At 38.6% G+C, this 72,089-nt stretch overlaps 1 protein-coding gene across 1 annotated transcript; it reads right to left on the reverse strand.

The window, feature by feature from the left end:
• Positions 1-4,083: 4,083 nt before the first annotated feature.
• On the reverse strand, positions 4,084-39,393 carry LOC139473901 (pyrokinin-1 receptor-like). Its single transcript, XM_071256699.1, has 5 exons — positions 39,003-39,393; positions 36,684-38,226; positions 15,032-15,580; positions 7,756-7,881; positions 4,084-6,157 (listed from the first exon to the last, which is right to left on the reverse strand). Exons 2-5 carry the CDS (start codon positions 36,970-36,972, stop codon positions 5,670-5,672), a joined length of 1,452 nt encoding a protein of 483 aa, XP_071112800.1. The 5' UTR covers positions 36,973-38,226; positions 39,003-39,393; the 3' UTR covers positions 4,084-5,669.
• Positions 39,394-72,089: the final 32,696 nt, after the last annotated feature.

Below are 72,089 nucleotides of genomic sequence, written 5' to 3' on the forward strand. Positions count from 1 at the left end.
TTGCCGTTCTCAAGGAAAGTGTGTCAACTCCTTGTGTGTGTTGCAGTACTGTTCATAGTGCCTTAAAACCAAACCAACTCACTCACTCGTGGTTGCAATACTGTTCATAGTGACTTTAAACCAAACCCACTCACTCACTCGTGGTTGCAATACTGTTCATAGTGACTTGAAACCAAACCTACTCACTCACTCGTGGTTGCAATACTGTTCATAGTGGTGTTAAACAAAACTCACTCACTCGTGGTTCTAAGAGTGAGTGTCGTATACTATTAATTGGTACGTCTAGTATATACAGTGACGTGCCATCAGGCCGTAAACAATCATTTTCCGACCGTTTACATTTGGAAACATCAATTGGTTCCATTCAGTAATTCGGAAAGGTTAACGTTGTTTCGTGAATTGTCTTAATGTACTACTCAACTTTTTATAGGCAATTATTTAATTATTTTCCTGATTCCCCCATTCATTATGTCATTACTCATAACAAGTAGATGTCGTTTGAAGTATCTCAGTATCCCTATCCGAAATTGAGTGGTATAGTTATGTTCTCATTTTATCGCTGTATATGCTACTCTTTTTGTCCATACTTCATAGATAAAATATTTCAATTTCGGAATTTCAATTATGCCTCCGTTCAATTCATGCAAGAACCCATTTTAAGAAAACTCTCAGCCTCTTGAACCGGTTGACGCGATCCTACTCACTTAGCAGAAAACCAGCCATACCTCTCTCGTTAACCATTCCTGACAAACAGTGTTGTTATCATCCATGAATGGAGGTCCCTTCACCTAACAAATCATGCCATCAAATTAACCTACTGTCAGTTTCCTAGTATCATTTATCATGGTCTAACCAAACAAGCCAAATACACGCGTTGTAAAGGTTATCTGAAGGATTGCAAATCACGTCTTGATTGAAATGAAACATTAGTGTCTGGATGAAGGATCGGAACATCCCATTTCAATCTAACTTATAAAAAATATATGATTTCAAACTTTTCGTCTTGCAATATCACTCCCTGGTGTTGCATGGATAGTTTATCTGTGCTGTGTTCTATGTTGAACATTACTTACAAGAGAACAATTTTGTTTTCATATTCTGGTCATGGATCTCTTCTCGATGGTTGAAATGAAATTATATTTCAGTCTAAGCCAGCACAGAAAATGTTCATTTCTTGTACCCATAAAAATCCATTGTCCATTTGAAAATTTCACATGAAAAAAAACCCGCATTGTCTCTTGTTTATGTAAAACTCCTCCAATTGTTTCCAATTCCAATGTGTTTCACATTTTTATTTCAAGATACATGTTTCATATTAAATATCAATCGAGACTTAACAAATATATCCAAATGTCCACAAATATTCAACCAGTGTATGCCATACCCATCCTCTGTTGTTTTTGTTTTTTATTCGATAAGAAATATGTCGTGTATTGTTCATGAATACGCTATTCCGTACTGGGAATACAAACTTAGTATTCTCCATCGGTCTACTCAATGTAGCTTTACCAAAACTGTTACAAAACACCATAGACATGTAGGTAAACTAGATCCAAGACAACAATTTATTTGTGTCACCCAAAATTGTCTTTGTATAGATTTCGATTAGGGAAGTAAATCACATATGATAATTACTTTTGGTGCCCATAGGTCGGCATTCGCTAGCCAAACAACATCATTCCCTTTATAGGAGCAGTTATCTTCCAACAGTAGCATCATTAGTGCTAATGGGAGGATTTCCCTACTGTCAATGTGTTTTGCCCCCTGACCAGACCTGTAATAGATGAAGATAGCCAGTAATAGGTAGCTTAGCTCTTACCACCAGAGTTATTTAACCTGTCCAGAGGTTCTAGGTGACTGACCCGTCAGGTTATAGTAGAAGAAATATATTGCCGCTTGTCTGTGATATCAACGTTTGACATTACTTGTTTTTGCCGTCATACGACTCTTGCTCAAAAGATTATCAGAGTTACAATACTCAGCGCCTCAGTAAAGCTTTCAAAACGTTTTATGGTAGATATCTGGAGGACATTTCCGAGTTTGTCGCATCAGAGACAAACATAATGTCCGACACAATTCTCTATTTTCCAAGTGTTTCTAGGTGGACACCTGACCTGCCTTTGCATGTGTCTGTGACGGATGCCACTTGGGGCAGGATACGCTCACCTTTACGCGAACACCCGCAATCATCACCATGTGATAGTGATAAACACATGCTCATGATAAAGTCGGAAGCGTACAGTTGACTGTTTTGGGCAGAGATTTCTTATGAATATGGAAAGGGTTTTGTCGATTTATTTATTGTAACTCCTAATTATTCCTTATTCATTTCTAAAAGTGGAAGTAAATTAAAATTATAAAGTTTGTGTTAGTTTATTCCTAATACACGTATCTACCATCTCAAAACACACAATCGGGACCTCTTTATAATATAATGCCATTCACTAAGTCATCAAAATAAGTCTTTTCATTTCACATTAACTGTATCTTAACATTGCATCGTATTCCTGGAATGGTCGCATTAATATATAACGTCACAATATGTGTGATCAGTCAGTCGAACAGTGACAGTTCCAGGTGAAACTTGATTTTTTTAGTCACAGTGGCGTAACGACCATTTCGGCAAAAGGCAATTGCCAAAAGTTAATTTTTAACCTTTTATTTCTCGGCAATCCATCGCTCTACCCGCTGGAGTAATTGCTCTTTAATCAAAGGGGAGCTACTCTAGTCTATGAAACGTCACGTTAGTTCAGAGCATTTAGGTTCTGTCATATCGTTTTCTGAGGTATTACGGAAGGCATTCAGATAACGCACTAAGAGACAAATTGAAACAAGGTACAATTTTGGACATGGCTTCGCAAAATCAATCTGTTTTTTTCGTGAAAAGACCACACGCCGCAGAGGTGTGTAAAAACAGGTATGGGAACCTTCCTCGATACATTGCTCCGCAGTTTGTAAGGCCAAAGGTGCCTGCCTACACTTGTGAAAGTCCTCAACTACCCCTTTTAGACACCGAAATGGGGTTTAACGTCGTCACGTTGAGGATAGTGTATTTCATATATCGACTGACATACGGATGTGTGTGACTGCTCGTACTGGTCCGGAGTATGCCCGTTTAATAGTGTTAGCAAACTGTGATACCTTGACAAATTATATTGACTACGAACCGACGAATGGTCACATTAGCTAATATTATATGGTTAGCTAGTCTAACCACTGACAACGCCGTAATTAAAATAGATTGTCATTTTCTTCTGGGGGGAGTGTGTTATCAATTATCAATTACACCGTGTCATAATGGACAATTATGCAGATAATCCCTATCATTTAGACTCCATGTCCCACATGAACCACAAATCAGGACAATATTAAGATCAAGTGAAACAAACTTTCGCTTCTTCATACCAAATATGCACCTACTTCGGTTATATACAGTTAAGGATGGTTCCCTTTTATAACTGAGTGAGTTAATGTAGTATAATTGCACGGCCAGCAATATTCCAGCTAATATACGGCGGTAGGTAAATAATCGAATCTGAATAAAGCAAACTAGCCTCTGAAAGCATGAGCACTGTCGAACAGAAAGCATGTCGGTATTCTGTTGGTTTGTTTGTTGTTTAAAGCGCAGTTAGCAATATTCCAGCTATAGGACGGCTGCTTCTAAGAAATCGAGTCTGGACCAGACAAACCAGTGACTGATGTTATGAGCAACGGTCCATGCCAGCGGGGTATTATGACAGACCAGTGTTAACGGACGTTTTGAATAGTATTTTTGATTCCAAGACCGAAAGATTTCTACCACTTTGATGAAACCCACGCGCACGGGTATGTTGCTGACAAGCAGATGAAAACGAGTATTTCATCACTGGAATATTGCTAAAAGCGGCGTAAAACCGTACTCACTCACTTAGTCATCACTAAATGCATAATAATAATATGCGAATATTACTAGAACTGATAAGAATAAGTATTAAGAAATGTTTCGGTGTTACTTTGAGTAGCGTATTGTTGATGATGTAAATAGATTGAAATAGAAAGAAATAAAACAATATCAGTGGAATCAATACTTTACATCGGCATAAACTGTACATCTTATGACATAAATCAACAAAGTATGTTAACAAGTATAAGGTGTATATATTTGAGTCAAACAACAAGTGATGGTTAAGTATAAGGATCCAGAAACAGCACATGGTTACACTTTGTTGTTGTTGTTGTTGTTGTTTAAATCCACACTCTTAACCATATAATGGCGGTCTGTATATATTTGAGTCTAGACAACACAACCAGTGATGGATTTTGTGAGCAACTGTCCACGCCGTTTGGGGACGATGTGACACAATCAACAAGGTCACCGATCCCGACCCCACGACCTACTGAGTCGCCTCTGATAACCAACACATTGCTGGGTCCAGTTCCATTCCGGAACCCATATGGAGTTCATTGTTATAAGGTTAATATTTTAGAGGCTTCAATGCATACCATATTACTGTATATCTACAGTGACAATTTGCAGACTTTTCGCAGGATGTAGAGATAACGGTTTCATTGGTTGGTTTGCTGTTTAAAGCCGCACTAAGCAATATTTCAGCTATATGACGGCGGTCTGTAATTAGTTGAGTCTGGACCAGACAATCCAATGATTAATATCATTAGCAATGAGCAAACAATTGGGATCGATTACATGCATCAATCAAGTCAGCGAGCCTGACCACCCGATCCCGTTTGTCGCCTTTTACGACCAGGATAGTCGCTTCTTACGGCAAGCATAGGTTGCTGAAGACTGAAGGTTGCTATTCTACCCCGGATCTTCACGCGTCGATAACGGTTTGATGAAGATAACATTCCTTCTATGGCTTATGAACATGAATGCTTGTTTTTCAAAGCGGTATTGAGTTCGAACAGTTTTGAATAAAATAGCATTGCACGACAGACAGAAGAAAATCCAGGATATGTTATAGGTGTGGTTACTTTAAGTGGCAGTTTAGAAATTATGGTATCAATGTGGTGAGATTGTCCACATTTTGAACTTCGATGATGGGAAGGGTCGGGTTCAGCTGAGAATCATTCAAGGATATATGCGTGTATTTTAATAATACAAAGGTGTTTTGCTCCATGTCCTCGGAGTCTATTCCCCGTTATGAGGCTGGAGTACTGTTATAAGGATTTCATGTCGGATATAGGACCTGGTCATTTCCCATGTGAATGGTTTCAACAGAAAGGAACAGACTTCCATGTTTACACGATGTTCTAAGACGAAGCGTAGAGCCATACCAAGCACGTCGTCCACATTTAACAGCTGGACAAGGAGGAAATGGGTTACTGAATGATGTCTCCTATGCATTAGTACTGTACCACGCTTACAGGTTCTCCTCATGTAATCGAAGGGCTGCACATCTGACAAAATGAATTCTCAATTCCAGTCACGGTCACTTTATATCACACATTAATATAACAGCGGGGATTCATGTTCTTATGTCAGGTGGATAAGGTCACTCAGACTGGGTATTCTCTGAAGGACCCTGTAAGCCAGAGTCACGCACAACCATACTGTTTTGTATCCTGTGTATCCATTATCTGGAATGTTAAAGCTTCCATATCTCACTAAGCGCCTTCAGAAGGGAGCACATTTCTTGAAAGATGAGCAAAGACCAGACAACTGGATTACGCTATGTAACAGATCCATTTCCTTTCAAAACATCATTAAATGAAGACTTTTGCAGAGCACAAAATCCCTGTGTAAAAAAAGCTGTCCCTTCCGACGTCATATAACCATTTTCATGATCGTCACAGGTCTTGAAAGTATTCACATCTTTCACGCTATTGATTCTTGACAAACGATCAGCTTTACTATCAAACGTATCATCAAGCAGTTTGGTTTTAATGGTTTCGGGGACGTGTCCATTGACCGCTGGATGTGACAGTGAGTTCCGGTTGTGGAATGCAGTGGGTTGGCCGAAAGAATCCCTTTTAACAACTGTCATTGGTTGTTTGAGCGGTTTGTCGGAGTTACCTCTCAGAACACTGCTGGTATAAGAGAAAGTGCCACGTTTGTAATAACAGAAGCAGATTGTCTCCTTGAATGCACATCTGTAACGACGTGAGATGACGTTGTACAGAATGGGGTTAACGGTACAGCTCACGAAGTACAGAACACCTGCAAACAAGAACGAAGTATAGTAAAGAGATTTACAATACATGGTATCAGATTAGGTGTTGGTAATGGGATTTGATGCTCAGAATTTTTAATTTGAAAAAGATGGCCGCCGTATTTTAACATTAAGGACATAGTGTTGCAATAAAAAGTTAGAATTCTCTCTCAATTAGCCAATGGGCCCAGGAGCGAGTCAAAACTAACTTATCATCGGCAATATGACAGCCATAAAGTGACCTTTTGACGTCATGACAAATATGGATGACGTCATATGTTTCCAGAACAACTGAACCGCCTGGTTAGCAGAATGCCGAAAAACAAGTAAAGAGAATATATTCTGCTTAAAATAATATTAGAGAAAAAAAACAAAGCTAAAAGCAGATTCCGACTACATCTTAACTATATAACATGTGTTTCGGAAATCACTGTCAAATAGTGATGATACCAGGTGTTCGCCAAAAGACGACAGTATCCTGCCCCAAAGTGACACCATACACAACCGCAATATTTTATAAATATGATATTCTTCATGTCGACATGCCAAGGAGCACGTTTTATTAACAGTATGAACGACTGTGTAAATGATATGGAAAAAGAATAATAGGCAGAAAAAAAGCATTCACACAGAAAAATCGAGACAATTCCAGTTGTAGCCTTGTTTTTTGTTCCAATCAGACTGGGATAGTCACAGTGACGCCAATCATTCCAACAGAAACCCAAATCCAACATTTAATATTCTGAAGGGGCTGCGATTAGGGTTTATTTTATTAACAGGATATGTTTTCGATCGCTGCTTCAAAACAAAAAAATATTTATGTGAAAGAAGAGCCTAATACGTTTTTTTGCGAAACCCATGTTTAGGACATCCGGCATAGAAAATACAGTTCTAAAAATGCCAGGTCCCCAGAATACCAAATGGTCGATTCTAGGGCTGGGACGGGTCTAATTTACTACCCACCACCACCACCCCCACCCCATTACCCGACCCTACCCGGGTACCCACTCTAGGTCTCAGGAGATGTCTCAAAATGTCCGATTTCGCACAGCATCATAGAGCCCTGGCAAAAAGTATTTAGATACATGTATTAAAAAATCTGGTCATTCATACTCTGAAGTTGAATAAAGTTATATCTTATATCTTTATTCAACCATATGAAAAATCAGAAGTAATGGGTGCATAGTCAGAAAGAAATGCGAACATTAGTGACTTGTAGTGTAACCATAGAGTTCTGGATAATTTTTGTTATTAAACAATATGTCACGTGACTAACCACGGGTCCGGATAGTCTTGTGAGAACCCGGGTCCTTGTCAGTACCCACCCGACCCGGGTACCCGAGTTACCCGTCCCAGCCCTAGTCGATTCCTTGATATTACCAGCTATAGAAAAATGGAAATGGTAGATGTATGACAACGAGGCATTTTTACAGTTGTTGTACGATGTTCGACTAGGTCACACGGGCATCACATTTCATGGAGGCTAAGGAAAGAGACGCGGGTTAATTAAGGGGATCAAGAAAAACGATAGAGGGTAGGAGGATTGGGGTTAATCATTTATACATTATCATCTTTCTTGTAGCGTACCATTACGTGGCCTGCTTACCTGAGATATAGAAGAGAGTACTCTGCACTTTCATCAACAGTGGAGTCCAAGTGGAGACGTACAAGACCATGAGTCTCTGTGAGTGGAAAGGCGCCCAGCACAGAATAAAGGCCACTGTTACAGCCACTGAAACAATGATAATGATAATGGTTTCATTTCCCATCGTTGAAAATTCATTAACACGAACCTGTCAATCATTTGTAATGCAATTTGTGCTTCTGTAATCGTTCTTTATTTATTTCTAAAGATGCCTGTGGAAGGAGAATTACCGATTACTTCTCAATCTCTAATCTGACAAGTAATAATTTGGTCGATTGATTTTAAATGTTATAAGAGGATTGGATTTTTGTAGAACCGTTTTGGATAGTATTTCAGTTATATCACGACTGATCAACTTAATGTGAGATGGAAGCAGATGGTTGATGATTACCACTTTGGCGAAACCTTTGGTGATCATTGGCACAGGTACAAGTACTGATTGATCGTGAATCACACCCGGGGCGAATCATGGGCTCATAACCCCATCCAGAGGATATTTAAGGCCACAACTACCCGTGGCTAAATGCGCTGAATCATAAATAATTGGGAACACGTACAATTCATTTAGGCAATACCTGTATCATCCCCAGAGGTTCTACTACACCAATTCAGAGCCAGTTGGGACAGTGCTGGTTTCAGTGCAGATCGAGAGATATCTGCAGGCTGTGATTGGAGGATATTCTGTAAGATGTTTATGTCTTTTAAATGTACATCCATCCAGTTATTAAAACGGACCATGTTTTTCTATATTTAGTACTGTCTTTTTCAACATGAAGACTTATGCTGAATGTGACCACAGGTATTTTCAAGTAGGTGACATTTGGTTCGAAACTGGGTGTGGTGTGTTTAGCTTCCTGTACCCGGAAAAGGAGCTGGCTAAGCTAGTCATTTTTTATGTTTTTTATTGCTGCTCTAAGGCCAAACTGTGCACACAGATACAGGTAATAGCTGTTGAATGCTTAGTTATTTTTTTTTTAAAAAAACATAACGTTACTATAGAAGTCTAATGGAAAACATTTGGTTGTGTGTAACCCAGAACCACCTGTGGTTATGTTCGGAGCCAATTGTTGGGTTTGCTGATCCGAACATCTCTTATTTTTCTAACACTCTCGGTAACCTTATCCCGATGTCAAGGATTGTTTCTCTCGCTTTCAGTTTCTGGTTTCTCTGGGCCTGCCTCGATTCGTACTTAGTCACATGGCCTGACCCTCTTGAGTCAAGCATTGGATACACGGTTGTCTCTTCCTAATATCTCTAATGCCATCTATCTGACGGTGTTATCAAGTACACCAAGATCAGAATCCTGCAGTTACATAATGTGATTAGTTTACGTACTGGAGTTGTCTGAGTACATGTTTCATCTTATCATCTTTCATCAGAGCAAATTGATTTACAGAAGGAAACGCCCGCCATTGAAAGTTTTCAATGTTCAACTCTGCTTTAAATATCTGAAAATGAGGTTTTAACTCCATAACGATGTTTTCGCCATATTCATTTTAAGCGCAATCTTCAACTACCACTACGTCTGATAACTTTGTTTACGAGAGACCATTGTGGTCGCGGATAATGAAACAGAAAATGTTATTCGTTGCCAATCGTGATTCATTTTACTCTGAATAACATATGCTCCCCCACTGGTAATAATATGTACAGGATATCCACAAACTCTGACTGGTGCATTCATTCTAACGGGTTGATACTACAGAGCCATCTGTTGGCACTTGTCCCTGTGCCAAACAATGCGACCATTCAAATAATCATCAGAAATCTCCATACTATGATTCAAATTATATCACAAGCATGTGTTTATGAATCACTATCAAATGGAATGCTATGGAAACAATATTTTTTTATAATCATACTTACTGTTGCAGATTAGAAATACAGATATGTTGAACATATTAAGGCTGTAGGGTAGCGTGTTCCTCACTATTTATAATCTAATACATTTACAATAATAAATCTTACGAACAGCTTCTGCCAGAACTCGGGACTTTTATCTATATACTGTTTAAAACGACACAGTCAGATACTTATTTGCGTACTATTCAGGTTGTAAGCTAGACTAACGCGTAATCTCTGAAAATATAAACTTTTGACAGAAATAAACAACTGCATTTAAACTGAAAAGGAGACGAAATGAGAAGGGAGATTCAGGCCTTGGGAAAATTTAGACTTCTTTCATTGATGACTATATCATTGTCAAACACCTGCATCATTTCACTGTAAACGGCACCAGTATCATTTAAAAGGACACCGACTCATATACTCATATACACACGTAATATCACCCGGATACAAAGATACACACACACAGACGTATATATATATATATATATATATATATATATATATATATATATATATATATATATATAAACACATATACATATATATATACATATATATATACAAACTCACACACACAAAGACATATGTATATATATATATAGAGAGAGAGAGAGAGAGAGATAGATAGATATATGCAAACTCTATCTCTCTATCTCCCTCTCTCTCTCTCTCTCTCTTTGTGTAAACAACCTTTTAGAATATAACAATCAATATCGTTACGGGACGAGAAAAATGTTTTCTTTCTCAGGGCTTACGCGAAGAGTGATGAGTGAGTTTGCTTTTACGCCGCTTTTAGCAATATTCCAGCAATGTCACGGCGGGGGACACCAGAACTGGACTCCAAACATTGAAAACATGTCGACAATCGCTTAGAACCAAACAACAAATCGTATGGTAAACAAGCCATCAGATTCAACTACAAACATCTACATCATACATCTACAATTATATCCAGACAGTATTCTTGATGAGGAAGACCTCGTGTGAGGAGCTACATAAAAACATCTTCTGTCCACCAGTCGAAGTGAGTGCTTTCCTTTAAGTGTTTACGAGTGTCATAAGCACTGTCTGAACCCCTTCATCATCGTCAACACTGTAATCATCCCCGGACAAGACAGCACCAGCCAAGCTCTACTCGTCGCTCTTACAGGGCCATCAACACATCCACATGTAGTTAGTGCTTGCTCCACACCTTTACGTCATAGCTGTGTTTAATGTCCGATCTCCTGGGTGTTTATTCGAGCTATTCCTGGGGAGAAGCTGTTTGGATCCTTGTCTTTACAAATTGGCAAAAAATTACGCTGAACGATTCCGTAACGGGCCTTCCGTTTCTATTTTCATTTTGAATATGCTTTTTTGTCCCTTTTGAGTAAACAAGCAATAACAGTTTTTTTAACAAGCTAAGATGCATGTCTAGTCCATGTGTAAACAATATTTTTTAAAGGTAGTTATCGAGCGATAATTAAAAACGCTGCTTAATTCTAAAACGAGACTAACATTACAAAGATTTGTTTTGAGTGTTAATGGGTGTAAAACATCAGTCATCATCGTCATCGTTTTATTTCAGTACGTGTAAGCAGCAGACCTTTGTGTACATACAAATGGCAATGTACATATGAGTGTGCACATATGGTACATATTTATAATTGTATTTCAGGTTCCTTTATAAACTAAGGACATAGGGTCCTTCCACATTTACATTTTACAGAAATGAGTTACTAATTATATTTGGACTTGGGTATCATAGCAGTAAGCCAAACTTCTTTATATTTGGATATAGATATTTTGATTTGAGATACATTTGTCTTAGGCGAGTATAGGCTGGCCATACGAGGGGCGTTCAATAGGTTTTGCAACTTCAATATAAGACCATGTCGCAGAATATCTTTTGCACTTTATTTTTTCAATATAATCTCCACTTATTCCATTTGTCTTTCAAGCTTTTAATATCACTTTTATAGAAATCCGCAGATTGGCCCTCTGACCACGCCTCTGTGGCAGCCTTTATGTCCTCGTCATCCTGGAAGCGTCTTCCACGTAGGGCAACCTGTGCAAATCGACCTGTGCAAATCTCGACTTGTGAACCGGAGCGTTGTCATGCAAAAGTAGAATACCACGTGTTAACATCTCACGGCGTTTCTGGCGAATAGATTTTCGCAATTATTTCCTTACATTAGCATAATACTGTCCATTGATTGTATTTTTGGGTGGCATGTAATCAATCAATAATATGTCTCTTGCATCCCAAAATATGGTGGCCATCACCTTGCCAGCCGATGGTTGAGTGCGAAACTTCTTCGGAGGCGGAGAATTTGGGTGTTTCAATTGCATGGATTCCATTTTAGTTTCTGGGTCCCAGTGGTGGATCCATGTTTCATCACCTGTCACAAGACGAGAAAAGAATCCGGATTCATCAGCAGTTTAGAGATCCAGGAGGTCTCGACAACTTTCAGTTCTCTGATGGCGATCTTGAGCTCTGAGGTTTCTAGGTACCCATCTTGCAAATACATTGGACATACCAAGAGGCTCATGAATAATTGATATTTGGAATTGCCTAGAAAGTTCAGATACTTTCACTCGTCGGTCAGACAAAATTCTTCTTTCTATAGCAGCAATGGTTTCCGATTGGTTGGCATCTGAAGGCTATGGACTCCCTACCCCTTTTAAACTGTAGAGACCAACGGCAAACTGTGGACTAGTCAGGAGCATCCTTACCCATCACTTTACACATGTGATCATGAATTTCTTTTGCTTTGCATCCCTCTTAGGTAAGGAGCTTTATTACAGCGCGTTGTTCATGTTTGAGGTGAGGTGAAATTGGGTTTAACGTCTAAGATTATTGCACTTATATAGCGACGTGCATGCACGTGTATGTGTTGGTGTGATGCCGATTTATAGTGCTAGCTCACTGAGATACCATGCCGCAGTTAAACATGAATACCCCACTCAGACACAGTACACTGACTCCGAGCCGACCAGTCCTTGTTTTAGCCCCTTAATGCCGAGCGCCAGACAGGGTAACAACAAGTACAATCTTTTAACGTCTTTTTGCATGAAGCCCGAACCCTGGACCTTCCGCTCTCCGGGCGGAGGCTCTACCACGAGACCACGGAGGCGGTCTCATGTTTGAGAGAATCGATGATTGTGACTTAGGTCAATGAAGCCATCACATCTAACTTATTGTTGTGTCTGGAACTTGTTATGACACGTGTCAACCTGATGTTATGACTAGTGTCACACCTGCCACAATTTGACATTGTTTCTGTAAACACAAATGCCCAAGTTGCAAAACCTCGTATAAGCAGAAGTGTTATTCATTTTCAATATAAAGCAGAGTTACATACCTTACATTTTCTACATTCCACAGAATATTAAATCGCTCAGTTTCTAAATTGTGACAGATTGTGACAGATTAGCCGACAGCGGGAAAGAGCAATTTTCTGTTTCCTTGATTTAATAAATTGTACAACCTTGATTTAATAAATTGTACAACCTTTAATTGAACTGTTCAACCTTGCGAAATCCATACATCGCCAAAACTTAACTTAAATTAATAGTTTCTCAACTTATACGACCTTGTTCATCGTACAAACGTAACATGTTGTAGCATTTCTTTAGTTTCAGACATAAATTTCACCAATATTTCACACAGCGAATGATTGCAACAATCTGAACACTGCATCTTCCACATTCACTGAGCACTTTTTCTTGAAGCCGACATCTTTACCTTAAGAGATCTTTTACAGGCATACCATTGACTATTTTCTAATTATTTGTTTTCTACAAATCCCCAAAGCTCCGACCCACACAGGCATTATTTTAGAATCAACATCAGTCTACATCAGTCCTAACGGATACTTATACTCGGATGTCGATTGCAGAAAAGGAATTCCGTTGTTGGGTTTAGGTTTTCAATCCTTTTGGTCCGCTTAATAACGTTCTGTAAATAATTGATAAACAACGCAACTGAAGGAAAACATGTCTCATTGCATGAGAGATGGACAAAGGTAAATACAAGCGAAACACCCTTTCCATGTTCAATAGAAATCTCTGCTCATAGCGGACTTGATTATACAACTCAGACTTCAATCATAAGTACGTGTATATGAATCACTATCAAATAGTTATGATATCAGGGTTCACGAAGAGGTAAGGGCACAAACACACGCAAAGGCATGATCAAATAACTTATGTGAAAGAGTCATGTGCACGCTTTGAAATCTTCTTTGAAAGGGGATGCTCGCTTGTACCTCAAAAGTGTTATCACCGGCGTAATGTTAATTGTGTCTTCAGGTATGATCAAACAATAGCCTAGAAGTTCCGGTCACACAATTTATTTTTTACATTTAATGTAGATAATTCCATAAGAAAAACTCATCTGAGTCAATTCGAAATTTTATTCTGATTTCAAATTTTCCAGTTTCATATTTCTTTAGAAACCAGCTGTGGATTCAGAAGTGGGTCTACAAAACAAGAACGTACCAGGCTTTGAAACAACCATGACGTTTATTTCTACGTTCCGTTGAGATTATTTTTTGAATCATAAAATGTTTTACAGTGTCCATTTTGAACAGTAGGACAATATTGTTTCATCCGAAAACCCTGCTTCATCAAAAGAGTATAAAGAGGTGACAGGAAGCGCATGGTATGAGGGAAATACGGTAATTATACGTCGTCACTAACAAGTCACAAGTTACACTTGGTATTAGCCTTCATGTTCCTCTGATCCCCTGCCTTAACAAATTATTTCTTTATTCCGTCTTGACGTGAAATTTACGGTTTGCAATTGCCTTCAGAAAGCATTCCGCGCTGAGCAAGCACATCATTAGTGGGAGTAGAGACGTTAGATGGGCTGCAACATCACTGCGGGGGTACTGGGACACAATGACGCCGTGGTCATAGCGTTCAACACGCACAGGATGGCAGGAATAACTGACACATCAATCAAAGAAACCAGGCATACGGCTCATGGGTTCAGATATTTAGTCAGTTGAATAATTAATTTCTTACATCTCATTTGTTGCAATATGATTATATGTGTTAATATATTCTGTACATAAAACCATGTATATATTTCTGAAGCACGTCCTGTTTATTCATCATATTGGGGGATAGGGTTGGTAATTGCAACATCGTGCGAATCACTGTGAGGAATTGTGTCCCTTTGACGCTTCAGGACCCTATGATTTTGGGTCCGAATCTCATTTTACCCACTCTCATGGATTTCACCAAAGTGGTAAACGTCTAGGGCGTGTATCACTTCGGGCTTTCCTCCCAGAGAATCTAAGCAACGTGATTTGATGTCGCTGAAATATTGTTCAAAGCTGCTTTAAATACATCACATTCACTAACACGCTCACTCACTCAAAAAACACTTGTTACCTACCTAACATACGAATTACAACTCGTTTGGGCTGGGTTGGAGGTCGAAGTTTGCCAGTGCCGTATTTAGACTCTTCCGACGGTCTTCGCCCCAATTGTGACTTCCTGAGAGCGATGCCGATGAGGATGTAAAGGCAGATGATGACGGCGACGGGGGTGACGAAGAACAGGAAGGTGGAGATCTGGAACATGTACGTCATCCGTCCCCGCCATTCCGTCCGGATGTTGCAGATGAGGGATTCTGGGACAGGTTTGTGGGTGACGGGGTGATGCAGTTCGTGAAACACGCGGGTGTGGATGGAGAAGGGGAGGGCCACGAGGATGGAGACGACCCAGATGGAGATGATGGTCCGGAGACACCGGGACAGACCCGCCATACGGTGTGCCTGAAGAGGACGACATATGGCCACGTAACGCTCCACGGTGAAGGCTGTGATTGTCAGAACCGAGGCATATGACGTCATTTCCATCACAGAGTGACGTAGAATGCAGAAGGCCTCCCCAAATCGCCATGGATACGACTCCCATATGGCGTACAACTCCGGCGGTAAGCCTGCAATAAAAGCAGAAATATAGAGTTTCAAATGATATCATTACATATGTAGCATAACATATCCTTCGTGCATATACTGGCTGTTTGTATTGAGACAATACAATTATTGTCACCACGTGAAGGTTCGGGTTATGTACTAGTTGTTATATAGAAATCATACACATATTGCCACTGTTTTCAATCATGTGATGATTGTTATTAATGTCAAACATGTAAACATATATTTTTCATATATATTAAGTCATATCTCGAACTCGGATTTTGTTTTATTATGTAACGTAATAAAATAGTGTCTGTGGTCCAAACAATGGCCGTATGTATCAATCAAGTATTGCACAAACTTACTTTCATTTGCCAAAAAACGTAGGAACAGAGATGGACTATTATCTCCAGCTTCATCTTCGACAGATTGTTGAAATTACCATCCACTTAAATTTTTTCCTGTGTTCCTTCATAGATATAAATATATGTACGCTTTGTGGTTTTATTTGACATTATTCAACAAATTCATTTGAACACTGACTGTGTTAATACGTTCGTTTTACGACAGCTGATTGGAACAGGAAATTAATTCACAAAGTTCTCAACAAGACACACGAATAACAACACAAACTCATCTACCCCATCTTCTATATTTTCCGTGGGAGCGTACATGTAAGTAATAAGCGTTAAAACTAAAACACTCCTTGTACTGATGATTGTGCTTCCAAAGGACCGCTTAAGACCTCTTTTTAATATTGACCAAATTGATACAGGTAAATATCACTGGGACAAAACTAGTTTCTCTATGTTGTTTTACCGCGAATAACTGATTTTGTTATAATGCACTCACTGTTCACTCACTCGAAAAGTCTGATTGGTCATGCGTATCGTAATATAGCTACAGGTGAGGTGAAATGGGGCTTAACGTCGTGTGTTAACATGCACGTGTGTGAGTGGCTTACTGTACTTGTCCGGACTTGTGCCGATTTATAGTACTAGCCCACTGAGACACCTTGCCGCAGTTTACCATGATTACTGACTCCGAGCCGACCAGTCCTTCTTTTAGCCCCTTAATGTCGAGCGCCAGACAGGGTAACAACAAGTACCTTCTTTAACGTCTTTTAGTATAACGCGGTCGGGATCGAACCCCGGACCTTCCGCTCTTCGGGCGGACGCTCTACCACTAGACCACGGAGGCGGTCAATACGATACAGCTTGCATGCAGTACACCCACATTACAGATACGTTTATCCAGCTCGACGCCTGAGAGTTTCTATGGTAACATCTCCCTGGCCCACAGTTTGGCCAGTGACTTCAAAAGAGGAAGGAATGGTTATCTGGTAGTATGAAATGTCAGTGTGAATGCAAACCTTCTGACGCCAGAAAAGGCAGCATGAGTTGCCAGCTGAGAATGCAAACAGAACACACATTGATATTGTCAGGGGTCAGAGACCGGCCACTTGATACTGAAAGTACTGGAAAACAATATTTGGCCCCGGAGATTTTCTTGGACAAATAATTACAAGGTTACCCCCGGAAATCGTTTTGATTTACATACAGGATTTGCATATCTTGGCGTCTGATGTACAATGAATTACCGTACTTGTGTCGGATCATCCCAGTATTAGCATTTATACCATTATAGGGATAATTCATGACCATGTCGAGGCTTCTGAGAAGCAGATGTGCCCCATGGCGGAAGTAAGTGAAACGCAATATAGTCCCTTTATGAACCCATCGGTCATTTCTGTCCTTACTTAAGGGGCAACTTTGCTGAAAGAATCAATAGTACCGGTGACAAAATACTCAATAGATTTCTTGCGCATGTGGGACTATTATATCTCACGCTCGACCACCGCTTCGTCCCTATCTCATTCGGCGGATTGCCTGTTGGTCCATGATAAATATACGAGACGGAACTGTGGGATGGTGTCTCCATGGACCTCTATGTGTCTGCCAAGCATTACCATATCACGGAGAGCAGTGACAGCACCCAATAAACCTACTATTATGCTTGTGTGAAGAGGTCACTTTGAGGCGAAACCTTATCGACCGGTGCCTTTGGCGAAAATGAATTAATTTTATTGTCAAATAGATTTAAGGTGCCCCTCTCAGTGTTGGTTAGCGTGAGTCACTATATCATTGCACAAATGGTCTTGTAATTGACTATCATAAGCTAACAGGTAACTCTTGTGTGTATTATTAACATGCATTTATTGTGAACAGTACGGTATATCATCAGCTATGACTGTTTGGGATTATAATTCATTATGATACCAAAGTGGTTTGTAAACTGCCGGGCAAACAAAAGTATTCTCTTGAACATTTTGTTTGATCCAAACTTTACAAACTTTATCAAAACGTTTCCAGGCTGAAACAAGTCGTTGAAAAACGACAGCTTAAGGTAAAAAACACAAATATGATACCCATTTTAAATACATCACAATGAATATCCATTTCTTGTTTGTTTCATTTTTAGACGCTATGAAACGTGGGTGTATACTTTCTTTTTCCCGGGCCATTAAAGATATTATATATGGAGTATTTTATAATTGAAAGCATGTGGGTTGGTATTACCTTTACGTTTTGTACCATGAAATCGCCTTGGGATAAAGAAACTTAACAAGAAATCGATTTATCATTAGCTGTTCAGATTCTATATCGTTATACATCATGATTACAGACGTCGGTGTATATCAGTACACCGCGCATTGCAACAGCAATCCGTTTTCCGCGTTTTGTTAAACTCCTCCGGAGAAGAAACACTATATATGGACTTCCATACAGGCATATTATAAAGGATATATTGACATCCCAATTAACTGCATATTATATTTGTTATTTTGACTTCCAAACCGAATAAAAACAACAGATATATAACAAGTCAATATATATATATATATATTGACTTCCCAACCGTGTACATGAACAGTATGTAATATATATATATTGATTTCCCAATCAGCGTATGACATACTGTTCATGTACCGTCTCACAGATCTTTGCGAATGGTATCCATGGTAACACAATCTGTAAAATATTGAGGATAAACGCCGGGGGATTTAAGAAATTATTATAAATGATTGTGCTTCATCTCATATTAGCAAGAACATTAATATTTCTCCTAATATTATTGCATTACCATTCGTTTATTTGCTATAGCGTCAGTTACATTTGGATAACTCTCTGACTGAAATCAAGAACTCTTGTGTTATTTTTATCACTTGCATTTCTATTCATCTATTCAAAACTATGAGCCGGATATTTTACTGTTTTTTACTTGTTTTAGTAGCACAATGTAAATAGTTTCCATGTAAAATAGAGAATTGTTTTGTCATGATCCCTATATGGTGATTTATGTCATTGACTTGGTGAGAAGGTAGGGTAGCCGAGTGTTTAAAGTGTCTTCTTGCTACGCCGTAGGCTTAGGACATGTGTACAATGCTGGTGTGTTGATAAAAAAAAGCAACATTCACTCATTCACTCATATAGCTGGAATATTGCTGAATGCGGCGTTAAAGAACAAACACTCACTCACTCACTCACTCAAATGGTAGTCGCAAAGAAAGCATGGATTTTTTATGCACCCAAAATATTTACAAATATAACTTCTCGTCGAAATAAACGTCGTAATAATTACTTTTTACTAACCATTCTCTGACTGGAGGATCTGGCAAACATCAACGTCCTGTCCTGATTGGGCTTAAGGCCCACATCAAGCCGACACGCCACAGTAGAATTCGAACATAATTACTGTACTATTCAAACCCACTTATCACTTTAATAAACTATAATATAACTGCTTATGTTCGTTGATGTGCTATTAGTGTGTGGGTATAGGGTATTTTACGCCGTTTTAAAGTCAAATATTCCAGCCATATCAGAATGGTCTTCATACATTCTAGCCATGTGAGGAATCGAACCAGGGTCTTCGGCCTACCGAGCGAACACGTTAACCACAGTGCCACCCAACGCCGACGTTCCATGACATGCATGTTATTGTTGCATGTACTCAAGACATATGATTAATACAATAACATATTCACTCACTCTAATAGAACAGTTATATCCTCTGCACGTCCACTCCGGGTTCAAACGTAATTTCCGACAATAATGCAATAGGGGCTGGTCAGGTGATCCCTTTGGAAACCACATCATGTGTTACAGATATATGGAAAGCTCTTGGACATGTGCATTCGACAGTATCAGTAATTATAAAGTAAATCAAAACCACCGAAATAATGCCTTTTATAGCCAGAAAATCACAACTTTTCGGGCAATTTTAACTGTCTGTCAGTAACCCATATACCTAAGGACCAATGTCTAGACCCGTGAAGATTCCGGGGTAGAATATGTCTTCAGCAACCCATGATTGCCGTAAAAGGCGACTATGCTTGTCGTAAAAGGCGACTAACGGGATCGGGTAGTCAGGCTCGCTGACTTGGTTGATACATTTCATCGATCCCAATTGCGCGGATCGATGCTAATGATGTCAATCACTGGATTGTCTGGTCCAGACTCGATTATTTACAGACCGCCGTCATATAGCTGTAATATTGCTGAGTGCGGCGTTAAACAACAAACAAACAAACAAAGAAACCAATGTCTAAAAAACACTAACAAGAGCAGATCCTGGGCAGTAAGATACAAAGCCAGGGGGCAAATGGGACAAAAAGTTTTTAAAAATGTTCACGCGCATCATACACTGAAGCTGGTTGAAAGTGCACAGAACGTTTCCCCAAGTTAAAAGACATGTTTTAGATCCTGAGGGTATTGCCCATGTGACTGCACACTAGAAAGTGGTATTTCGACCTATTTCAAGGGGTTCATCTGGGTACATTCGATACAACCCTAATTCCGAAAGTATTTGTAGTAAGCCCCAGCTGTCCGAATGATGTATTACAGTCTGCTGACTGAACCAAGTTACAGGGTTATGTAACAGCTGGTCGCTTAATGTGATCAGTGATAAATACGACACTGTGTAGTACACACTACAGTATTCATTCCCATGACAACACTGTGTAGTCTCCTTGGTAACGGGTCCTGAAAAACCAGATTTCGTATCAGTGAAAAGTGAACAATGAGTCGCTCTGTCTAGACAGAAGCCTTCACAATTAGTTCGCCAAGAACACTCTTTGGTTCTATTCCATCCATTTACTTCACGTATTAATCAACAAGTTGCTCTCTGGTTAGCCCATTTGTGGTAACGATATTCACACAGCGTAACGTCTGAAGCAATGACAAGAACGGTTTAGAGTGGAAACACCTGCCTATCACATTAAGGAATATGATAAAAACGCGTAGGAGGCGCAAAAAACACCCCAAATGTTAATAACGACACGCTGCACTAACCATAGTTCTTACAGAGTTACCTCATAAACATTACGATGCATAATTGTTAGGGTAGATTGTGTGTGAAGATAAGTTGAAGAACCATTCGACTTAAAGGTTAAATATGTACATACTAAATGCAAGCAATTATTGCAAACGGTTTGTTTGTTTGTGTGTTTATTTGTTTAACGCACCTTTGCAGCTACCTGAAGGCAACCTGTTAATAAATGAGTCTGGAACAGACAATGAAGTGAGTGATATTGAACAACTATCTGATGGCAACCTGTAAATAAATGAGTCTGCAACAGACAATCTAGTGATTGATATTGAACACTATCTGAAAGCAACCTGTAAATAAATGAGTCTGCAACAGACAATGAAGTGATTGATATTGAACACTATCTGAAGGCAACCTGTAAATAAATGAGTCTGCAACAGACAATCAAGTGATTGATACTGAACAACTATCTGAAGGCAGCCTGTAAATAAATGAGTCTGGAACAGACAATGAAGCGAGTGATATTGAACAACTATCTGAAGGCAACCTGTAAATAAATGAGTATGGGACAGACAATAAAGCGAGTGATATTGAACAACTATCTGAAGGCAGCCTGTAAATAAATGAGTCTGGAACAGACAATGAAGCGAGTGATATTGAACTCTATCTGAAAGCAACCTGTAAATAAATGAGTCTGCAACAGACAATCAAGTGATTGATATTGAACAACTATCTGAAGGCAGCCTGTAAATAAATGAGTCTGGAACAGACAATGAAGCGAGTGATATTGAACAACTATCTGAAGGCAACCTGTAAATAAATGAGTATGGGACAGACAATAAAGCGAGTGATATTGAACAACTATCTGAAGGCAGCCTGTAAATAAATGAGTATGGGACAGACAATAAAGCGAGTGATATTGAACAACTATCTGAAGGCAGCCTGTAAATAAATGAGTCTGGAACAGACAATGAAGCGAGTGATATTGAACTCTATCTGAAAGCAACCTGTAAATAAATGAGTCTGCAACAGACAATCAAGTGCTTTATATTGAACACTATCTGAAGGCATCCTGTAAATAAATGAGTCTGGGACACCGGTGAAGTGATTGATATTGAACAACTATCTGAAGGCAACCTGTAAATAAATGAGTCTGGAACAGACAATGAAGCGAGTGATATTGAACACTATCTGAAGGCAACCTTTAAATAAATGAGTCTGGGACAGACAATCAAGTGATTGATATTGAACAACTATCTGAAGGCAACCTGTAAATAAATGAGTCTGGGACAGACAATCAAGTGATTGATATTGAACAACTATCTGAAGGCAACTTGTAAATAAATGAGTCTGGAACAGACAATCAAGTGATTGATATTGAGCAACGATCTTCGCCATCGAGGGTCACAGTGACACGCAATCTACCAGGTCACCGAGCCTGGACATGCGATCTATTTGTGCGACTCTTACGACCAGCATAGATTGCTGGGATCTGTTCTAACCTGGAATCCCATGTGGCGTGTTTCCTGTGATAAAGATACACGTGTCAGACCAAAGTACATGTATCTCATCGTGCCAGAACCCCCGTCTGGAGAGATATCCAGATGATGGTGGCCTGACACATTATGCTATTCAGACAGATTTGCTTTTGAGTATGGAAAATTCGATTAGCAGATGCCTTCTATAAATGAATGATGATAAACATCCTGGTTTTACTCAATAATTTTAAGGCTGGTGAAACTATAGATTCAGCAGGGGAGACTGATGATGCGTTTTATTTGATGCTGATCAAACGCAGGTGTTAATTTTGATAGTGTCCATATGTTATTTGGCAGTGGCTCGTGTGTTTACGAAAATTTGTTTATCTCCATTTGATAGGCATTCATAAACACCTGCTTGTGCTATAGACGGAGTCGTACAATGGACTCTACCTCCAGATGTGATGTATCATGATTATTGAAAGTTTTTTCTCGCTTTCTTTTACTCAGGAAGATGTTATCTCATCTTAGGGTACCAATACATATACGCATGTTTATCCCATTAAATTGCATGTATTAACAGAAAACTATTTCTGTGTATCAGTTAAACTACTGCAATCGAATATAAAACATCCTTATCCCTAAGTGCTTTGTACATCGACTTATCCGATGTTCGAGATCAGCGTAGTGACGATAACATACCATAGTTCATAAGGATTTTGCTAGAATCATACGGATACATCGTCTTATATTTCGAGTTAATGGATTTCGATTTAACCATAGTCAGAAAAGATCAACACGTGGTACTTACAATCTGCTCTATCATACTGGCATTTGTTATCATTTTTTTCGTTGATACCATTGGCTTTAAGGCAAAATGCTTTGCGAAATGTACTATAGATCACAAACCCTGGTTTAGCACAGTCGACTCAACAGAATCCAGTTTGATAGCTATTGCACATCTTTCATGTGTGTGCCAGTATGAAATATACCTATCTCGTAATGCTAACGAACCGGAAAGTATTTATTATGCAAAACCAACATCAGTGCTATGTTAAGTAGGTTGATGATAGCCCATGTAAGTAGAAACATCTGTTTATTATGACCTTTACATTCACCAACGAAGGGTGAACACAGTAAGGCAGGATGTGAACACCGTTCTGGGAATCCTCACGTAATGACAAAAAAAACGACAAAACCCCTTCCATGTTCATAAGAAGTCTTGACTTTACGATTCCGACTGCATCATGAGAATGTTTGTTTATGAATCACTATCAAATAGTGATTATATGAGGTATTTGCGAGAGGTGAGCATATTATGTCCCACCAGGGGCATCCGTCACAAACACATGCAAAGGCAAGTCAATTGCTTACCTGGGGAAACACGGGAATATAAGGTAAGTCAAAACAGAGCATTGCATCAGACATCATTCTTATTCCGATGCGTCAATTATGGAAATTTCCTCCACATTTCTAGAATAAAGCTTTCTGAAAACTTTTGCTGAAGCCTTGTTGTTGTAGCTTTTTCAAACAACTTGGTCGGAACTGCTGGAATATTGCTCGACAGAAAGGAAAAATTGTCTTGTCGTACAGTCATGTCGAGTGTTTCGTCACTTAGCATCTTTATGCATAGATCTAAATATGAAACAGACGTGGTAGTGTCATTGGGCTTCTTTATTTCGAGTTCAAGTGGGTAAATCAGTGGAAGGGAAATGGCTATTTGATGGTTATTGAACTATGTCAGGTCCTCATTGATATATCTGAAGTTTACGTTAAACTTTTAGGCCACATTCCCTTGTTTTGACTTTGCCAATCCGATCAGGAATTCCGATTTATAAAACACCAGTCTCGTGAATACAAACGTTTTGTGAACACCTGCTTCGTGACCATGAACACCAATTAATGAATACAATTTACGAGAAGACCCGTCTAGTGAACAGCTATTTTGTGAAGACCCGTCTAGTGAACACATGTTACGTCTAGCGGTAACGCTACTCTGGTGAGTTTTGGGTCTTGGGTTTATCGCTTGTAATAATTTTGTGGGGGACTGATCCAGTTTTGTTATAGTGATGTCTATCCAAATACCCGTGAGACTTTGACGTTTTTAATTACCACAGGGAGATGGCACAGTGGAGTTATTGAACTCGCTTCCTGTGTGACCATAGACGATGTCGTGCTGCGTTCAACTTCCTATGGCTGGTGATTATAAACCTGGCGCCATTAAGGATGGAGACGTCGAAAAGTGATGGTGTTGATGTCACCGGGACTACATCTATCAGGCACCGGTGCCACTTTTCTTATTCGCGTTGTTATTTTTGTATCTTATTTAAAAAATACCCGGTAATGAGCTGCAGATTCTTGTTGTGTCAGTGCATATACTTTTTGTTCATGTCACTTTCTCTGTTACTCTCACAATGAATTTGGAAGAAGCGTTTTTTATTGTAATTGTAATTAGGGCACGACGTGGATACTCGGGTGTTTTATCATTCAATATTAGCATATCGTTTTTATATGTTTCAACAAAATCAGTAGATGCACTATCGGTTCACTGAATTTTCTGGTTCAGCACTTGACTGTCTTGATCAGTCGCATTGCAGTACTGCTGTGCTGCGTCAGGCAATAAATGTGTACTTTTTATGCAAATTGTGTTGTGTTGGGTGCTACCGGTAGGGCAGGACATGCTCACCCTTTTCTCGAGCACCCGGTGTCATAACTGATTTCCAGTGGTACGTTCATATAATTTTCGCAGCTATTGTGCCCTTTACACTAAATGGAATGTGTTTCGGCGGATAATCAAGACTGGTAATTCTCTTGCATGGCTTGGTGGCTAGGTACGCGTGAGTGAGTTTGGTTATACGACGCTTTTAGAAATATTCCAGAAATATCACGGCGGGGGACACCAGAAATGGGCTTCACACATTGAACCTATGTATGGAATCGAGCCCGAGCCTTTGGCGCGGCGAGCGAACGCTTTAACCACAGGGCTACCCCGCCATACCAGAGAACGCAGAAAGTTAAATCAAAACAAGTTGGTATGTTTAAAGTGTAACAAAAAAACCGTGTTCAATTCCTCACATGGGTATGATGTGTGAAGCCCATTTTGGTCCCCCCCCCCCAGTGATATTGCTGGAATATTGCTAAACGCGGCGAAGGACCATACTCACTCATTCACTCCAAGAGGGAGTGAATGGCTCAACACAATTGTAGTTGTTCTCCAGCCTTACCGAAGCGCTAACACTAAACAGAAGCACTGATGTTAAATTGAAACAAGGTAATTTGTCATGACGAGTTAACACACGACGATCATAATATACGGAATCCGAAGAAAGTTTTCATGTTCATCAAGTTTCGATGTTCTTGTAAAATTATACAAAATCTAACTACATGTAAAACAAATATAAAACGTCAACGCCTGAGATTAACCAGTCTCGATTATCCACGAAAAATGAGTTAAAACGAAAAACAGCGATAAACGAATGGATTAGTGAAAAGAAGTGATGACACCAGGTGTCCTGCCCTACCGGTAACTAATTTGCATAAACAGCCACTAATTTGCATAAACAAGTCAGTGTTGAACAAATCATACCACAGCTTTGCGCTCTCACTATTGTAAGACTGCAACGCTAACTGAAAACAGTCTTAACACAATGATACAACACATTAGCTTAGCTCATTAGCACATTAACCACATGTACACGTACTGCTGTAACTGACGTATGTCTTGGTGGCTGACGGGGGCACGGGTGGCCCAGTCGTCTAAGGCGCCGCGATTCGCTGTGCAGAGTTGCGTCCCTTGGGCACGCCGGAAACCTATGATTGTGGGTTCGAATCCCGGTTCGCCCCTATTATGTTTCTAGGTTTGTCAGCACCATACCCGTGCTCGTGGGTTTCACCGAAGTGGTAAACGTCTTAGACCTGCATCACTTCGGGCTTTCCTCCCACATTAAGCTGAGACGCCGTGATATAACTGGAATACTGTTAAAAGCGGCGTTAAACCCGACTCACTCACTCACTCACTTGGTGGCTGACAGGAAATTGATGTCTATATATAATAATATAACATAGACAAGTTTGATATCACTTCCTCGCATTAAGCACAGGATGTAATGACGTTATTTAACGTCATTTGACGTTTAAGAATGGTTTCACGATATCATTGAGTCCTATGCATTGAGAGATATCTATCTGGTTAAATAAGTCATGACATGTGCAGTTAAGGCATATCTACCCAGAACCACGTTTAGGAAATGAAGTGCAACAAGAGCGAAATGCTTTCCTTGCGAACACTTGGCTGTCACTGAGACTCGATTTGCTAGATAGCGTGCCAAAAATGCTACGTGAACGTAAAAAACAACAACCCCAGGATGCGTGTACTGGATGGGTGACCGCATTCGTCATTTTGACTCATTTCTAATGTCTCCTTAGGCAAGCACCCTTGTTCTAAATGTGTCTATGTTCATTCAGCAGCTAATGGGTACCAGGTAGGATGAGATGGTAATAAGGTGTCTTCAAGCGCCTCATAGGCAGCTTGGGCTGAGGTGAGAATGAGTGCACACTGATCCATTGATACGGGTAATGATATAGCGCTTTGAGTAATGCTTTAGTGTATAGATTTGGAGCATGATACATATTATTATCATCATCACCATCATCTTTATCTAGGGAATCATAGATTCGTCGCTTCTTCCATTAATCCACGGGTTCGTTTTAAGAGGAAATTTGAAGGGATTACATTTGAGCAAAATTGCCGCAAGAATGTCAATAAAACGGCAAACGGTATAGTGCATTACCTATATAAAAAAGGAGTTGAGAAATGAAGACGTTGTTACTGATTTCTCTTACTACCGAGGGAACCCTAGATATCTTCGCTTCTTCCAGTAAATGCACGGATTCATTGTAAGAAGAGGGGAAATTGATATTTCAGCACAATAAATGTTCCTGCCAAGATACATTATGGGCACATTCCGCGTATTGATTTTCCCGAGTGAGTGGGTGGATGCCAAAAAACTATAAACAAGATTCTGTTTCATGAAAAACGCATTCGTTAAATTCTTCACAAAATGAAAACCTATGCAGAGCATATAAAATACGTTTATCGCCTTCATTTCTCAGTTAGTTGTGAGACTTGTCGTCTCTTCTTTTTTTGTCTTTTGGCTTCTTAGGATTCCTGATTCCAACTTTTTTCTATGTTGAGTGGAGAAGAGTTTTTCTGAGTGTAATGTAAACCCGACGTCTTTTTATGTGATGAATGAACTGCAATCCACTGATTATTATTTAGGTAAGAGTATAGGTATAAATGTTTAAAGTGGTAAACGTCTGAGACCGGCATCAAGTCGGACTTTCCTCTTACATTAAGCTGACACGCCGTGATATGGCTGATATAACTCACTCACTCACTCACTCTCAATGTTTCGTTCAAACTCGAGGCGAGGTGATGTCCAAGCGCATTTTTTATTCTTTACGCAGCATATACAAAACTTAAATTCGTTTATTTGTTTGAAACGAAATACACGTTTATTGATATTAATACATATCTGAATTGTACTATTGCAGCCATAATGGCACAGAATGAATCTCCAACAGCCAGGGCCGTACACTTTCAAGGATAATCCTTCCGATTAACACATTTACGGATAACAGATTATTGATAATGAGTCGTGTCCCATTGTATATGCATGTTCGGAAGGTTGGGATGGAACTGTCGTATCGTAGATAGTGAGTGAGTGAATATGGTTTTACGCCGCTTTTAGCAATATTCCAGCAATATCACGGCGGGGGACACCATGTTCGGGAATCGAACCCGGATCTTCGGCGTGACGAGCGAACGCTTTAACCACCAGGCTACCCGACCGCCCCTTATCGTAGATAGACAAGTGACATCTGTATGACACGGGCGTGATGTACGAGGTGTGTTACAGTGTAACCTCGGCATTGCGGACTATACAGTCCCCAGTAAAATCGTTAGGATGAACATAGGACGCGGTAGGATAAGAGGAAGTTTGGTCCACATGCACATGTACAGGACCTTCATGAATTAAGGAATGAACAAAATGTTTAGAAATAGCTATCATATATGATCATAAGGTTAAAAAACTAGGCTTTATTTACACTCTTCAAAAAAAGAAAAGTACAGGTAGATTTTTAGTAAATTTATTGTACCTAAAAAAGTTTATATATTCAATTTAATATCATAGATACAAATATGAATATTTTGGAGATCGATAGTCACATGTTGTCGGACAAAGGCATTGAAAACTGTTCATTGTCATGTCACATAAAGCCACAAGGTTGCGCTGAATCAGTATCTCGTGTGACGGCCCCGGGCAGCAATCACGGCATCTGCATCTCCTCGGCACTGACTGGATAGGTGTACGATTTCTGTCCTGTGGAATGCTGCGCCATGCTGCTTGTAACGCGTTGGCCAGTTGTGGGAGTGTCTGCGGCGTTCTGACGTTGACGTACACGTCGATCGAGTTCATCTCAGAGGTGTTCGATTGGGTTGAGATCTTGAGATATCGACGGCAAGGGGAAGTCGTGGATGTTGGCATTATGAAGGTAGTCTACCGTGACACGAGCTGTGTGAGGTGGAGCGTTGTTATGTTGAAACAGATCCCTCTGGCGGTCAATGATTGGAAGATTGTGAGGTGGAAGAATTTGATTCATGTAGCCATTTGCTGTCAAATGTCCCTAAACCACAACCAAGTCTGATTTCGTGTTTGTAGGATATTGCCCCCACACTATGACACTATCGCCACCGAAACTGTCGAATTCACGTACACAATGTGGGGCAAAACACTAATTTCGACGACGATAAACACGTTGTCTTCCATCTCGCCGGTGAAGAAGAAATCGTGATTCATCGCTGAACCACACTAGTCTCCAGTTTCTCAAATTCCAAGGCTGTAAGATATGGCACCAACGCAAGCGTCGCTGTCGATGGATCTGTTGCAAAACAGTGACGATAACTGGGTCTTCTGGGTTGGATTCCAGCTTCGCGAAGATGGTTCCTGACAGTCTGGTCCGATATGCTCCTCAAACTAGGGATGTATCCTGCAGTCTCCGTAGCTGTGGCATTGCTATGACGTAGGTGCAACAGTCGAATGTAGCTATCCTGTGCAGGGGTGGTAACTCTTGGTCGGCCGGTTCTCAGACGGTCTGCAGTGGAATTGAACTGTGTGTATCGGTCCCATAGGCGGTAAATGGTGCTATGGCGGACGTTGAAGTGGTGTGCAACAGAAGACTGCGATTCCCCCTTTTGGATACGTCCTATGGCGATGTTCCGATCGGCAGCGCTGAGTCTCGGCATTATCGAACTTGACAATTGAACGACAAATTATTGGCTTATGCTTGCCTTTTTATAGCCACTACCACGAGTTGCGAATGTCATAACTTGCATATGCATTTAAGTTTACTGTTTTCATCCATGACATTTTTTAACAAGTATTAAAACAATGCCCTTTAAGACATTGCAACTCGACAATGGGTACGTTTTGACGCACCGTTTGCCAAATATCAGGCCATCAACTGTTACATTTTCCAATAACATATATCCAATTTATATACCGGATTTTTGGTAGGGTCAGGTTCAATGAACTACATACGACCTCTGCGTTTCTATTTTTCTTAAAGAGTGTATCTGCAATGTGTACGTTTGGTAATAATGTGTCGACACAGTTTCCAGAAGCGTTATTTATTTAAATATTGGAACTTGAGCAAATATTCGTTTTATTTTTAAGCATTGTCTATTGATTAAGCAAATTATTTTTGTCGTTTTCAGTTAGGTGTAGGTTTGATTGTTTGTCGCCGCACTCTGCAAAATTCCAGATTTATGACGGCGGTCTGTAAATAATCGAGTCTGGACCAGACAATCCAGTGATTGACATCATGAGCATAAATCTACATAATTGGGATACGATGACATGCATCAACCAAGTCAGCAAGCCTGACCACCCGATCCCGTTAGTCGCCTCTTACGACAAGCATAGCTGCCTTTTACGGCAAGAATGAGTTGCTGAATACCTATTCTAACACGGATCTTCACGGGTGGTGTTAGTAAACACAGAATAAATATATAATTTAAAAATCGTCTTCGATCACACTTTTTCTCAAGTTTAAAATTTCTTTGAAATTACAAAATTAGCCCTTTGTCACTCATTTTTATTCATACATTCTTGTGTACTTTATCATGTCAAAAGTCTACCTCTGAAAAGTATAAGAAAGAAAAATGACTAGTTGCTAGCAATTTGCTGGACTGAAATTATTTTTACTCCACTATTTCAAAGTTTGACATGTCCAGAATCCCTAAAAAGGTCTCTATTCTCTATCATCCGATCAGGGTTTAGCATTTCTGGGTAATTAGTAATACCCATTTAATTATATATACATCGATGGGACCGACCCGAGTATTTACCCTTGATTAGCAGGGTCAGGACGGGTGAGGAGAGGACAGTGATTCAGAGAATATCTTTTTAAAGCCAATACTAAACATTTTCTTTCTTTAAAAAAAGTAACCCTTTTGGCCCTGTATACGTATACAAAAAACGTACAATAACTGATCTTGAACATCAGAAGGGAACTTCTTTAGTGGTGGAGTGTGCTTCTGGCTATTGTTACATATCTATATTACATTTCACTGACTGATATGTCCAATTAGACCGCCATCTCGCCTACAGCCAGCTGACGTTACTTCTATGGTATTTGACATTTGCAAAATGGGGAGGTAGGGTACTTAAGGGAAATGACAAATTTTAAAGTTGCGGAAAACTTTGAAATAAGAGTTGGTATGAAAATCATCAGACATGTTCAAATGACTGACAACTAGTTTTTTTTCTTCTTGCATGCTTTGGAATTCCGACTAACCTAATACATAAGTTTGGCTAAAATGAGTGACAAAGGACCAATTTTCGAACAGGAAATGATGATCAAGTATGAGCAAGTCCGTGAACAAAACAAAATATTTTAAGGTGCATGTTGATTTCTTCTATTATCTCCCCACAAATGTATAAATTTCAGCACGAGTAAAAGACTTGCTCTTGTTGATATATTATAAAACCACTTCCTGAAAACCTCTGACATCAGCCAGCCTATGGACATAGCCTTACCCATGCCTTTAGTGTTGCTGTACGTCACAAACAGCTGAATAGATAAAAGTCTAATTCATACGAACACATTTGATACTATCACACTGATCAGTAAAGGTTTTCCTAATTCCTTAAATTATGCATGCATCATGGGCCAGTAAGGACATTAGTGTACATGTAGTGTTCAGATATCAGTTTTTTTGTGTGGTTGAATCAGAGAGCCACACCTATCTAACTATAATGGGAACGTTATCACACTTGAAATGACATTAACAACGAACTCGAGAATTTTGAAAAAATAGAAATAAATTATCCTTCGTTTGGAAAAAAGTACCAAATCCTTAAATCAATACTTCAAAAGAACAGACCAATCCCTGTGATTAAAACAGTATTGATCGAGAAACAGCAGTGATATGTTTCAGTCAAACAATGACAAACTGATATCAATATATCCTTACACACTGGATCAGTTTTTAAGTATTTCAGTTAAATCTGTAATATATGCCGCCAGCTGGCTTCAAAATCATAAACAACTTGCTGGTGACAGTTGTGTTGGGTACATGAAGTGTATTTATGATCATGATATTTTTCTGTTGTGATGATATATTAGACTAACATTTAGTCTCTGAAATCTTATATTACACAATATCCTTCTTGACTCTAAAAATAATCTTAAAAATTCCTATGCTGTGGAATAGAGCTAGCTTGATGTGGCTAGACTCGCTTTTGTATTCATTTCTAGATTTTGTTTTTTCATAAAATGAATATATTCCACGGTCATGGTACAGGAATTATGGTGGCACGTAAATAACGTGTATGACTCACAAACTCCCTGCTTCAAACTCTCAAGTGCACAAAAAAGTCAGTCGTCTGGTGACATCACGTGGGACACGTCGCCATTCTCATTGGAAGGCCTGGATCAGTTCATGTCTGTTGGCTGGAGGATGCGGTCGCTGTCGAACACGACTATCCATGACATCCCAGCGGTGTTCTATGGAGGACATGTCTGGGGAGCGTACAGGCCACGGCAACACGTTGGTTAAGTTTGAATTTGTGTTTTTAAGTTTTTACAATTTCATTTTTAAAAGCCGTAAAGTTTCTTTTTGTGGTCAGTATGTGTCATGGAAATACGATTCTGATTCAGAACATTTTGCAACAGAATGTATCACGAATTAGATTACGACACTTATAGGCACAGTGAAACCTCGTTAAACCGGACGTGGACGAATAAATAAGTTCTGGATTCACGAATTATTAGTAAGGAAATAGAGATTACTAGACGAGTGTTTTTGTCTCGTGAGGTATGTTTTGAAACAACTCCTTGTAAGATAAAAGGCGTATGCCAGACACGAGTGCAATAATCTGTTCCTTACACAACCTAGACAATCGCGCCACTTTAGGATAGAGTGAGTGAGCGGGTTTAACGTGCGTGAGTGAGTTTAACAGTATTCCAGTTACATCACGGTGTGTCAGCTTTCTGTGGAAAGAAAGCCCAAGCGATTCAGGTCTCAGACGTTTACCACTTCAATGAAACCCACGAGCACGGGTATAGTGCTGACAAATGTACCAACATAATCGGGGTGAACCGGGATTCGAACCCACAATCACAGGTTTCCGACACGCACAAGGGACACAACTCTCTGTACATCAAATTGCGGCACCTTTCACGACTGCGCCACCCGTTTCCCCTTTTAGCATCGAATCGATGTATATTAGCCATGAGTGTCGTCATCCGGCATATTCCTTTCAACACACTCCATAATTAAGTTTCAGCTATATTGAGTGAGTGAATATATATTTACACCACTTTTAGCAATATACCAGCAATATCACGGCGGGGGACACCAGAAATGGGCTTCACACATTGTACCCATGACGGGAATTGAACCCGGCTTTAACCACTAGGCTACCCGACCGCCCCTTCAGCTATATCTGTGGACAGTGAAGACGATGATGATAGTGCAAACTAGATAAGATCAAAGAACATTTTTATAAACAATCTAAAACCATAACATTTCGACACAAACGTAGGGGAATTCGACTGAAGCACAAGAAACCTATCAATAAATTACAGTCAAGAAAGTACACGTAGACCGTTATAATCAGGCCTCAGGATCATCACCATGGACCTGGAATTCCACTTTACACATATGCTTGATACCATGCCTTTGTCACACACAGGTCTGTAAAGATATTGTTTCTTTGTAAATTAATAGGCGTTCCGGACGTGGAGGTCACAGTGAAAAGTCCTTTTACAGTAATTGTTGATACACACTGGACCCTCGATTATCCGGACTGTACCCTTCCCTCTAAATTCGTCCGTGAGATATTGTTAGATTAATTAATCATGGGTATGAAGTCTTATAGAATAGATATTGTTTTTGTGAAAGGTATTGTCCCCTTTATCATAATTAAACACTCCTATTGTAAGCATCCAGACACATGAGTTGCTCAGAGGTTTTTTTATCAGGGTTACAACATTTTAGGTCTCAGTAAAGTTTTCAGACGTTTTAGGGTAGACATGTTTTCAAATTTGACGCCCCAGTGACAAACATGATATCCGAAGTAATTCCTTATTTTCTCTTGGACCATGTGTGAGCCACCAGTGGGGCAAAATACGCTCATCTTTTCATGAACCCCTGCTAAAATCACATCTATTTGATAGTGATTCATAAACAAATGGTTATCGTGTTATCGGAATCGTTCAATGGACTCTGCTTTTAGTATATATTTTCTTATGATTATGTTTTTGACGCTTTTATTTCCGAACTGACGAAGTTCGGACAAGCTTGTAAAGTACTGTATACAAGGCCCTCTGCAGTATTGAGGAAATCGGCGTGGTGCAGTCATGACCTTACCGTCTAGACCAAGTAATCGCTTGTATTTGAAGACTTCTAAAATTAATTGAAAAGTCTTATTTATAAGGCAAGCCGTATCTTATGCCAGACGAATGTTTATCATAGAATAGAACTTATCTAAATTCCATACATTGTAACTCTCCCGTCTGTGCTTCTGTGTAAGAACACTTGTCTCAGTAGAAATATATCGACGCTGTGTGCGGGCCTTGGAATTTGACGTCATTAACAAAATATGACGTCAGTTTCTAAGGGATCATTTCAAAAGTTCAAAAGTTCAAAAGTTCAATGTTGGATACATATCCTACTACCAAAGGTGTGGGGATTAATATGTTTACAATTGATAAATATTCTACCACCAAAAGTTTAAGGATTAATATGTCTATAATAGATACATATCCTACGACCAAAAGTTTGGGGATTGATATGTTTAGAATTACCTGTGTTAAATTTCACCCACAAAATATATTTTTCAGGGTATTTACGGTTTAAGTTAATAAATAGTCACTACTTGTTATTGAGGAGAAAAGGAAACTATGCCTCTCAGTTGATGTTATCACATGTTTGATTTTAAATTGAAAATATCTTAAGTTAGCGATGTTCTATCAGAACAAATGAACTGTATTGGTGCTTAGTCAGCACTCACAGAATATTTCTGCATGGTTTTGTATTTTGAAATTTCATTTAATTTAGAACTTTAAAAAATTCGCATAATACACCGGTACTGACGGTGATCCTAGACATCTTATCTGTGAAAATAAATAAATTTGCTTTCTTTGGCGCAAAATAACAAAATTTCAAACATGGTAAGGGTCATGTTGCATATTCATTTTTTACCCTCGTCTACATTGAACCAGTTTACTTTCACACAAAATTACCCAGTCACAGATTATTCTTTACAAACTGTTGCTGGAATGAGAGACGGTTAAATAGACATAATCAAATTTAAAAACTGTTCCTTCAGTTTTCAATCACATAAAAACAGACTCCGTATACTTTCCTTCGTCAATTAGTTTAGAGTTACTCTTTGAAAATGAACAGCTTCTCCCTCGTGGGAATAAAAACGAGTGAATAAGCAGTCAACTTGACATGCAGTCGAACTTTGTTCGCTCGAACCAGAGAGATAATGTGACTTCTCTGGGGTTGGACTCATCCCACTCGACCCTATATTACCGTCTGACCTGGCAACCTGACCACAGAACACTTGTTATGTAAATAACAATAATATTATTAGAAATGAAGAACTTCCTTTCTTTGATGTTTCACGCCGTATCCTCTTGACTATTATACTTGACAGAAGGGCAGTCAGTTGTGAGATAGTTTTAACTTTTTGGACTATAAATTGAGTTCGAGACAACCGGGAATTCGACACATCCAATACGACCCATCCGTGTTAAAATAAAGTAAGAGTTTACCGGACCGGGGATCCGACGCATCCGAGCTTTAGACAAAGGGTTCGACTGTACGTGAAAGCTCTCCCACACCACCAGCTCATGAATCATTGCAACGTAGGATTCGCTTTTCACATTTTCATAAATTTGCCCTGGCTATTATGTCTCAAATCTTAAGGGATTAATTTGTTTATCCTACTTTGAACTTTTGAACTGGTCCCTAAACAAAAGAAAAGCAAATAACGGCAAACATCGTGTGCAGAGTTCTGTCCCTTGACTGTAAGCGTCCACTGTCGGTGGTTAGATTGAAATTGATGTGACCCCACTGCACCAGTGTTCGTAGCTTTAAGCAAAGTAGTAAACACCCGTCGTGTCACTTAGGCAATTCTCTATTTTGACTTGTACCATGTGTTCCCGTGAGTTTTTTTCAAATGGTTTAAACACAATGCTTATGAAACGCCCCTGGTCATGAAATTCATGATATATTGCTGCACCTGTCTTTGAAACCTTCATTACTTTCACTCACAACGGGTGTTACCAGAAGGGCAAGAGATACTCACCTATTCCGAGAACACCTCTCTGTGTCACTCTGTCTGTCTATCCATAGGTCAGAAGAAGTTAGATTAAACGTGTACCAGACTGTTACATGTACTGCTACACCTTTGGGAATAATCAGTTGAGTCAAATATATTCAAATATACACTTGACATTCTACTTCATGAGAGTTTGCGGCAAAAACATACTCAGCATGTATCCAGCCAGGTGTAAATTCATCAGTGTCTGTCTGTAAGTCCGTACGTCGGTCAATCCGATAAGGTTAGGTTAAAAGTGTATCAGATTGTCACATCCACCACACCACTTTTGAATATATAAAAATATACACTTGACATATTATGAAAATCATTTTTGCGTAGCATGGAAAGATAAAAAAAATCTCCCTATCAAAAGTGGAGTAGTATATAAGAAGCGTCACATTCACTTAACTCACCAAACAGTAGCAGCAGGAGGTCTGACACAGCCAGGCTGAAGAGGTAGTAGTTCGTCGTCGTCTGCATGTAGGAGTTACGGGCGATGACGATGCACGTGCAGACGTTGCCGATGGTGCCAGAGATGAAGATGAGGCTGTAGATGATGGTGAGGAGGACGCCGGCTGTGCTGCCCATGTTTTTCGAGCCAAGGTTGGTGAGGATGTAGTCGTCGAGGGAGAAGTTGCTGTCAACGATGTCACTGGCGTTGCTCATGTTGAGCATAACTGACACGCTACCGACTCCAGACATTGTTCAGTTAACACAAGTCCCTTGTTCAGTTTGCTTACGTACCACAGACCCATAGGACATGTTTGCGTTCACTGAGGTATAATCCCTATGGCATTGTGTAAAGAGGTCCTATAACCTTGATGATACGATCAATTCCTTGGGCAATGTCTTTATCTTGGAAAACTTTGATAGAGATTGAGCTTGAACATCCACCCCTTATCTCCGATAAAACATAACTAGCTCATCCGTTTGAATGTCACAAAGATCACTGATAACTGTCGACACTGAATACTTGTTGCTTCAAAAACTCTCAGGTCACAGACAGCGCGGGGCATCATCCGTTGTGGGAGGCGTTCACGTTTTCACACACTACAATGTAGTTTGTCGACTTCCACGTTTACACATCCTATGTATTATCGTAAATGATCTGGCATCTACGTATATATTCAGTATTGATTATAGTCAGCTATATCTGGCTATGTCATCCACACAATATGAACTTCATTGTAGAGTGTCTGATATCCACGGTTACACACAATACTAACTTTATTGTAGTGTGTGTGATATCCACGTTTACACACAATTTGAACTGTATTGTACTGTGTCTGATATCCACGTTTACACACAATGTGAACTATATTGTAGTGTGTCTGATCTTCTGGTTTACACACAAAAGGTCTTTACTGTGGTGTGTCTGATATCCACATTTACACACACTACTAACTTTATTGTAGTGTGTGTGATATCCACGTTTACACACAATATGAACTGTATTGTAGTGTGTGTGATATCCACGTTTACACACAAAAGATCTTTACTGTGGTGTGTCTGATATCCACGTTTACACACAATGTGAACTTTCTTGTAGTGTGTCTGATATCCACGTTTACACACAATGTGAACTATATTGTAGTGTGTCTGATATCCACGTTTACACACAATGTGAACTATATTGTAGTGTGTCTGATCTTCTGGTTTACACACAATAAGGACTTTATTGTGGTGTGTCTGGCATCCACGTGTTCACGAAGTCCATGTATCCGTGCCTCTGTTTGTCTTTTTCTATCAACTTTTGAAAGACCGGAACTTCATGGACAATCAAATAACTTAATGAGGTCTTTTTCAGTTCAAACAAAATTCACGGTCTTTTTCATTCAGGTGTCATATTTCCCAGGTGATTCACACTTACTAGTGATTCATATTCAGACAACATGTAAAGGGTACTATGACCCATTGTCGGGTGCCGCTTTCCTGCATAGGTCAAGAAGTTGTACCCTGTGTGTGAAATTGAGACATTGTTACTGTTTATTAGTGTGAAGGACCCACAATTTGATATTGAGGGAGCATTGGTGGGCTTGTGGAGACCCCCGCAATATGAAATGATCACTCCCTAGTCGTTCACTATTATATCAATACATATCATTATATTTGTGTGGCTTTTGAATAGGTTTTTAGTCAAATTGCTAGTACCTCATCTACCCTATGTCTCGTGCCTCTTATGTTAATAATATCGTAAATAAAAGAGACAAATTACAAATGCCTTATATGATATGTTTATGCATATGCGCTTTTAGAATAAACTGTATGACTGTATGATGTCTGAAATAGTTCACGAATAAACATAATACGACAAGAGGAATGTATTGACAGTGGCCTGTAATTATTGTGATAGAATCCAATGTAAGTATTCTCATAAGATAAATACTTATATATCAACACATGACGCTATACACAGGTGAATCTTAACAATCGTCGGCAATGTTCTGGTCATGTAGCACATATCACATAAATTATCCCAACTCGTAAATCCAGAGTTGGTCGACAGTCACATATCCATCCCATACATTATTACAATCCTGTAATCCAGACTGATGTATCGTAAACTACAGGGGCAAACTATTTAATCAAAATATCAATTTTTCGTTTGCTGATATTATTGATTATCACCAAAGTAACTGAAACACCTTAGTCCATCCATTTGCCTCGTTAACAGTTGGTCGATTTTGTATATCTTCTTAAATTAAATTCATATTCTAAAATTAAAAATTTACCTTGAATGTTAGAAATGCTTGTTTTCTCAAAACTCCTATAGATTCAGAATTGTTCCAAGTTGGCATTTTTCTCTCAAGCATTTCTCCACAATGCACATGTTATCCACCACTGAAAACATTTTCACGCGTTTACCACAGAATTTGTTTCCTGGTCCGAACAATTCGTTGAGTAATTTTCATATGACGTTTCGGTAGGTATCCACATCTTCGTATCACGCTTCGACTGAAACAAAACAAACTGTTACAGAATGTAATTTGATCACACACTTCTACACCTCCCTGCGTGGAGGGTGTGTCTTCTCAGATTTACAAGTAGCGTCCAATCACTGGGGCTCCAGGGTGAGCTTCAAACAACATACACAGGCCAATAGCAGAGCCTGAACTGGCCGAACAAACAAGTTGAGATGTTTATGGAGAGTTCACTCAATGGCTGCGAAAAGTGTCACTCTCACCAACCAACTTTTAATCCAATCTAACCAAGTCACGCTGACCGGCATCAGCAGCTAGCGCTGCTCACACAGGGGATGCTTGTCTCTGATTGCAACAGCGGCTGTGGGAAGCCATGAGCTGTGATGATAAAGCTGGTACACACAGCTCGGCGTATGGAATCCCCCGTCGCATAGTTTGTGTAGTAACGAGCATATATTCTGACGCCGGTGTATTCTCCGGGGCAGTTACACCAGTGATTGCTCGTCAGATAAACTAAATGGGGTTCTCTATCGGAGGACAGCCACAAAATGACGCAGGCCAGGCAGATCGGCGTTTGGGGTTGTGGTTAAAGTATGTCAAAGGCTTTTAAGGATGATTATGGCAGTGTCCAACTATATAGAAACACAAATATAGACTTCATGTCCTTAAATACTTAATATTGAATCAATGTTTACTTGAGATAGGATAAACGATCCCAGTAATTCAGTTTGTAGGCTTTATTCTTCTTTACCCTCTACCTTATACACGTACATGTATGTTGAATCTTGTTTCATATATAGTTATACTTCTTTGGAAAAGTCACTTTTGTGTTTTAAAAAATTATTTTTACAAATCGGTGTGGATGGAGTTTTGAAGATCATCATTTAATTATCATGTTTATATATAAACCCCGGACATACTAGACTACGGACATCGGATTAACGATGCTTCAGTTAATATTATTTTTACAATACATTTTCGTACAGGAAATCTAAGAGAATATGTGTCAGAATTTTCTCCCTTTTACCAGCATCTGTCGTAATAGCTGAATAAATAAAAGGTATTTTGTGATTAACACCATGACAGGCCAACATTATTTTTTAATGGGCATCTTATAGTGTGTGTACCTGAAGGCCTGAACCATGACGACCCGGGTTGCTGCTCATGCTGTCAGCCACTTATTGTTCTCGTGAGTGGGCGATAGTTGCACGGGTCACCGTGAAATGGATGTAATATCACCTCACGGATGTTCCATTCAAATGTCGAGTGTTGACAGTTTTCAAGTTGGGTCCTAGTTTTTATAATGTATGGACGTGGAACAACGTTTTATAATGTACTATATGGGGACTACTTTTTATAATGTAATATATGAGGCATACTTTTTATAATGTACGATTTGGGGACTACTTTTTATAATGCACGTTCTGGGAAACCTTTTTTTGATAATGCAGGGTCTGGAAACTACTTTTTATAATGCAGAGTCTGGGAACTATATTTTATAATGCAGGCTATGGAAATGATTTTTTTATAATGAGCGATATGGGAACTTCTTTCTATAATGCAGGTATTGGGAACTACTTTCTATAATGCAAGGTCTGGGAACTATTTCCTATAATGCCGGGACTACCCAAAATAATGCAGGGGATGGGAATTGCTGTTGATAATGCAGGGGCTGGGATGTACTGTTTATAAAGCAGGATCATGAACCTATTAATGATGTTCTGTCGGAAAATTTATACTTTTGGTAGCGGAACTATTTTTTTCAAATATGGGGTCAAAGATCAGCCATAGAGCACAGTTGAATTTCTATTTGTTAAAATACATGAACTACTTACTGATTTTTTTATGGTTATCTGAAGAGTGATTTTATTGTAGCAAAACGTATACTGTCATATACTGATGAAAAAAGAAAACGCCCAAGAATATAGCACAATAATGTTTACAACTCTGTTTGATGTAAAAATTCTATAGAAACAAAAGATTGCTCACTAATTTGCTAATTTTCATCTCTTGGCACAATTGTCATAACATATCTGTTCCCTGAAGTATTGTTATGGAACGCCTGACGACATATGCCTCCATAGATATTATATAAATTACTGGTTCCATTTTGCTACATAAAAACAACAAAATCCTTCCATAAGCAGAGTCGATTTTACGACATACGAGCAAGTGTTTTTGAATCACTATAAAAAAGTGATGAAACCAGCTGTTCCCGAAAAGGTGAATGTATCCTGTCCCAGAGACACACGTCACAAACACATGCAAAGGCAAGTCATCTTAAACAAACACGGGAACCAATGGTACAAGTCAAAATACGGAAGTAAACTGTCCATGTTACAAGCATGAGCATCATGTTACTTCAGTCTACCACACTCTTATTTAAGTTAGCTTCCATGTATCAGCTATGACCTGACACGTTTACGATTTTTGCATATGTAGCAGGGCGTGGAGTCATCCCACATATGACATCCTTACCTTGTCAGCTTGCTGACGGGGTTAACCTCTTTGGTCATGTGGACAAGGCGTCCGACCTCTGATCAGAAGGTCCGTGGTTCGAATCCCACCAGGGGACTCGGAAATTGTATGGCAGCTACATTGGCGCCCAACGTGGGGCTGAGCACGTTCATATCAAATTTGAGCAAAATAAGCTTCAGTACCCTTCTATGCGGCCCGGGACGTGCCTTCTGTTGGCGGGGGAATATGTAGCAGGGCGTGGAGTCATCCCACAGATGACATCCTTACCTTGTCAGCTTGCCGACTGGGTTAACCTCTTTGGTCATGTGGACAAGGCGTCCGACCTCTGATCAGAAGGTCCGTGGTTCGAATCCCACCAGGGGACTCGGAAATTTTATGGCCGCTACACATAGGTATTGATGAACATGTTATATGACAATTTCAGCACACATTTCACATTTGGCCGTCATCCAACTACGTAGGTATGTAAGTGTATACATTGTTCACATGTGTTACCTGTCTGTGTGTTAATTATATTGTATACATACTTATCATGAAATGATAAATAATATTAATAATGTAGTCGTTCTTGTTAAAACATCATTCATCCCAGTCATTAATATCTAAATGTCCTTGATGTATTCATCAAAGGCTTGTCTCCTTTATTAATGGTTTGTGTTTCCAATTTGATTAGATGCAATAATAGTAAGCGATAAAACCATTTCCATATTGATGAGCAATGTAAACCACTATCAACTGGTGATGACACCAGGGCCCACTTGCACAAAGCGGTCTTAGCGCTACAACTATTGTAAGTCTATGTTAAAGCATGGGAGTTACGATCATCTTAGCGCTAAGATCGCTTTGTGCAAGTGAGTCCAGGGGTTTGTGAAAAGGTGAGCGTATCTTGCCCCGGCGGCTATTAACATATATATAAAATGCATATTTGAGTTACAATGTATTAAGACAAGCATTTCTCACTTATATTCAACACTTTTGCAGTCACACAATATCACACACAAATCAACCTTTTATCGCGTATAACATGGCGCATGAATATTTTAAGGCAAAGTGTAGTTATCAGCTCACAGAGAGCAACTGGTCAGACATGTACTAAATTCGGCAAACAATCATTAAGCTGGGGTTAACTACAGGTCATGCTATCTGTATTCTATATAAATCCTTGTTTGGGATTACTTGTACCAGTAGGGGGTAGACGCCACTTACAAAAACAGGAAGCGTTTACATCCCCATAAATATCCTTCACTCCAACGACCTCTACTCAGTAATTTAGTTCCGTACATCCCCATGGGGACTCAGGGTTAGAATTGGTCCCCAGCAACCTATGTTGGTCGTAAGAGACTTAATGGATCAGGCGCAGTGGCTTGGTTGACTGCGTGTCATCGCACCCCTACAGAGTGGTTCGATGGTCATAAAATAGCTCTCTTCTTCGCCATCGCATGGCGTCATCACTATTCAATAGTGATACATACATGTATAGACACGTGATAAGATTTAGATGGAATTGTGCAAAGGACGCTGCTATTAGCAGTTAGTTCTTATGATTATGGAAAGGGTTTTATCACTAGATTGTGCTGCCGCCGGCATTTTATGTCTGGAATAATGGTGAGTGCGGCGCTAAATGACAAACAAACAAATAGTTTCGTACGCAGATATGATATAAACTATTTTGTATTATGTAAATACTAGTTGATTATTTGCTGATTAAAGGCATTTCTTCCGCTGTCGTGTCAGTGACATTGTATTATATTAAACTAGGTTTTAGTAATGTCGACCAACCAGCTTGACTGTGCCAGGATCCACAAAACCCTTTTTGGTGCCTTTTTTAATCTGTTAATAATAATAATAATAATAATAATAATAATAATAATAATAATAATAATAATAATAATAATAAAAACCAATTATAATTTATCCCGTTCATTGGGTCAGTGTGCACTTGAATAACAGTCTCAGTTTCCTGGTCGTGTTTACGCTGCAAATTTAAAAGCCCAAGGGATTATTATCTCATCCTACCGGGTACCCATTCACAGCTGGGTGAACAAATATTAAAGTGAGAAATGACGTATGTTTCAAATGCCAGTCTTCCAACGAATGCACTGCATTAGGCCCCTTTAAGACAAATATAGCCATTATCTAATTTCATGGATATCTTCCACATTGTGATAGCAATGGAATTCTTGTTTGGAGACGACGCCACAGAAACATAATTGGAATTTTTGGTTGTGAAAGTTTCGTTGCAAATCAAATATTCTTCCACGGCTGCAGATCTGTCTTTAACTGACACTTCATTTTAAAGCAGGAATCGATGTTTATTAAGAGTATAAATAAGGACTGATCTGCTCGGAAATAGGGTTTAACGTCGCGTCCAAGATTATTGCACTTGTATGGCGACGTGCATACACGTGTGTGTGTGTGTGTGTGTGTCTGCTTGTACTAGTCCGGACTGATTCCGTACTGATGCCGATTTGTAGTGCTAGCTCATGGTATCACTATACCATGCCGCATTTTACCATGAATACCCTACTCAGACAGAGTATACTGACCCCGAGCCGTCCTTGTTTTAGCCTTTTAATGCCGAGCACCAGACAGGGTAACAACAAGTACCATCTTTTAACGTATTTTGGCATGACGCGACAGGGGATCGAGCCCCGGACCTTCCGCTCTCCGGGCGGACGCTCTACCACTGGACCACGGAGACGGTCTATATATATTGTTGAATTGTAGGAAGTTTATTACTGTTCAGAATTATTAACACCAATATACATATTGAGAGACTCGTTACCTTAACTGGGGCGAGAGTTGAACACCCCCTTAAAATGGGTTGCAGTTAAGTGATCCCAAAAAAACTATGCTTGTCGTCGGTTATCGGTTATCGTATCGGTTGACGGACCACAAACTAGAAACACAAGTCCGAATGTTTGGAATTATAATAAATTTAAATAAATTTAAACTATCTTGCTGCCTATCTTATATATGTATTTATTCACACCCTTCTGGCGTAATGTTTTTGTGTTATTCACACAAAGTGAAACGGTGTTACGACGTAAATTGTAATAACGCGGTAAATTGTAATAAACTGCGGTAAAATGTAATAACACTGCGGTAAAATGTAATTCTGCGGTAAATTGTAATACATACTGCGGTAAATTGTAATAACTTCACTGCGGTAAATTGTAATAAAAACTGCGGCAAATTGTAATAACTTAAACTGCGGTAAATTGTAATAAAACTGCGGTAAATTGTAATAACCACTGCGGTAAATTGTAATAACTTCACTGCGGTAAATTGTAATAAAAACTGCGGCAAATTGTAATAACCACTGCGGTAAATTGTAATAAAGATTATTGATTTGCAAATATACAAAGAAACTTGCATGAAGTATAAAATGTGCGACCAAGCTGTTTGGAAATCCCGTGCGCGAAATACGCATCAGTCGGAAAGCGCACGTTAAATCTCCAAATTAAGTAAGTAAGTAAGTAATGTTTGGAAATCACATTCCGGACTTTGAAATGATTGATTGATAAACACTAATGAACATTAAATTCTGGATATTTGCGTTTACTATGAACCAAATTCAAATTCCATGAACAATTCCAACCTCCAGCATGTTCAAGAAGGAAATTAAAAAAAAGCGATTTTGTTTCAATTTGTATCATGTTTATTGAAACACAGGTTCGTCAAATTGTAACAAACTGCGGCAAATTGTAATACCAAGTGCGGTAAATTGTAATAACATCTCCTAATCCTTCCTATTTCAAACTGAATTCAAGTTCCAGTGTTTGTTGGAACTTAACAAGATCAATTCCAACCTCCAGCATGTTTAAGAAAATATAAAAAAAGCGATTTTGTTTCAATTTCTATCATTTCTATTGAAACACAGGTGCGGCAAATTATAACAAACTGCGGCAAATTGTAATACCAAATGCGGTAAATTGTAATAACATCTCCTAATCCTTCCTATTTCAAACTGAATTCAAGTTCCACTGTTTGTTGGACCTTAACAAGATCAATTCCAATTTCCAGCATGTTTAAGAAAATAAAAAAAAGCGATTTTGTTTCAATTTCTATCATTTCTATTGAAACACAGGTGCGGCAAATTGTAACAAACTGCGGCAAATTGTAATACCAAGTGCGGTAAATTGTAATAACATCTCCTAATCCTTCCTTTTTCAAACTGAATTCAAGTTCCAGTGTTTGTTGGACCTTAACATGATCAATTCCAACCTCCAGCATGTTTAAATAAATTAAAAAAAGCGATTTTGTTTCAATTTGTATCATGTTTATTGAAACACAGGTTCGGCAAATTGTAACAAACTGCGGCAAATTGTAATACCAAGTGCGGTAAATTGTAATAACATCTCCTAATCCTTCCGATTTCAAACTGAATTCAAGTTCCAGTGTTTGTTGGAACTTAACAAGATCAATTCCAACCTCCAGCATGTTTAAATAAATAAAAAAAGCGATTTTGTTTCAATTTCTATTATGTTTATTGAAACACAGGTTCGGCAAATTGTAACAAACTGCGGCAAATTGTAATACCAAGTGCGGTAAATTGTAATAACATCTCCTAATCCTTCCTATTTCAAACTGAATTCAAGTTCCAGTGTTTGTTGGAACTTAACAAGATCAATTCCAACCTCCAGCATGTTTAAGAAAATAAAAAAAAGCGATTTTGTTTCAATTTCTATCATTTCTATTGAGCACAGGTGCGGCAAATTATAACAAACCACGGCAAATTGTAATACCAAGTGCGGTAAATTGTAATAACATCTCCTAATCCTTCCTATTTTAAAGTGAATTCAAGTTCCAGTGTTTGTTGGAACTTAACAAGATCAATTCCAACCTCCAGCATGTTTAAATAAATAAAAAAAGCGATTTTGTTTCAATTTCTATTATGTTTATTGAAACACAGGTGCGGCAAATTGTAACAAACTGCGGCAAATTGTAATACCAAGTGCGGTAAATTGTAATAACATCTCCTAATCCTTCCAATTTCAAACTGAATTCAAGTTCCAGTGTTTGTTGGAACTTAACAAGATCAATTCCAACCTCCAGCATGTTTAAATAAATAAAAAAAGCGATTTTGTTTCAATTTCTATTATGTTTATTGAAACACAGGTTCGGCAAATTGTAACAAACTGCGGCAAATTGTAATACCAAGTGCGGTAAATTGTAATAACCTCTCCTAATCCTTCCTTTTTCAAACTGAAATCAAGTTCCAGTGTTTGTTGGACCTTAACATGATCAATTCCAACCTCCAGCATGTTTAAATAAATAAAAAAAGCGATTTTGTTTCAATTTCTATTATGTTTATTGAAACACAGGTTCGGCAAATTGTAACAAACTGCGGCAAATTGTAATACCAAGTGCGGTAAATTGTAATAACATCTCCTAATCCTTCCAATTTCAAACTGAATTCAAGTTCAAGTGTTTGTTGGACCTTAACAAGATCAATTCCAACCTCCAGCATGTTTAAATAAATAAAAAAAGCGATTTTGTTTCAATTTCTATTATGTTTATTGAAACACAGGTTCGGCAAATTGTAACAAACTGCGGCAAATTGTAATACCAAGTGCGGTAAATTGTAATAACCTCTCCTAATCCTTCCTATTTCAAACTGAATTCAAGTTCCAGTGTTTGTTGGACCTTGACAAGATCAATTCCAACCTCCAGCATGTTTAAGAAAATAATAAAAGCGATTTTTTGTCAATTCTATCATTTCTATTGAAACACAGCTGCGGCAAATTGTAATACCAAGTGCGGTAAATTGTAATAACATCTCCTAATCCTTCCGATTTCAAACTGAATTCAAGTTCCAGTGTTTGTTGGAACTTAACAAGATCAATTCCAACCTCCAGCATGTTTAAGAAAATATAAAAAAAGCGATTTTGTTTCAATTTCTATTATGTTTATTGAAACACAGGTTCGGCAAATTGTAACAAACTGCGGCAAATTGTAATACCAAGTGCGGTAAATTGTAATAACATCTCCTAATCCTTCCGATTTCAAAGTGAATTCAAGTTCAAGTGTTTGTTGGAACTTAACAAGATCAATTCCAACCTCCAGCATGTTTAAGAAAATAAAAAAAAAGCGATTTTGTTTCAATTTCTATCATTTCTATTGAAACACAGGTTCGGCAAATTGTAACAAACTGCGGCAAATTGTAATACCAAGTGCGGTAAATTGTAATAACATCTCCTAATCCTTCCTTTTTCAAACTGAATTCAAGTTCCGGTGTTTGTTGGACCTTAACATGATCAATTCCAACCTCCAGCATGTTTAAGAAAATATAAAAAAAGCGATTTTGTTTCAATTTCTATCATTTCTATTGAAACACAGGTTCGGCAAATTGTAACAAACTGCGGCAAATTGTAATACCAAGTGCGGTAAATTGTAATAACATCTCCTAATCCTTCCAATTTCAAAGTGAATTCAAGTTCCAGTGTTTGTTGGAACTTAACAAGATCAATTCCAACCTCCAGCATGTTTAAATAAATAAAAAAAGCGATTTTGTTTCAATTTCTATTATGTTTATTGAAACACAGGTTCGGCAAATTGTAACAAACTGCGGCAAATTGTAATACCAAGTGCGGTAAATTGTAATAACATCTCCTAATCCTTCCGATTTCAAACTGAATTAAAGTTCCACTGTTTGTTGCAACTAAACATGATCAATTCCAACCTCTTGCATGTTTAAATAAATAAAAAAAGCGATTTTGTTTCAATTTCTATTATGTTTATTGAAACACAGGTTCGGCAAATTGTAACAAACTGCGGCAAATTGTAATACCAAGTGCGGTAAATTGTAATAACATCTCCTAATCCTTCCTTTTTCAAACTGAATTCAAGTTCCAGTGTTTGTTGGACCTTAACATGATCAATGACAACATCCAGCATGTTTTAGAAAAAGAAGACAAAGCGATTTTGCTTCAATTTCTATTATTCTAATCAGATGCGGCAAAAGTTTACAAACTGCAAAAAACTGCTGCGAATTGAACGGAAGGAATATATGTGCGTTGAAAATGTACAAGTATTCTACTTGGAAGTCGAACCCTGACATTCCTATTCTTCACACTGGTACCACCATCGAAAATATATAAGATTACATGTTTTGACATGAAACACGATCCTTCAAATATCCCATACATTTATAATGTCCCCATTTAATTTAATTTTGAACAGCCCTCCCTGAAAAGACTAAAATGACACATGTCCAGACATTAAACTCACATATGAACTGTTCAAAAAGAGGCAATGAAATTGTTGATATCCAAATATTCGATAACGGAAAAGAGAGAGATACAGAATGATGGACAAAATGAACGATGAACCAACCATGTGACAACGATGCCAGAGATGTCAATTCGACGAACCCTGGTGTTTCAAAATCGTCAGTCTCGCTCAATATATGATGGCAATGTCTTTTTAAAACTACTTTTTCCAAAATATGTCTATTATTGCATACCATTCGAACGCATTCTCTTCTAGAAGTAGCCATGCGTTGATCCACTTTCTATGGCTAATTATTCTTTTGAGTTCTATTGCAACACCGCTACTTTTTCCATAGTGCATTATGATTCTACGCACACTAACGGTTCTTGAAATAGTAATGTGTGGGCAATAAATGCGTGGTCGCAGATGGAGAAATGATCTTGTGTGTTGATGGAACTGATGGGACACTTGCAGGAAAGATGTAACAGTCTTGCACAATAATCTGTCAGACGACTGCTGGGCTAGCTGTAAAGATACTTCAATGATTAGAAGCACCACCTCGTTTGGCAGATCAGTGAATGCAACCTGCGTATCATATTGTGGCATCTTGTCTTTTCGACATGAGAGGAATACTTCTTCATCGCTGCTGTTGGTACTGTAAAAGCCTTCATTTAGGTCCCCCTGCATGTCCAATGGCTCTCGATCCTTACTCGGAGAATGACCTTGTTCTTCATCGTTGCTGTTGGTTCTGTTGAAGCCTTCATTTATGTTCCCTTGCATGTCTAAAAACTCATCATCATCACATTGCGAATGATGCTGTCGAGATAAGTTGTGTTCTTCGTCGCCGCTATTTGCGCTGTCAAAGACTTGTCTTGGCAAGTTTCTGTTTCCTTCCCCGTCTCGTGGCTGATCTTCACTTTGGGTTTCATGTAGTTGTAGAGCAACATAGTGTTCCCCTTCTTCTTCAGCAAAATGGCCAAGACTGATTGTTTGGGTTGCTACACTGTATGTAGGAACGATGTTTACAGTAGCATCACCGCCAAGCGATGAGTGCACGATAATATCAACATTAAACATATCTGAGACTGCTTGCAGTGTTATGTGATCTCCGTAGGTACCTTCCTCTAACATACCGGATATGTATGTATCCCAGTCTTCGCCCACGAAAAGTTCCAAGGGGGATCCATCTGAAGTGTAGGGATGTTCAAGGAGGTAACTGACAACCTGTTCTCGAAGTGTCCTGGGCGATCTGAATATACCAATTTTAGATAAAAGATGGCACAAGGCTGCAAACTGACAGTTACCGTTTCCCGGAGGGTCATACACGATGTCACCTTGTAATGCAAATGGCCTGTCTGTGTCCAATAATGGTATTTGATACTTTGCTCGATGATGTCTGCGCTGTAGTCTCGAGGAAGCCCTCTGTTTTCGTTTTACCTCTTCATCAATTGTGGTACTTGACAACCTATCAACTGAAATCCATTCAGGCGTGTCCTCTTTTCCTGTAATAGGATTTGTGAATGAAATCTTATACATAGACGATTTCAACCTGCGTGCAAGAATCCTTCCTTTTACAACGTACTGTTTTTTAGGGGCGAGTTTTCCCTTCTTGGAACCATATTTGCATAAAACATCATCGCCTACATTGTACACCGAGGGCGGATGCAGTCTTCGTTGTCTTTGTATACTGAGTCTGTCGGTTTTCTTTGTAGCAACTTCAGCCCGATGTCTAGTCCGAGTAACATACTTACTCTGCTTCAACCTGTCCTTTGCGTTAGGCTCATGAATATTTTCAATCATCATATCAGCATTGAAATCATCTGAATCAACGTCTAAAGCCGTGTTAGATTTTCTTCCGAAATACACTTCAAAGGAACTCTGCCATCCTAAACATTCTTTCTTTTCGTTATTCAGTATTGAGGCATATCTTCGCAAATGTGACGCCCAGTTGACGCCCTTGGCGCCCATAGTTACAAAATCATACATTATTTTCTTTTTCAATTGTCTATGGGATCTCTCCACCTTTCCTTGAGATTGAGGGTGGTAAGGTCTACTGCGTATGGGTTTGATTTTTAGGGTTTTACAAAGTTCATTTACATGTCCTTTAAATTCGACACCCTGGTCCATTTGTAACTTGTTAGGTGGTCCATGTTCTTCGTAGATCACCCGCAGAGCACTGGCTACACCTTTGCTTTTCTTTGTTTGCAATGCCACAAGCCATATATATCTACTGAACACATCTACAAGAGACAGGACGAATTTATATGTTTTCCCTTTCCACCGAACAGCACTTTTGCTAAAATCTACGAGGTCAACTTGGTGGTGTGATTGGACACACTTTGCTCTCACTGGTCTGATGATAGCTTTATTTGTAAACTTGGCAGAGTGAATGGAATATTTCTCTTTCGTGCGTAGTTCGTTCCGTACTGCGGTCTCTGTAAGCCCTGACAAAGAATCAGCTGCCAAATGCCATAACTTTCTGTAGCCTGCTGATTTCTGGTTGTGAAATACATTTTCGACAAGCTTTGCAACTTCCTTTCGTTTTAAGACTGGTTTTCCTCTAAAGTACAATATGTTGCTTGGCTCGGGTCCTGTAGAGAAGTGTTTTCTTCTCCGGTATCTAACAATGGCATTTCGCTGCACTCTTGTCCTTTCGGCGACCGGTGTTTCAAAATTACCTTGCACGAGTAACACAATAGTATCATATGTTTCTTCATCAAAGCTATGCGTATATTTGCGTTTCGTTTCTGCCGCGTTACAGTTAATCAAAGTCAAACAGCACAGAACTGCTACAACGAGTGCATGCATGGTTGAAAATGTACGTGAACGTCCTTTGAACAAAGCCGGGGTCAGTTGGACATCCTTCGCGCACCAATGAGCAACTTTGGCAACACTGGAAGAAAGTAGCAACTTACTTGTGAATTCAAATGGACGCAAATGTATGTAAAAGTAAAGTCATGTTAAATTAGAAGTAAACGTCGAATATTTAATTTAATGTCTAAATTTTACATAAAAAAGCATCAACTTAACAATTTATTGAAACGGAGAAGACAGCGCGTGATTTAGATATTATGTAGGGAATATAATTTATGGGGGAAATAACATGAAAAAACAGGGTGTAAAAATCATCGTCGATTCTGATTTAAAAAGTAACAAAAATAACTTCACAATCTGCTTATTTAATCGTAAACACAAAAACACTTTAGACAACGATACGAAATCAGTGTTTCAGGGCAATGTGACACACGCGTCTAAAGCTCCCCGCTAGAAGGCGTGGTCTGTGTGTTTGTGGATAAATTAATGCAAAAGAAACTGAATGTGTAGCCACTAAAATGACAGAACCTCTCTATATATTGTAAGATGCGTTGCTTTAAATGCAATGTGTAACCTCAGCAACTTTAAGTACATTAAGGTTTTATGGATGGGGGATGTTTGCAGATTGTAAATTATTGAAAAGCATTTCGATAGAAAATCGGATATATAAGTTTAAGTACATAAGAATTGAGTAAAACAAGACGCTGTAATTCGGATCAGAACCTTGTAGAATTATATAAAACAAGATGGAAACTATGTACAAGAAGTTACTATACTAATAATAGAAGAGATGTAGGCAATATTGTCGTAATGACGTTTACAGATTCCATCATGTGTTCTCTGCCTGCTGTGATGTCTCGCCTACACTCGCTCACCCCAGACAATCCAGTCAATGCCTACCATTGCATCCTGTATTCAATATTTGCTGTCCACTTCTACTTCTAAGTTAATAACTTTACCTTCTGTAATACAATGCAGTAAATGCTTGTTTTCTATATTGGTTGGTGAAGCAGGTTTGGTGACCAATTATTTGGTGACCAAGCTATTTGCTAACACATTTGTTCCATCGGATGTCTATCAACAACTAGTGCCTCACGCCTTGCCCTCTGCTGGGAGCCTAACGATTAAATCAGGTTATATCTGGTCGGATATATTTCAACTGAATTACTGGATTAATATACTACCAACTTCATTCATCTAATAATTATTACATTGATTTCCTTCTGTAGAGAGGTTGAAAGAGAAACAAGTGTATAAATATACACACAATGAAAATTGCAATTCATCATAGTGAATATATAGTGACTGAAGAACTAAAGTAAAGAATAAGTTAATAAAACAGGGGATCAATAGGCAATAATACACAGACTACTTTTGATTGTATTTCAAGAAAGTGTCAGCCTGACAAGCGTGGAAATATTGCGATAGGACAATTCTAGATAATTTCCGATCAGTAAAGTGGATGGGACAGACATTGATATAAATGAAATTTACATTTATCAACTGAGTAAAGTTCAGTAAGTTACAAACACGAAGACAGTCAGCATTGATCTGATTCTATTCTAAATATTTACTGAGTGTTTTCAGAGTCAGACAAAAGCATATACTTTCCAAAATACAGACGGGCGTCTATGCAGAGTACTGTATATATTTCGTTATACATCGGTTCATTGGCATATTCCAATTGGTCAAAACCCCATTTGTCGTCAGATACCCCAGTTGTTAAACAGTGGAGTAGAAATTGCTTTCAAAACTTTTACTTGCTATGGTAATGGACAAGTTCTAGGAGACTTAATAGACTTTAACGCCGTCATATAACTGAAATATTGTTAAAAGTGGCGTTGGGTCTGTATAGACTGACTGTATAAATAATATCAAAGAAAGACGTTCGTTTGATGAAAATAACTTCTCTACTCCGACACAATAGTGTTATATACTGGTATATTTTTTTCTAATAACTAATCAAACATTTTCAATCATAGCATGTTTGCGGAAAGTTGACTTTGTTCTATCACAGAGAACGAAGGCACAGGTTCACTTTCAACATCACCTCATACACCAACATACATCCAGAACAAGATTTGGTGATTCTAAAAAGTGGCAATATTGACACATACTTTAATCACAAATTAAGTAAATCATCTCATTGTTTTTATAACCTTTGTTATTGAACCTTCATATGAAAATACAAGCCGCGAAAATTGCACGATTTTAATTAATAACAAATACTATAAGAAATCAACATTTAATGTCTTGACCAAATACATCTAGCTAATTGTAATTAGTTAGAAATACTCAGAATTAGGCTACAGAAAAAGATATAAATTAAATAAAACCTGTGTTTCAAGCAAAATAAGCTTTGAACTATACTAAACTAGCAGATGTGTTGTATTAGCTACTTTATTTTTCAGTGACATTATTCCCTCAGATAATATCAGAAGACCAATTGTTATGATGTATGGTTATGTGAAATGATTGCAACGTTCGGTTTCATTAAAACATCAATATGAAAAACAAACGTCACATCATTCATATAGCAAAAGGCTGCCGCTGTGCTTGAGGTTAGAGTGAGTGAGTTGGGTATAACGCCGCTTTCAACATTATTACAGTTATAACACGGCGTTTCAGCTCAATGTGGGAGGAAACATTCGAACCCACAATCATAGGTTTCTGATGTGCCCAAGGGACGCAACTCTGCAAAGCGAATCGCGGCGCCTTGGACGACTGGGCCACCCGTGCCCCCGCTAAAGGTTAGAAAGGATTAAAAGCTGAATATTATCCTGATATCATCAGTGATTTGAAGACTTCTATAGCATCATTAAACACAGATATTAGAAAAGCACTATTTCTATAGCGGAAGGCTGCCGCTTAGTTAAAGGTTAGAAACTTATCAATATCATTAAACACAGATATTAGAAAAGCACTATTTCTATAGCGGAAGGCTGCCGCTTTGCTAAAGGTTAGAAACTATCAATATCATTAAACACTGATATTAGAAAAGCACTATTTCTATAGCGGAAGGCTGCCGCTTTGCTAAAGGTTAGAAACTATCAATATGATTAAACATAGATATTAGAAAAGCACTATTTCTATAGCGGAAGGCTGCCGTTTTGCTAAAGGTTAGATACTATCAATATCATTATACACAGATATTAGAAAAAGCACTATTTCTATAGCGGAAGGCTGCCGTTTTGCTAAAGGTTAGAAACTTATCAATATCATTAAACACAGATATTAGAAAAGCACTATTTCTATAGCGGAAGGCTGCCGCTTTGCTAAAGGTTAGAAACTATCAATATGATTAAACACTGATATTAGAAAAGCACTATTTCTATAGCGGAAGGCTGCCGCTTTGCTAAAGGTTAGAAACTATCAATATGATTAAACATAGATATTAGAAAAGCACTATTTCTATAGCGGAAGGCTGCCGTTTTGCTAAAGGTTAGAAACTATCAATATCATTAAACACAGATATTAGAAAAGCACTATTTCTATAGCGGAAGGCTGCCGCTTTGCTAAAGGTTAGAAACTATCAATATGATTAAACACAGATATTAGAAAAAGCACTATTTCTATAGCAGAAGGCTGCCGCTTTGCTAAAGGTTAGAAACTATCAATATCATTAAACACAGATATTAGAAAAGCACTATTTCTATAGCGGAAGGCTGCCGCTTTGCTAAAGGTTAGAAAATATCAATATGATTAAACACAGATATTAGAAAAGCACTATTTCTATAGCGGAAGGCTGCCGCTTTGCTAAAGGTTAGAAACTATCAATATGATTAAACACAGATATTAGAAAAAGCACTATTTCTATAGCGGAAGGCTGCCGTTTTGCTAAAGGTTAGAAACTATCAATATCATTAAACACAGATATTAGAAAAAGCACTATTTCTATAGCGGAAGGCTGCCGTTTTGCTAAAGGTTAGAAACTATCAATATCATTAAACACAGATATTAGAAAAGCACTATTTCTATAGCGGAAGGCTGCCGCTTTGCTAAAGGTTAGAAACTATCAATATGATTAAACACTGATATTAGAAAAGCACTGTTTCTATAGCGGAAGGCTGCCGCTTTGCTAAAGGTTAGAAACTATCAATATCATTAATCACTGATATTAGAAAAGCACTATTTCTATAGCGGAAGGCTGCCGCTTTGCTAAAGGTTAGAAACTATCAATATGATTAAACACTGATATTAGAAAAGCACTATTTCTATAGCGGAAGGCTGCCGCTTTGCTAAAGGTTAGAAACTATCAATATGATTAAACACTGATATTAGAAAAGCACTATTTCTATAGCGGAAGGCTGCCGCTTTGCTAAAGGTTAGAAACTATCAATATCATTAATCACTGATATTAGAAAAGCACTATTTCTATAGCGGAAGGCTGCCGCTTTGCTAAAGGTTAGAAACTATCAATATCATTAAACACAGATATTAGAAAAGCACTATTTCTATAGCGGAAGGCTGCCGCTTTGCTAAAGGTTAGAAACTATCAATATCATTAAACATAGATATTAGAAAAGCACTATTTCTATAGCGGAAGGCTGCCGCTTTGCTAAAGGTTAGAAACTATCAATATGATTAAACATTGATATTAGAAAAGCACTATTTCTATAGCGGAAGGCTGCCGCTTTGCTAAAGGTTAGAAACTATCAATATGATTAAACACAGATATTAGAAAAGCACTATAGCGGAAGGCTGCCGCTTTGCTAAAGGTTAGAAACTATCAATATCATTAAACACAGATATTAGAAAAAGCACTATTTCTATAGCGGAAGGCTGCCGTTTTGCTAAAGGTTAGAAACTTATCAATATCATTAAACACAGATATTAGAAAAGCACTATTTCTATAGCGGAAGGCTGCCGCTTTGCTAAAGGTTAGAAACTATCAATATCATTAAACACTGATATTAGAAAAGCACTATTTCTATAGCGGAAGGCTGCCGCTTTGCTAAAGGTTAGAAACTATCAATATCATTAAACACAGATATTAGAAAAGCACTATTTCTATAGCGGAAGGCTGCCGCTTTGCTAAAGGTTAGAAACTATCAATATGATTAAACACAGATATTAGAAAAAGCACTATTTCTATAGCAGAAGGCTGCCGCTTTGCTAAAGGTTAGAAACTATCAATATCATGAAACACAGATATTAGAAAAGCACTATTTCTATAGCGGAAGGCTGCCGCTTTGCTAAAGGTTAGAAAATATCAATATGATTAAACACTGATATTAGAAAAGCACTATTTCTATAGCGGAAGGCTGCCGCTTTGCTAAAGGTTAGAAACTATCAATATGATTAAACATAGATATTAGAAAAGCACTATTTCTATAGCGGAAGGCTGCCGTTTTGCTAAAGGTTAGAAACTATCAATATCATTAAAGACAGATATTAGAAAAGCACTATTTCTAGAGCGGAAGGCTGCCGCTTTGCTAAAGGTTAGAAACTATCAATATGATTAAACACTGATATTAGAAAAGCACTATTTCTATAGCGGAAGGCTGCCGCTTTGCTAAAGGTTAGAAACTATCAATATGATTAAACACTGATATTAGAAAAGCACTATTTCTATAGCGGAAGGCTGCCGCTTTGCTAAAGGTTAGAAACTATCAATATCATTAAACATTGATATTAGAAAAGCACTATTTCTATAGCGGAAGGCTGCCGCTTTGCTAAAGGTTAGAAACTATCAATATGATTAAACACTGATATTAGAAAAGCACTGTTTCTAGAGCGGAAGGCTGCCGCTTTGCTAAAGGTTAGAAACTATCAATATGATTAAACACTGATATTAGAAAAGCACTGTTTCTAGAGCGGAAGGCTGCCGCTTTGCTAAAGGTTAGAAACTATCAATATGATTAAACACAGATATTAGAAAAATCACTTTTTCTATAGCGGAAGGCTGCCGCTTTGCGAAAGGTTGCAACCTATCAATATCATCAAACATAGATATTAGAAAACTTTTTCTATAGAGGAAGGCTGCCGCGGATATATTTAGAGCGGAGATCGGCCACTTTGTTATTAAAGGTTTGAAACAGTATCATCAACATTCAAAGTGCCAGATTATAATCAATCTCCATCCATTTTTCCGAAACAGATTTTTATGTGGCTCACAAAAAGAAATTATAAAGATTAGAAACTAGCAGTCAGATTCCACATTAATATTAGAAAAGCATTACTATTAACATTAAGAAAGCTATATTTCTCAAGATACCGAATTATTTGTTTTAAAGTACACTGAAAAGCAAAGTTCGTTACATAGCAATATAATATATATTAAAACTCCATTACATATACAGAAAGATGGCCGACTTACTGCATGGTGTTGTGCGATGAAGAACTGTTCTGCTAATTGGTAATCCTTTTCTGAAAGTTGCTCACACCTTATGAGGAACTGTTCTGCAAACGGGTAATCTCTTACTGAAAATCCTCACATCCGATGAAGAATGATATCACTGGAGATCAAATTTTCGGCTGACTGGTTGCTGGGTTGTATGCTATGGGAATTGTAAAATCTTCGGCTGACACAATAATGGTGTAGCGAAAGGTGCCCCAAAGAGTTTTACATGTTGCTCTATCCAATCAGCAACAGATTTATGGGATATTGTCACTAATCAGTGTCACTGATCATTGTTTATTCAGGGTTGTCCTTCCAAGTGTATTTAGTGAAGTAATTATGCAGGTGGACTGGGCAAAGGTAAAGGAATGAGACGCAAATTTACCCCAAGCGCACGATCGCACCCCGACGGATTCTTTGATTGTAATTACGATCAAAGGATAAATAATTATCCGACACGACAACCGTCAGACGACACGTGTTTCATGATCTGTTTTTTTGGCACTTTGGTTTATTTCGTCGATCACATGACAACGACCGTAATGATCCCGCTAATATTACGTTGCAAACAACCAAGTTTGATTTCATTCCAGGTGTCATTTTTCTGACTTTAATTGAAAATTACAGACGTTATCTGTTTTGGAAGAATTAATGAGAGGATGATACCGCTAATAATAAGGTTGTATTGTAAATGAATGTAGACTGCCATGTTGTCAGAATGTAAATAGGATTTGTGTCCAGTCCGGGTGTGACCATGTAGATAGGATCTCATTAGGGTTTTTGACTTTGACAATTGCAACGAGCATATTAAAAATCGATGGCAAAGTGATACAAAATGTAACAGTTTATTATTAACCGCATAAAAATCAGATCTTATTTATCGGTAACGCTCATCAAAGATCTAAGGACATCACATTACGGGTGTCGTCAGAAGGTCCTTTCGCCAACTTTGACCGACCAATGAAACCAATAACAAGAAATCGCCATTTCTCACTCGAGTTTTGTTCAAACTGGTGACTTTCATTTCAGACTACGCTTAAAAAATATTTTGACAAAGTTCTCAACATTAAAAACATTAAAACATTATAAACATTCTGGAATGTTTTAATATGTCGTCGAGACTGAGTCTTTCAATAGAAATGATAGAAATTGAAACAAAATCGCTTTTTTTAATTTTCTTAAACATGCTGGAGGTTGGAATTGATGTTGTTAAGTTCCAACAAACACTGGAACTTGAATTCAGTTTGAAATAGGAAGGATTAGGAGATGTTATTACAATTTACCGCACTTGGTATTACAATTTGCCGCAGTTTGTTACAATTTGCCACACCTGTGTTTCAATAGAAATGATAGAAATTGAAACAAAATCGGTTTTTTAAATTTTCTTAAACATGCTGGAGGTTGGAATTGATCATGTTAAGGTCCAACAAACACTGGAACTTGAATTCAGTTTGAAATCAGAAGGATTAGGAGATGTTATTACAATTTACCGCACTTGGTATTACAATTTGCCGCAGTTTGTTACAATTTGCCGCACCTGTGTTTCAATAGAAATGATAGAAATTGAAACAAAATTGCTTTTTTTATTTTCTTAAACATGCTGGAGGTTGGAATTGATCTTGTTAAGGTCCAACAAACACTGGAACTTGAATTCAGTTTGAAATTGGAAGGATTAGGAGATGTTATTACAATTTACCGCACTTGGTATTACAATTTGCCACAGCTGTGTTTCAATAGAAATGATAGAATTGACAAAAAATCGCTTTTATTATTTTCTTAAACATGCTGGAGGTTGGAATTGATCTTGTTAAGGTCCAACAAACACTGGAACTTGAATTCAGTTTGAAATCGGAAGGATTAGGAGATGTTATTACAATTTACCGCACTTTGTATTACAATTTGCCGCAGTTTGTTACAATTTGCCGAACCAGTGTTTCAATAGAAATGATAGAAATTGAAACAAAATGGCTTTTTTGAATTTTCTTAAACATGCTGGAGGTTGGAATTGATCTTGTCAAGGTCCAACAAACACTGGAACTTGAATTCAGTTTGAAATCGGAAGGATTAGGAGATGTTATTACAATTTACCGCACTTGGTATTACAATTTGCCGCAGTTTGTTACAATTTGCCGCACCATTGTTTCAATAGAAATGATAGAAATTGAAACAAAATCGGATTTTTTTATTTTCTTAAACATGCTGGAGGTTGGAATTGATCTTGTTAAGGTCCAACAAACACTGGAACTTGAATTCAGTTTGAAATCGGAAGGATTAGGAGATGTTATTACAATTTACCGCACTTGGTATTACAATTTGCCGCAGTTTGTTACAATTTGCCGCACCATTGTTTCAATAGAAATGATAGAAATTGAAACAAAATCGGATTTTTTTATTTTCTTAAACATGCTGGAGGTTGGAATTGATCTTGTTAAGGTCCAACAAACACTGGAACTTGAATTCAGTTTGAAATCGGAAGGATTAGGAGATGTTATTCCAATTTACCGCACTTGGTATTACAATTTGCCGCAGTTTGTTACAATTTGCCGAACCTGTGTTTCAATAGAAATGATAGAAATTGAAACAAAATTGCTTTTTTTTATTTTCTTAAACATGCTGGAGGTTGGAATTGATCTTGTTAAGGTCCAACAAACACTGGAACTTGAATTCAGTTTGAAATCGGAAGGATTAGGAGATGTTATTACAATTTACCGCACTTGGTATTACAATTTGCCGCAGTTTGTTACAATTTGCCGAACCAGTGTTTCAATAGAAATGATAGAAATTGAACCAAAATCGCTTTTTTGAATTTTCTTAAACATGCTGGAGCTTGGAATTGATCTTGTTAAGGTCCAACAAACACTGGAACTTGAATTCAGTTTGAAATCGGAAGGATTAGGAGATGTTATTACAATTTACCGCACTTGGTATTACAATTTGCCACAGTTTGTTACAATTTGCCGCACCTGTGTTTCAATAGAAATGATAGAAATTGAAACAAAATCGCTTTTTTTATATTTTCTTAAACATGCTGGAGGTTGGAATTGATCATGTTAAGGTCCAACAAACACTGGAACTTGAATTCAGTTTGAAATCGGAAGGATTAGGAGATGTTATTACAATTTACCGCAATGGTTATTACAATTTACCGCAGTTGTATTACAATTTACCGCAGTTTAAGTTATTACAATTTGCCGCAGTTTTTATTACAATTTACCGCAGTGAAGTTATTACAATTTACCGCAGTATGTATTACAATTTACCGCAGAATTACATTTTACCGCAGTGTTATTACATTTTACCGCAGTTTATTACAATTTACCGCGTTATTACAATTTACGTCGTAACAAACGGATATTGACAAGTTGTAACAACGTAGATGCTCGCTCCTAAACATATCTTCAATAATTCGTAGACAAGAAAGCGTGGACAAGAGACCGAGAATAGAAAACGTTAAAAGGAGAAATACTAGTATTTGGTTAAACAAATCTTTGATTTTTACTGACAAATTCTTGGACAGTGAGGAAAAAGTGTTTATTTATTTATCATATTCACATTGCCGTATAACAGTGAACGATCTGAAACCTGTCACCAACAACATGAGACAGGGCCGCGAACATAACCTGCCTCCGTTCATCAAACAGAACACATGACAGAAAATAATGAAAACAGTTCTGTATTAATTTTGTTGCTGATCATCCATCAGCAACATCACACACAACATTGAAGAAGGAAGGATGTACTCCACGGAGCAATTACAGATGGCGCAGTCTCCTCCGTCTAGACGCCGTCCTGACAGGCGTTTCAGTGAAATATCACACACTGTCCAGCGGTTAAGAATCGTATTAATTATCGGAACCACGGTACCGACAGATATGGTCATTGTGTGGTCAAGAGACAGTCAGACCTCATTGCCATTTCGGCGACTGTTGTAATTGATGTCTCGATGCGTCCTGGACAGTCCCACGTACACGAGTGTACCGACTGAAGGACGGTTTGCTCCTGTAGGAATACTAATACCGTATTCGACGTAATAAGTGCCCCGCTCTAATAAGCGCCCACGGCGATATATGCTAATATATTGGCCAGTGAACAATCCTAATTAGCACCCCTTCCGAATGATCAATGTACACAAGACATATATTCGCGTTTGATACGCACCCGTGTGTTATATGCACACTTAAGTATGGGCAATTTAATTCTGGACAAATATGTCTGTCGTACATAAACTTTTCACGCTGTCAGCATAAACCACGAAATTGATCTTTTAACTCTTTTTTCACTAAAATAATATTCTAATAAGAGCCCCCTATTTCTAATTTTGAGAGCGCCCTGGGCGCTTATAACGTCGAATACGGTATATCATCCACAACAAATACTTTCCTTTCTCATTTGTCACAATACTTTTGTGATTTCTCTCTAACCTGCTCTACCTTGTTTACATGCATAACTGTAGGTTTGTTTGTTTTGTTATTAGTTAAACATCGCATCGAAAATTCAAGCTTTTTGACGGCGGTCAGTAAATATCCGTGTCTGAACTAAACACTCCCGTGATTGACATTATGAGGATAGTCTATGCTTTTGGAATCCGATGACATCTGTCAACGAGCCAGACCACCCGATCCACCAGTCGACTCTCATGACAAGCGTATATTGTCGGGGACCTATTTTCTTACCCGGAATCCCAAAGGCTATGTTGGAAGCTCAGAGCATTCCGCTTCAAACAATTTGTGTTGAAAGTACAAAAATATACAAACTACCCAAACATATCGTTTTGGTCCGAACTTTTCACCCAAAATATCACCATATGGTGATTCACTAGGTGCAAAAAATCCCCAGTTCTCCATGCTTAATAGGACCGGTTAATAAGGATCGGATGGTTAAAATGTTTGACCAGGATGAGTGTGCGCCATGGTAACCCAGCGACGTGAATCGAGAGCGTTGCTCGCGACTTTCATATCAGGGGTGACACACTTCCAAATAAACTATAGCAATGTAAATCCTAAATTATGACACATAGATAATCATCCCTTAATTGAACATATGAGTATATATTGATTGGTGTTTTTTTATCTTATTGTATGTTATATTTTCTTGTTGTATGCAATGTTATCTTCTTGTATGTTAGCTTATCTCATTTTATGTTTTATTATCTCATTGTAAGTTATCAAATCTGATGGTATATTATCTTATCTTAGTGTATGTTATATTATCATATTGTATGTAGTATTATCTTATTGTTTGCTATCTTATATTCGTATTGTTATTATGTTATGTTATGTTATCTTATCTTATCTTATTTCATAGTATCTTATCCTATTGTATCTTTTCTTATCTTACGGTAAGTTATGTTATTTCATTGTATGTTATCTTATCTTATTGTGTGTAATCATATCTTACTTTACATCATATTATCTTATACAGTAAACTACGGTCAAAAGGGGCAACATATTTTAGTTCGACATAACCGAAGTTCGTTATAAGCATATTTACAGCATATATACAGCAAATGGCCGGAACCAAACATAGGTTCGATATAAAGGTAGTTTACTGTAGTTTCTTATATCTTATTGCATGTTATCTTTTCGTATTCTGTCATCTTATCTTATTACATGTTATATTATGGATTGTATTTTCATTTTATCTTATTGTACGTTACATTGTTTTATTGTATGTTATACTATCTTATCTTATTTCATAGTATCTTATGCTATTGTATCTTATCTTAATTGTATGTTATCTTATCTTATCTTATCTTTTTTCAAAGTTATATTATCTAATAGTTTTTATCACATCTTATTGTATGGTATTTTTTCGCATGGTATGTTATCATATCTTCTTGTGTTTTCTTAACTTGCTGTATGTTATCTTATCGTATTGTATGTTATATTATCGATTGCATTGATATCTTATCTTATTGGTGAGGTTAGGTAAAATGGGGTTTAACGTCGCGTCCAAGATTATGGCACTTATATAGCGACATACATATCTGATTGTATGTTATCGTATGATACTGCATGTTACCTTATATTGAGTGTGGTTTTAACTTGTTGTATGTTATCATATCTTAATGTCTTATCAGTACATCTGTTTTCAATGTCAATCAATATTAAAGTAATGATATTTATTTTTCTGTTCTCATGTTATTTGAAGCATAATCGCACCACATACATGTTTGATCATAGTTTAATCATTCAAACTTGGTGCAACTCTATTCACGGCCCTTAATGATATATCATGATAAAAGTTTCTCTTGTCATTGACATAAACTCTTTAAGTTGTGAAAAGGAACGTTACAGCGGAACGTAAAGCTTTTATTATTTATCAGTGTGTTCTTGCCGTTTGCCCCGAAAGCTGTGGCAGGCATGAATCTTAATGAGAACCACCTTTCAACTGACACACCATGGTACAACTGGAATACTGTTCAAAGTAGCGTTAAACCCAATTCACTCCAGTTATTCGCAAGTGCTGGGAAATATAACACCATACATGGTTGAAATGGTCATGAAATTATTTTTGTCATGGAGCAGTTACAAAACATATCAGAACATCTATTTCAGGTGTATTTCATTTTGCGTGTGTCACTTTGTAAACAGAAATATATGTGTTTCGTCATAAGATTAAAAAGCTATGCGATTAGTAAATGACTTCACCTTTGTCCTGGTATACATATATATCTGCATGTATTACGATTTCCTTACTAGTTGAGAATGAAAGTAAATGAATCAAATGAGTGATTGAGTAGGGTTAAACGCCGATTTTAAAAACAAATGTCATCTTGGGAGGAAATCCCGAAGCGATGCAGTGTGAGGGTAACAAACCTAGAAATCGGGCGAACCGGGATACGAATCCACGATCTCTGGCGAGTTCATTGGAAACAACTTTGCACAGCGAATTGTGGCGCCTCAGACGATTGAGCCTCCCGTGCCCCCGTGAATGAATCGAACCGATAACGAGACAAGACAGACAGACAGACAATTGTTTATTAACGAGAGTCACGTTCGAAAACACAGCAATGTTGGAGTCAGTTACAGTATCGATAGAGGTTTTATCCAGCATCCTAATGTGGTTAAATAGTATGCGTGGATACCCATAACAATGATAGCAGAACACACACAATGTACGATTTGGATCAGGTTAACACTAATAGTTGGATGAATAGTACTTTCTATATAAATATTAATTTAAAGGCAATAGGTTGGTCGGTAAATCAGCTGATTCTCTGGAGTACCTCCCATTGTTGGATCGGGAAGTCCATTTCACAGACTCATACCCCCGAGAGTCCCGAGAACGCAAAGGGATCAGATCTAATTGAAACAAGTCTCTCTCAAATCTGATTGACGCTCGTTGCTGTCTGATAGGTACCATTCAGAGTTCTGTCAACAGTTTAAACTGGTACCGGTAGAAGTCATTGCAAGAAGAACTCCAAGTGTTCTTGGATTTTTGACAAACGTCCCCTGTAAGAAAACGGGGACCAAATGAAGTTTCTTCAATTTCGATATAACCGCAAGTCATAGTAACATTGCCTCCAGAGTCGTCTGAATGAAGTTAAAGTAGGTCTTCGCTCTATGCAACACGACATTGCTGCTCAGTCTAAGTGTCACGGATCTTGAAGACCACCAACCATGGCTTTAGAGTGACATAAAGACAGTAAAATGGTCTTATGAACTGGATGGGTGACCGTGTTCTAGGACATAGTAGGCTTAATGTCATAAAGAATTAAATTATAATAAAACACATGATCACTATTTCGTTTGCCTATTTTTATATATGTTCATGATATTAAAAACTTGGAATATATTATCGAAACTCGGGTATTATGAATAGTACATATTTGTGTTATATTCAAAATCGGATACTGGGGACCAATAATTTGTTTACCCGGGAACCCCAGTTGCCACTATTGCTAATGTAAAATCATTCTACATACTTTTTTCCTTTCAATAACTGATTAATAAACGCTTGGTAAAAATTCACTTCGGAATAAAAATCAAATTTAACGACATTTGAAACAAAGTTGAATTTTCTCAAGTCAATATAATTTGAAGCAGCCAAAAATCAAAGGTCATATTCTGTCATTTGAACCAACAACTTTTACCAAAGAAAACACAAATGAGTGTGCTCGCTTCATGATTAGCACTGACCCTAATTATTTTAACCACTGGCATTAACTCCACACAAACAGACTATCCCACCCACTCGTGCCTGTCTTTGTGATGGTCATTTGGCTCTGACGGAGAATGTTCTCCAATTAGCATGTTCAATGGCAGTTTTCATCCAAGTACCACCCACATAGAATCAGGAAATGTCTACAACAATGGTGCAGCGTTGCAAGAGCCGGGGGAGACGTTGGTCGTAATGAGCTTATTAAATAGTCATCTAATTCTGTCGGGTAACAACGTAAAGTATCTGACGTGAAGGTCCCGTGTCATCGGATGTTAAGCTTAGATTTGAAATGACACCAGACATAAGGATCACATTGCTACGTCTGAGGTTATTAGCAAATTACCTTGCAGCAGAGATTGAGTAACCTAGCCTTGACCCCGCATCCACGATTCACGTGTATACCACTATTTTCGATGAGTCCTACACAGAAACGCGCATATATATACACCATGCTGTTTGACTTCTCGCCTGTGTGTATGTTCGACGCGTCATCGACATAATGAGTGAACAGTATTTGATTTATACCATGGTGTGCCAGCTGCATGTTCGTGAAGACCTCCTCCGTGGTATAGTCGATACAGCGTCTGGCAGGAGTGTGGAGGGTCGGTGGTTCGATCTCCGGCCGCGTCATACCGGAAGAGGTAAAAGATCCTGTCTGACGCTTAGCGTTAAGGGTATGAAAACAAAGGCTGAACTTCTCAGAGTCACGGTGCTGTGTCTGAGTGAGGTATTCGTGTTAAACTGTGGCATGGTATCTCCTGGGCTAGTACTCTAAAACCGGACTAGGTCGAGACTAGTACAAGCACCCACCCACTTAGGTGTATGTAAGTGCAGTAATCTTGAGCGCGACGTTACACCTCACCTCAACTCAACTCAACTCAACTCATGTTGGAGAAAAGTCCAACGTGATGTAAGGCCAAAGCTGGTCATCACGAGTATGGTTATAGTGCTGGGAGATCAGAAATTAGAATCAGCGCGAATCTGGAAGTCGAACTCAAGATAATACTTTCGGATCCTGGCACTCGTCGCAGTGACTTACGACACCTCGGGCGCCTTTTAAGGAGATCTTCCTTTAGATTAAATTTAGCTGCAACTTTGATGAATGTTTCCAACACAGCACTACCGTGGAAGGAAAACTTGAGCACGGCTACCGAAAGCAGAGTAAGGGGAAATAGACATGACAATGTTGCCTTTTATGCAAACCCTCTTTTATTTTATACACGGTGATATTTACGGCTGTAACAACCAACACAACAGAATGTGTTGAGTTTCAATTGACATTTTTTCAAAGCACAAATGCAATCCATTTACTTTAGCAGTCCTTTTCAATTGATCTTTATAGCGATCAGCAATTTCTTTGGGTTTGTCACTGTTATTTAGCACATCGTTAATCGTCAGTATTTTAGTTTAAATTATAAGTTGAACCATACATGTAACAATGTTCCTTTTATGTAACGTCTCAAGTATAATGATTAATATACTCACACGCAAAAGAAACGCAAGTCGAGTATGCAGTATACATGCTATCTATTTTCAACAGTAAAGACAATAAATACTAATGGGACAAGATTGACAAAAAATTGACTGGAGACAGTTTAATGGATTAAAAGGCAAATGACATAATTGGGTTTTTTTTCAAATGTTAAGGGCTTACACAGTTTCGGGTCAATACCCAAAATGTCAGTCAATACCTGGTGTAACCACCATTAGCATTGATCACTGCCACACACACCCTGTACATTGAGTGGACCAGATGATTTGTGAAGGCCCTAGGGATCCTCCAGGACACTTCCAGAGCAGCTGGGCGTAGTTCATCGGCAGTTGTAGGGACTGGGCGCACATTGTGCAGACGCCTTTGAACCTCATCCCACAAGTGTTCGATGGGGTTCAGATCAGGGTTGAGGGCTGGCCACGGTAGAACATGGATGTTGTGTTATTGCAGAAAGGCCATGGTAGCTCTGGCAACATGGGGACGAGCGTTGTCCTGCTGGAAAATGTGTTGTTGATGTTGTGCAAAAAATGGAACAACGTGGGGTCTGATCACTTGGTTGACATACCGCTGAGCAGTGACGCCGTTTCCCCGACCTTGACCAACATTCAGAAAGCACATGGGTCCAAGTCTCGCATTAAGTCCAATCCCTGCCACTATCATGACGCTAGGTCCACCCCATGGATCCCTTTCCACAACGTTTCTGTCAGCGAAACGATCACCTCGACGCCGCCAAATTCTGACTCTTCCGTCTGCATGGGAGACACAAATGCGACTTTCATCAGAGAAGATGACTCGCCTCCACTCACGATGATGCCAATTGCGAAGACCCTGTGCACACTGAAGTCGTGCTTGTCGATGCCGTGGTTGGAGAACAGGACGACGTGCTGGTAGGGGGACATCTGAGGTTGTTGGAACGGAGACGTCGGATAACAGTGTCCCGGCTAATGTGTCGATTATGTGTTGCTATGGTCTGTCGAGCACTTTCACTTGCAGTTGGGAACGGATGTCGCTGGTGTTGACGGGTAATCAGCCGATCTTGTCGAGGGGTGGTGACCCTAGGACGACCGCCCCGAGGAAGGACATCTGTGGTCTGTGTAGCATTGTATCGATGCAGGAGATGGTAACATTGGGGTTATGTTAACGTTGAAATGACGGGCAACCTCTTGGACAGACTCTCCAGCTTCCAAACGTCCGATAGCCTGGTTTCTCTGAATTAGAGTTAGGCGTGGCATTGTTGACCAAGAGTGGTAGATCAAAGAATCGGCCACAGTTTTATATCCACTACAGTTCGTGACAGTTCGTGCATTTTCGATTTCGCGAGAAATAGGTGCATGATACCCACATATTCATTGAATATGCGTTTTGGCGATTCGTTTTTTATGCAACCAAAAATATTGAACACCATCAGGCTTCATTACATGCTAAAACTCGTATCAATTTATGGTTCCGTGTTTGTTACCTATTTGCTTAAAACCACTTGCGTTTCTTTTGCGTATGAGTATATGTACAACCTGAAGATGCCCATGGATTTGAGTTTTGTCGTCTTGTTTCAGAACCGAGGTATGCCCATAAATGTTGGGGAAAATTAAATTTAAAGTAGATGAGTGAGTATGGTTTTACGCCGCTGTTAGCTATATTCCTAGGCTACACGACCGCCCATAAAGTAGATGAATACAGGACTCAGGTCCACACGAAGGAGCAAGACGTAACTGTGAAACGTCGTTACAAAGTATATAAGAAGTCGCTATCCATAAAAAGTGCCTGGTATTCATCTTCTTCAAATTTCTTAATGCTTATCAAAGATTTCATTTAATTACTAGTACTTGCGTTTACTTTAGCTGACTGCCGTATTCTATTTCATGTTTTGTATGGTCCTTTATGTTGCACTTTTTCTTGAAATGCAACCTCTCCAGTTCTCTGAAGTGCTTTGATGCCACTAGAAGCATAAAGCAAATGGTCATGAAAGCCATTGCTTTTGCGCTGAGACACTGTAGAAACAGATACCAATCCCAATACTTGTACATATCGATCGTTTAAGGTTCTACTTCAAGTGTCATATAAATCTAAAAATCATAAGGTAAAGAACAGTTCAGCATCTGTTATTGCTCCGTGAACGTAATTGCACACAAGGAAGACTCTCTTTTTACTCAATCCCCAGCGTTCACATTACGGCGTAAAATGTATGTTTAGTTTATAATTACCTTCACGTCCATGGGGAATGCCAGCAGTCGAGAGATTTCATCGTATCCAACGCCAATTACAAGATATTCCATTTGCTGTCGATAAAAGTAAATCGTCATTTAGAGAACCAGCAGATGTGCTTATCTATATATAGTTACGCCGTTAACGTCCAATTAATGGGCTTATAATTATGCAGGACATCACGAACGGCTATGACGCTAGTTACCTACACATTCCTGTCACCCAATTCTATATTGATCTATAGGGAGATTTGTATCAAACTCCAGCGGCCATGTTTAAGACTTGTTCCTAATACTGTTAGTACTCTTTGTAACTTAGTGTACTTTTGTACGCCATTTGTGCAATTTACATATAAAAGTAAGTATTTATAACACAGAAATGGATATGAGAGCTGTGGTCCTTTGGGTAGCTTTTAGTGTTTAACGCGGCACTCAGCAATAATCGATATCTGTCGCCGGTAGTTAAATGATCGAGCCTGGACCAGAAAATCTAGTGATTGATATTATGAACAACGATCCACGTCGTCGGGTACGATGATACGCTGTCAACCAAGTTACCCTGGCTAATATTGCACCATTGGCCACACATGTGGGGTAGCCACTTTGTGATGGTAGACTGAGCTATTGTTAGTGTGCTGGACTAACCCTGGTTATACAAAAACAGACAGACGTTCATTAGCTGGGAGGTTTCCATGAGCCCTCATTACTGATGAATGTCCTACGTCAAAGATATGTGCATGTGTGGATTGAAGCACATAATCATAAATGATCTCATTATCCCAATCATTAGAGTACATTGTACGATGCCAAATATAGTACAAGCATTTGTTCATGAATCATTGTGATGACATCAGGCGAAAAGGTGAGCGTATCCCGGCGAACCTGCGATTGAAATCATTAGCATCTATCTACGGAAGCTGGATACGATGCATCAACCAAGTCTCTCTCTCTCTCTCAAGCATGGGTTACTGAAGATCAATTCTAACCCGGGTCTTTAACATTCCTCTAAAATAAAAGCTCCCATTGGTGTTGTAGCAAAATTCCCAGTATCTCTCTGTGACAGCAATCACTCACACGACACGTAAGGACTTGACCAAGCGTTAAACATAGTAATCATACTTAATTGATCTTGTTGCAGGAAGTGAAATTTAAGAGCAAGAAACACTCTGGAAATGACCTGATGTTAGTGCATGTGGCATGATTACTATTTCGTTTCATTGCTGTTTCGAATGTCAAAATACCCCAAGGAGGACACATTCGTTCCATGTTCCTGAACATGTATATGCTATAAAGTGGTTTCGTCTTCACCTGGTGCAACCTTTTTGTGCCCTGAAGATATTCTGTATGACTCGACAGTCTCTGAAATGGGACAAACTGTGCATGTACATGAAATGAGTCAGTAACAGAATGTTGCACATTTTTTTGTCATTTTTTATTAAAAGGACCAGGACAACTGTGTACAAAATGATTTAGATCCTTTCACAATAAGACCCGTGAAGATCCGGGGTAGAATAGGTCTTCAGCAACCCATGCGTGCCGTAAAAGGCGACTATGATTGTCATAAAAGGCTACTAACGGGATCGGGTGGTCAGGCTCGCTGACTTGGTTGATGCATGTCATCGATCCCATCGATACGTGGATCGATGCTCACGATGTCAATCACTGGATTGTCTGGTCCAGACTCGATTATTTACAGACCGTCGTCATATAGCTGTAATATTGTGAGTGCGGTGTTAAACAACAAACCAACCAACCAATCTTTCACAATAAAGTCAAAACAGGTTAGAAAACACTATAATTAGGATGAAAATTGAAATGTGAAAAGTGCCAACTTAAAATATTATACACGTTTCGTGAAAAGTCATGATGCATACGATTTGTCGGTATATGTAACCATACATCACATGAAGATACGGATCAGAATTTGTCTTCAGCAACCCGTGCTGACTCGCAAGAGCCGACAAACAAGATCGGGTGGTCAAACTCCTTGACTTGATTGATGCATATCATCTTATCCCAATTGCGGGGATAGATGGTCATGATGCAAGCACTGGATTGTCTGCTCATTACTATTTATTACGTGGTGTCTGTCTCACTCAGAACTTAAACACTCACAAACCAATATCACAAACTGGCTCGCCGTGCAAATCTCTCAGAGTGGCATCTCATAACAACATGCATATCCTCCAGGTGCT

The sequence above is a fragment of the Haliotis cracherodii genome, unplaced genomic scaffold (assembly GCF_022045235.1).
Source record: "Haliotis cracherodii isolate W230 unplaced genomic scaffold, xgHalCrac1.p SCAF_3, whole genome shotgun sequence".
NCBI classification, from domain to species: Eukaryota; Metazoa; Mollusca; class Gastropoda; order Lepetellida; family Haliotidae; genus Haliotis; species Haliotis cracherodii.

Coding starts and splice junctions, on each gene's coding strand:
- LOC139473901 (XM_071256699.1), bottom strand. CDS start 36,972: ATGTCTGGAGTCGGTAGCGTGTCAGTTATGCTCAACATGAGCAACGCC. Junction 7,882..15,031: donor AGTTGTAATTCGTATGTTAG/GTAGGTAACAAG, acceptor TCATTGTTTCAG/TGGCTGTAACAGTGGCCTTT. Junction 6,158..7,755: donor TACTCTCTTCTATATCTCAG/GTAAGCAGGCCA, acceptor TCTTGTTTGCAG/GTGTTCTGTACTTCGTGAGC.